Genomic DNA, 72,089 nt, shown 5'->3' on the forward strand with positions numbered 1-72,089 from the left:
ATCTTCTAGGAAAGACGAATGATGACTTTTCAAAATGGAATCAACCTTGGCCGTGAACTCGGGGTCCTCGCTCGTGCCCCCATTTTCGGTGTCGTGTCCGTTTCTCATCTTCATTCTATAAAATGGAAGAGGTTAAACATCGAAACGAAAAGACATGACATATATATATATATATATATATATATATATATATATATATATATATATATATATATATATATATATATATATATATATATATATATATATATAGGGGCAGGATCAATGGGGAAGTAACCAATCGGGGGGAAGCAAATTTTTTGTTTTTTCCGTTTTTTTTTGGAATTTTTTTTTCGGCATCAAGATCACACGAAAATATGAAGATTTAGAAGAGACACTTTGTGATGAATGTTATTATTTAGGCGGGAAAACGATCGACAAAAATAACATTCAAGGTAATATTGTTCGTGAAGAATATGAACGTTTTTTTTTCATGTTTTGTGAAGTAAAATTTAGCCCGATTTAGAGTTTAGGGTTTAGGGTTTAGGGTTTGGTGTTTTGGGTTTATTCCATAAACCCAAAACACCAAACCCTAAACCCTAAACCCTAAACCCTAAACTCTAAACCGTTCGTGTTAAAAACTCAATCTAAATCCTAAATCTAAACCCTAAACCCTAAATTTCTAAACCCTAATATCTAAACCCTATAAACCTAATATCTAAACCCTAATATCTAAACCCCAATAGCTAAAACCTCAACATACGCTCGAAAAACACGATAATTGTTATATATTACTTCTTCGAGCGGTTTTCCGCCAAAATAAAAACATTTATCACAAAGTGTATCTACTAAATGTTCATATTTTCATCTCATCTATAATGTTCGTGAACAAAGTTTTTTCAAAAAATGAAAAAAAAAAGTTTTTGCTTCCCCCCGCTTCCCCCTGATTGGTTACTTCCCTCTTGATCCTACCACTATATATATATATATATATATATATATATATATATATATATATATATATATATATATATATATATATATATATATATGCACATATACACCTTACCGCCCCATCTTGCTCAACAATCATCGTACATCGCTTGTTTGACACGATTTGCACCCGTAACAATGGTAGCTAGTCATTAACTTGCTAGTACAACATCTATCTCGCTTGATAGATTTCAAATACAACACAAAACCAATAGCGCAAGGTTAGTTCACATAAACCTATGCACTAACCAAACCCGATCCGACCCGAAGTCCTACAAGTCCCGCATAAAGCGTACACACAATAAAGTCTAAGGCTAGGCACCTATCTCAAGTCGCCTAAATCCCTTAGACCATGCTCTGATACCACTTGAAAAAACCCAACCCGTATTAAACACGAGTAAATTTTTTTTTTTTTTTTTTAAAAATAAAAACCATTAGCGCCCAATTAAACGGTTACATATATCCCATTTAACAATATCACAAGTTTAATGTTTACAAAAGGTACGAAGGCCATTAATCAAATGTAATATAAGTTCGACCCACTTAAAATGATAGTTTTAATCCAAACTACACCCGAGCATGGTTTGGGGCTAAACTACCCAAAACGCTAGGTCGGCTTCAAAAGCTTCAACTCAAATCCAATAAGGGGAACTAGTATCCAACAACCCCCTTTCCCTTCTCCGCACCTGCATCTAAAAAGATAAACAACGAGAGGGGTAAGCTAACGCTTAGTGAGTGCAATAAGTATACACATGCATATATAACCTATTTACTTGCAATCACAAACACAATACCGCATACAAGCTAGCAATTCGACAACCATGCAAACATCATGCATAAACTACTATCCGCAATTCACAATAAGCTAGCAATAACAATAGCATATGGTTCACAATTTAATATGCTAAATACAAATTCACACAACCATGGTTAACCAATCGAACAAGGGAACGATACTTGAAAGACCGTCGGAGTTCATAACATCCATTAGTGTACATTACTCCGCGTATTCACTAATCCCCCGGGTGATGTCTTGAACACCGCGACTAACTCACCCCCATGACAATGTGGTGTCTTGAACACCGCGACAATTTCACATGTCAATCAACCAATGAGTGGTGTCTTGAACACCGCGACAATTCCACTCCCATGACAATGTGGTGTCTTGAACACCACGACAATTCCACATGTCAATTAAACCAATGAGTGGTGTCTTGAACACCGCGACAATTCCACTCCCATGACAATGTGGTGTCTTGAACACCGCGACAATTCCACATGTCAATCAAACCAATGAGTGGTGTCTTGAACACCGCGACAATTTCACTCCCATGACAATGTGGTGTCTTGAACACCGCGACAATTCCACATGTTAATCAAACCAATGAGTGGTGTCTTGAACACCGCGACAATTCCACTCGTTACATAGAATGTGGTGTCTTAAACACCGCGACAATTCCACATTCCACGCTACACAAATAAATACATTATATACGTATACGCATAATTATTCCACTCACCTTAACACCAAGATGATGATTATGCACTTCCGAAACTTCAAAGCAACGTACCTAATACATTAAGTACACATTCAATACACAACTTGTGGAACCAACCACAATACTTACACTTGAGCATTTAATGACCCAATTGCATTAAATAACTCAACTACACCAAAACTGCCCATAAATGGCCAAGGCTCATCTTTAATCATTAAAGCTAGTGATTTAAAGTCTACTAACTCTAACTAACACAAACTTAGGGTATTTCATACCCATTTCACCCAATTAGGTCAACATTACCCATTTGACCCATTTTAACACTTAGCCTTACAAATTTGGTCAAACTTAACCCATTTACAATCTTTCAACATTTAACAAGTGTATTAGTGCCTAACAACACAATTAACACTTACAAATCTCAATTTACATGACCAAACCCTAGATTATAGCCATTTGGGTTTCCTTTCATCAATATAACTCAAATTCACCCATTTAACCCCCAAATGGGTCATACAAGACTCAAGTAAACAAAACCCTAACCATAAACCAATTAAAACTCAAAACATAGAGTTAAGACTTACCAATACAACCACAACGTAGCTAGTGACGTAGGGAACAACTTTAAAGGTTGGGTTCGGGTGAGATTTGGCCTTCTTCTTCACCAAAGTGAGCTCTCTCACTCTAAAACATTATCTCTCTCTCTAGATTTAATTTGGGTAGATGAGAAAGTGATAAATGAGGATGGGATAAGGTTGAACCAGTTTTAGACTCCTCAAAACTGGCCATAAGTGAAAAGACTAATATGCCCCCAAAAGATGCCATTTAAAATGGCTAAAAGGTCATTTCAGCGACATTTGTCGCGTTTTGCGACACAGTGTCGCGTTCCGTGACACCCAAACCCGACAAACATGTTTCAAACGCGATAACCTTGACAGAAGTGGGGTTCTGGAGCTGTCGCGTCCCAGACAGCTTTGTCGCGGTTCGCGACAAACCAGAACGCGATGGGACACACTAAAACGCGACAGATCGTCTGATCAAACCATTTTTCAACGTTTTCTACATTTAAACCATGCACACTTGTTCGCGGTTAATATTAAACGTTTACAATGTAAAATACGTGCCTTTTAACCATTTATTGGGAAACGGGATGTTACAGTTTGAATCCAACCTGAGGCATCGACCGCCCTAAGGACGGCTATAGAAGCGACGGCAGTGACGGCGGTGGTTTGTCTATAGCCGTCGGTGACGACGGTGGTTTGAGTCCATCCACATCAAACCGGATGTATGATGATGAACATTGTTTGATAATGAACACTTCAATGTTATCAGATGTATGTACAGAATGGTTGAGTATAGTGTGATTGATTTTAGATGCGATTTTATTAACCCTAATTTAATGTTTCTGGAAGCTGGCAGTTTCTAATCCGTAAAATTACGGGGACAAACTAATTATTAATATTAATATTAATAATTTAATAATTATGATTAATTAGGAATTTAACATGTCAGCAAATTTAAGAGAGAATTAAGGAGGGATTGACACATTGGATTTAAGCTTCATGATTTATAATATGTACGGAGTAATAGATTTATATGAGTTGTAACCCCTTACATCCATGAATTTACTTGAAATCCAAGGAACCAATGAGAGCGCGACATGTGGCGCGAAAATTAAATGTGACTAAAAAAAATCCAAAAACTTTTATTTTGAAATTTTTTTTTACAATCACATGTGATTCTGCATGTCAATCACATGTGATTGTAAACCCAATCAAATATGATTGTAAATCCAATCACATGTGGTTATGTATGTCAAATTCAATCACATGTGATTGTGCAGGTAAATCAAATGTGATTGTAAAAAAAAATTGAAAAAAAAGTTTTCGAAAGAAAAATTCGGAAAAAAAGAATTTTAAAAAAGAAATTTATTTTTTTCAATCACATGTGATTTTCGCGCCACATGTCACGTTCTCATTGGTCCCTTGATCTCAACTTAATTTATGGATTTTTTCAAATGAATATTCCTCTTATTTGTATTTTTATGTTTAAAAGAGGGATATATATATCCTCTCAAATAAAAAAGTGCTAACATGTCACTCTCAAATGCAAAATACAAAATCAATCTAAACTCAAAGTTATCATCATACCGTAATTGAATCATACTGTACTTATCAGTCACTTTAATATATACCCTCTTTTAAACTCAAAAGGTCAAATATAAGAAACAATCAACAAAAAATATATATAATAATGATAAATTCTGCATTTTAATTTTATTTATTTATTTATTTATTTATTTATTTATTTATTTTTTGAACGGCTGGTTAGTTGGTAACTGACTCACGCACCCGAAGGAGGAAACCCACTCTCGAATCTTCGCACAACCTTATTTCAGGAGGTGAACCCGACCGGTTTTGTCTAAGGACCCCACCCACCAGAAGTGGAATGTTGACTCAGTCATATTGGAGAAAACCTCCCCTCTCAGGATTCGAACCTGCACCACTAGGTTGATACAAACTCTGCACAACAGGGAGTGACCACCCAGGCTATGCCCGGATGGTTCATTTTAATTTTATTTAATATAAGATAATATAACAACTAGTTGTGGAGCCCTCGCTTCGCGCCGGGGGCTCCGTTTTGAATGCGAGTTAAAAAAAAGTCTTGATCTATTTTGTAAAAAAGAATTTTTTTCGACATCTAACATTGAAGGGTTGTTCCTTTTGTGAAAGTTTCTTCTTTTAGCGTTCGTTTTTTTTGTTTTTTTTTAAAAAAAAGTTAGTTGTTCTATTTTGTAAAAAAAATATTTTTCGACATCTTTTGGTAGCATTGAAGGGTTGTTCCTTTTATGAAAGTTGCCTCATTTATCGTTGAGGAAGAAAAGGGGAAAAAAAAAGTTAGTTGATTTTTTTGGTAAAAACGAATTTTTTCGACATCTTTTGGTAACATTGAAGAGTTGTTTCTTTTATGAGAGTTGCTTCTTTTATCATTGAAGACCAAAAAAAAAAAATGTGAAATGACAAAAATACTCCTAGTTACTATTGATAAATAGTGCTATACGGTTTTGTCTATTATTAGATATAATAATAATAATAATAATAATAATAATAATAATAATAATAATAATAATAATAATATTAATAATAATAATATTAATAATAATAATAATAATAATAATAATAATAATAATAATAATAATAATAATAATAATAATAATAATAATAATAATAATAATAATAATAATAATAAGACACTTTGGTGGTGGGGAAGTGTAACGACCCGACCAAAACCGTTATTGACGGCGCCGTTAACTTAGGTCCCGTTGCGTGGTCGTAGTCCCTATATGAGACTCGTTTGACCAAAATTATGTCGCATTCATTTGAAAGGTACAAGACTTGCAAGTTTAGTTTACAAAACCGTTCGACAACAAGTCTAAGTTTACAAAAGTCATAAAGTATAAATGAAATAACTTGCGACATAATATAAGTTGAAAAACACAGTTGCTATAAATAGCGTAAGTATGTAAACAAAAGTTTGAATCCAAAAGTGCTATCCCTAGCGTATGTATGCATGGTAGACTCCAAGCAAGTATGAGTGTACGCGGAAGCATGTATCAAATAGCCAAGTATGAACCTGAGAAACATATAGAAAACTGTCAACGAAAAACGTTGGTGAAATCATAGGTGTATTTGTAAACGTTGTTTTTGAACCACAAGATTTAGTATTCCCATAGTTGATTATCAAAATCGTTTGCATTCCAAAAGTATTGTTCGCGAGCACCCAATTATCAAGACTTAACGTTTCCTTCCATAGAACCCCATCACAATAGTGTTAGAACATACACTGTTTCTCAAAAATATATTTCATCTGCATAACGGTAGCGAACCGTCCGAATGAGGGTTTGTCAAACCCGTATGGCCACACAATATAAGTTCTCGCTTACACCCTGCAAGTGTAACTAATGATAATCGAATTGAGGATTTTTTTTGTTCTAACTCGCTGTGGAATGTTTGTTTTCCTTGTACTTGTGTTCAAAGTATAAAAGCAAGTAGTACAAAATGTAACAAAGTATATGTTTCTCAGCCCACAATTTAAAAGTATAAAAAGTTGTTGAAAAGGTGGGACTATGATCTCACCTCGAGTGCACGAGTATAAAAGTACTTCACAAAGTAACGTATGCATGAAAGTTGCTTAGCCTTGACCTAAACAAGTAAGTTGTATCAATTAACCGGTTACGACACAAGGTCGGGTGAAATGTGTTCAATTAGTCCTATGGCTCGTTACGACTCGATTAAGTATAGCATGTGAATCACGTTGTCAAGTTTCATACAAGAAACAAGTATAAAAGCATGTTAGAATGATTGTATAAAAGTTTGGTTAAGTTTGACTAAAAGTCAAACTTAGTCAAAGTCAACGAAAAAGTCAACACGTTCGGGTTCGGTCCCGAACTATTTTTCTGAGGTTTTTATTCATATATAAGCATATTAGAACAAGTTTCATGTGAATCGGAGGTCGGTAGCTAGTCAAACATTTCGCGTGAAATGTGACAAAGTGAGCAGAATCTGGCCAGGCGATTCTGCGCGCCGCGCGGGTATGTGGCGCGCCACGCCACTACCTGGGCAGAGAATTCTGGTCAGTTTTTCCAAGTGTGCACGAACCAAAACCTTTTCCAACCCAATTCTTGACCCGCAAACACTTATAATGCCTATCATATATCGTCGAAAAGGTATTTTGACGAGGAATACAACTAACCACATATCATCAATCAAAAACATCATTTACCATAACCGAAAACTCGTCAATTGATCAAGAAAGGTTTATTTTCAAAGTTTCAAGTTCGTAAAACGTATTTTATGATTCGGGAATCCAATTTACACATACGATATGCCGTTTCGAAGGTAATTAAGTATACATTACAACTAATCACTAACAATTAACATTCCATGGCATTCAAGCATCAAAAGTTCATGTCAAGAACTATCAAACCCTAGTCAAACATCACAAAATCAATATTCATGTTTTTGAAGTTTTCTTAATCAACCTACGCATCAAAACGAAGCTAGTGATACTAGTAACACAATTAAAACATGAACTTTAACAATTTAACAACATTAACTCATCCAAAATCAAAGATTTAGCACACCCATTTCAAATGTTCAAACTAGTTACTCAAAACAACGAATCGAGCAAACAAAATATATATTCATGTTATACACGAGCCATAGACACTAACTAACACCATTTCAAGTATAAAAACACGAATTTAGAGAAAATCTAGAGTTTTAGAAATGTTACCCAAACGAGATGAAGTTGGTATCAAATTGTAGAGGATGAAGAGAGGATTCCAAATATGTAATTTGTTTTGAAGTTTGCTTCCAATCCCGAATTTAGATGATGATTCTATGAAGTTGGGGTTTGTGGGTGTTCTTGCTAGAGAGAAAGAGAGAGAGATGGAGGGATTGAATGGTGGTGAAATGGGTTGACTAGTTGACCTAGTCAACTAGTTTGCCCATTTGGCAACTCCGGTCCCTCGAGTTTCAAAGCGGGTGCGGGATTTAACCGATCGAATATTTTTAAAACGCAAGTTAACGAGAGATGTTATAATTAAATGACGGAATTATTATGAACGTTAGTCAACGGAAACTACGAATTTAAATACGAAAGATTATGTTTTAAAAAAAAAAGACGGTGTTAAAATTAAATTTAACGGAAAAACGCGGGATGTTACATTATCCACGCCTCAAAAGAAATTTCGTCCCGAAATTTAGTTGGAAGTAGTAGTTGTTGAATCTTCCTCGAGATTTTGTGTAGCCAATTTTACGAATGAGGGAGAAGTACGTTCTAGGGTATTTCAACGAATTTTGACGGTCGGGATCATATGTTGTTTTAAGGTTTGGCTTCACGATTTATGGTTTCAACCGGTCCTCCTAGGAAGTGAGGGTTATCGTCGATAGTGAGTTCATCAAAGGAGATAACAAGTTCTCGTTTTGCAAAACACGTCTTTGAGTTGATACATCGAATGTAGGATAAACGGAGACCCAAAATGAGTCGGAAAAGTCTAAACGGCTAGCGACGGGTCCAAAACACCCCAAGAATTTAAAGGATCGAAATATAGCGGATTTAGCTTCCTACGTTTCCCGAAACGGATTGCACCTTTCCAAGGTGCGACTCTTAACGTGACGCGGTTTATTTGAAATGTTTACGTCTAACATCGGCGTAGCTCTTGGTGATTACGAGTCGCGTAGGGTTTTACCTGAATATGAATAAATTTTCTCGGTTGCTCATGAATAACCTCGGCCCCGGTGAATTGATCATCGTTTACTTGGTTCGACAAAAGAGAATGACGTTTCCGGTCACATGTGGTTTCAAAAGGAGTGACGTTAAAACTCGAATGAAAATCATTGTAGTACGAGGATTAAGCTAAAAGAAAATACTTTTCTCAAGTAAATTTGAAGTTAGTAATACAAACTTGTATTATGGTTTCCAAGGTTTAAATCGCATATTTGTTCGGTCCGTCGGTTGTGGATGGTACGCGGTACTCATGTCTAAACGCGGTCCCGAGGCTTTTTGTAAGGTTCTCCAAAATCTAGAAGTGAAACGAGGATCTCGATCCGAAATTTAAATGGAGATGGCACGCCGTGCCGAGCTAGAATTTCCTTAAAATATGTTAGAACAAGTTTCGTTCCTCAAAAGGTTTACGCCGCGGAAGATTTATCGGTTTCCAAAAACGTTCGTCGGGACTATTCACCCTCGAGGCGAATACTAGTATAACGTGAAGGGTCTCTCTCTCCATTGAGAGTTTAGAATAAAATATTTCCCGAACCGGAATTAAAAGGGTGATGCAAGAGAAGTTTCCGCCTCGATGTGAGCATAACGAGTAAATTGTAGTTAGTCAATAAGACTGGGCGAGGACGAGATAGTATACACGTGTAACATATGGTTGAAGTCGAAAGAATTCATCATTCATTCGGAAGCATAATTATAGTTCGACAATAGTCGAAGGTGCGTCCCCGGTATGGTTGTTATAAATATTCTCGGAGTTTTCGGATGTCCAAACCTGAAAAGATGAAGTCATGTACATGGCACATGGTGGTGTTTAGGTTGATCGATTCTAACCACCATCACGCGTCACTAGAACTTTGGTATGTCTTACCGTAATATAACCACGTTGATCGAGTGTCGTTATATTACGCTAACTCATACCTCCATTCCCACATCACTCTATAGATTCAAGTTCGTGTAATCGCGAAAATCTAAAATGAACAAAATGTAACGACGTCTCAAACGTGACTCGTATTAAATCGAAAGAGTTTCTACAACTCTAAAGAAGCGTTTCCCCGAGGGAAGTGTATAAATGATTGTTAACGTCAAATCGGTTCGATTCAAACAATAATGTATTTAGGTATGAAAAGAGTAACGAGTCATGATAACGAGTAGCACGCAACCGTAGTGATAAATGTTGATGACGATACTCACCTAGAGTAGTGATGGTAGTAACACCAAAAAGTAGATAGTAAGAAACATCAGTGGGAAACCGATAGTAAGTTGAAACGGTGGCAAATAACAATCCGGGAGACAGAGTTCCCGAACAAGTGTGACTAATGAAGTCGTCGTCATCCATACGTGTATGAATCATGAATTTACGTGTGTTACCAAAAAGTGGCAGAATACGAGTTCGTATGATGAAGGTTGGGTACCATTAAAAAGTTTGCCTAAGAATGATTCAAGTATAATGCACAAGTAGTCAAGTAAGTGCTATCTATAGCAAATGTATGTCAGAATGCAATGGCTAACTATCCGGTTGTAGTCTAGACTCACTAATGCGTCCTAACGACTCTGTTAGACACACTAATGCACGTCCTAGTTCCCTACAACCAACGCTCTGATACCACTTGTAACGACCCGACCAAAACCGTTATTGACGGCGCCGTTAACTTAGGTCCCGTTGCGTGGTCGTAGTCCCTATATGAGACTCGTTTGACCAAAATTATGTCGCATTCATTTGAAAGGTACAAGACTTGCAAGTTTAGTTTACAAAACCGTTCGACAACAAGTCTAAGTTTACAAAAGTCATAAAGTATAAATGAAATAACTTGCGACATAATATAAGTTGAAAAACACAGTTGCTATAAATAGCGTAAGTATGTAAACAAAAGTTTGAATCCAAAAGTGCTATCCCTAGCGTATGTATGCATGGTAGACTCCAAGCAAGTATGAGTGTACGCGGAAGCATGTATCAAATAGCCAAGTATGAACCTGAGAAACATATAGAAAACTGTCAACGAAAAACGTTGGTGAAATCATAGGTGTATTTGTAAACGTTGTTTTTGAACCACAAGATTTAGTATTCCCATAGTTGATTATCAAAATCGTTTGCATTCCAAAAGTATTGTTCGCGAGCACCCAATTATCAAGACTTAACGTTTCCTTCCATAGAACCCCATCACAATAGTGTTAGAACATACACTGTTTCTCAAAAATATATTTCATCCGCATAACGGTAGCGAACCGTCCGAATGAGGGTTTGTCAAACCCGTATGGCCACACAATATAAGTTCTCGCTTACACCCTGCAAGTGTAACTAATGATAATCGAATTGAGGATTTTTTTTGTTCTAACTCGCTGTGGAATGTTTGTTTTCCTTGTACTTGTGTTCAAAGTATAAAAGCAAGTAGTACAAAATGTAACAAAGTATATGTTTCTCAGCCCACAATTTAAAAGTATAAAAAGTTGTTGAAAAGGTGGGACTATGATCTCACCTCGAGTGCACGAGTATAAAAGTACTTCACAAAGTAACGTATGCATGAAAGTTGCTTAGCCTTGACCTAAACAAGTAAGTTGTATCAATTAACCGGTTACGACACAAGGTCGGGTGAAATGTGTTCAATTAGTCCTATGGCTCGTTACGACTCGATTAAGTATAGCATGTGAATCACGTTGTCAAGTTTCATACAAGAAACAAGTATAAAAGCATGTTAGAATGATTGTATAAAAGTTTGGTTAAGTTTGACTAAAAGTCAAACTTAGTCAAAGTCAACGAAAAAGTCAACACGTTCGGGTTCGGTCCCGAACTATTTTTCTGAGGTTTTTATTCATATATAAGCATATTAGAACAAGTTTCATGTGAATCGGAGGTCGGTAGCTAGTCAAACATTTCGCGTGAAATGTGACAAAGTGAGCAGAATCTGGCCAGGCGATTCTGCGCGCCGCGCGGGTATGTGGCGCGCCGCGCCACTACCTGGGCAGAGAATTCTGGTCAGTTTTTCCAAGTGTGCACGAACCAAAACCTTTTCCAACCCAATTCTTGACCCGCAAACACTTATAATGCCTATCATATATCGTCGAAAAGGTATTTTGACGAGGAATACAACTAACCACATATCATCAATCAAAAACATCATTTACCATAACCGAAAACTCGTCAATTGATCAAGAAAGGTTTATTTTCAAAGTTTCAAGTTCGTAAAACGTATTTTATGATTCGGGAATCCAATTTACACATACGATATGCCGTTTCGAAGGTAATTAAGTATACATTACAACTAATCACTAACAATTAACATTCCATGGCATTCAAGCATCAAAAGTTCATGTCAAGAACTATCAAACCCTAGTCAAACATCACAAAATCAATATTCATGTTTTTGAAGTTTTCTTAATCAACCTACGCATCAAAACGAAGCTAGTGATACTAGTAACACAATTAAAACATGAACTTTAACAATTTAACAACATTAACTCATCCAAAATCAAAGATTTAGCACACCCATTTCAAATGTTCAAACTAGTTACTCAAAACAACGAATCGAGCAAACAAAATATATATTCATGTTATACACGAGCCATAGACACTAACTAACACCATTTCAAGTATAAAAACACGAATTTAGAGAAAATCTAGAGTTTTAGAAATGTTACCCAAACGAGATGAAGTTGGTATCAAATTGTAGAGGATGAAGAGAGGATTCCAAATATGTAATTTGTTTTGAAGTTTGCTTCCAATCCCGAATTTAGATGATGATTCTATGAAGTTGGGGTTTGTGGGTGTTCTTGCTAGAGAGAAAGAGAGAGAGATGGAGGGATTGAATGGTGGTGAAATGGGTTGACTAGTTGACCTAGTCAACTAGTTTGCCCATTTGGCAACTCCGGTCCCTCGAGTTTCAAAGCGGGTGCGGGATTTAACCGATCGAATATTTTTAAAACGCAAGTTAACGAGAGATGTTATAATTAAATGACGGAATTATTATGAACGTTAGTCAACGAAAACTACGAATTTAAATACGAAAGATTATGTTTTAAAAAAAAGACGGTGTTAAAATTAAATTTAACGGAAAAACGCGGGATGTTACATTATCCACGCCTCAAAAGAAATTTCGTCCCGAAATTTAGTTGGAAGTAGTAGTTGTTGAATCTTCCTCGAGATTTTGTGTTGCCAATTTTACGAATGAGGGAGAAGTACGTTCTAGGGTATTTCAACGAATTTTGACGGTCGGGATCATATGTTGTTTTAAGGTTTGGCTTCACGATTTATGGTTTCAACCGGTCCTCCTAGGAAGTGAGGGTTATCGTCGATAGTGAGTTCATCAAAGGAGATAACAAGTTCTCGTTTCGCAAAACACGTCTTTGAGTTGATACATCGAATGTAGGATAAACGGAGACCCAAAATGAGTCGGAAAAGTCTAAACGGCTAGCGACGGGTCCAAAACACCCCAAGAATTTAAAGGATCGAAATATAGCGGATTTAGCTTCCTACGTTTCCCGAAACGGATTGCACCTTTCCAAGGTGCGACTCTTAACGTGACGCGGTTTATTTGAAATGTTTACGTCTAACATCGGCGTAGCTCTTGGTGATTACGAGTCGCGTAGGGTTTTACCTGAATATGAATAAATTTTCTCGGTTGCTCATGAATAACCTCGGCCCCGGTGAATTGATCATCGTTTACTTGGTTCGACAAAAGAGAATGACGTTTCCGGTCACATGTGGTTTCAAAAGGAGTGACGTTAAAACTCGAATGAAAATCATTGTAGTACGAGGATTAAGCTAAAAGAAAATACTTTTCTCAAGTAAATTTGAAGTTAGTAATACAAACTTGTATTATGGTTTCCAAGGTTTAAATCGCATGTTTGTTCGGTCCGTCGGTTGTGGATGGTACGCGGTACTCATGTCTAAACGCGGTCCCGAGGCTTTTTGTAAGGTTCTCCAAAATCTAGAAGTGAAACGAGGATCTCGATCCGAAATTTAAATGGAGATGGCACGCCGTGCCGAGCTAGAATTTCCTTAAAATATGTTAGAACAAGTTTCGTTCCTCAAAAGGTTTACGCCGCGGAAGATTTATCGGTTTCCAAAAACGTTCGTCGGGACTATTCACCTTCGAGGCGAATACTAGTATAACGTGAAGGGTCTCTCTCTCCATTGAGAGTTTAGAATAAAATATTTCCCGAACCGGAATTAAAAGGGTGATGCAAGAGAAGTTTCCGCCTCGATGTGAGCATAACGAGTAAATTGTAGTTAGTCAATAAGACTGGGCGAGGACGAGATAGTATACACGTGTAACATATGGTTGAAGTCGAAAGAATTCATCATTCATTCGGAAGCATAATTATAGTTCGACAATAGTCGAAGGTGCGTCCCCGGTATGGTTGTTATAAATATTCTCGGAGTTTTCGGATGTCCAAACCTGAAAAGATGAAGTCATGTACATGGCACATGGTGGTGTTTAGGTTGATCGAGTCTAACCACCATCACGCGTCACTAGAACTTTGGTATGTCTTACCGTAATATAACCACGTTGATCGAGTGTCGTTATATTACGCTAACTCATACCTCCATTCCCACATCACTCTATAGATTCAAGTTCGTGTAATCGCGAAAATCTAAAATGAACAAAATGTAACGACGTCTCAAACGTGACTCGTATTAAATCGAAAGAGTTTCTACAACTCTAAAGAAGCATTTCCCCGAGGGAAGTGTATAAATGATTGTTAACGTCAAATCGGTTCGATTCAAACAATAATGTATTTAGGTATGAAAAGAGTAACGAGTCATGATAACGAGTAGCACGCAACCGTAGTGATAAATGTTGATGACGATACTCACCTAGAGTAGTGATGGTAGTAACACCAAAAAGTAGATAGTAAGAAACATCAGTGGGAAACCGATAGTAAGTTGAAACGGTGGCAAATAACAATCCGGGAGACAGAGTTCCCGAACAAGTGTGACTAATGAAGTCGTCATCATCCATACGTGTATGAATCATGAATTTACGTGTGTTACCAAAAAGTGGCGGAATACGAGTTCGTATGATGAAGGTTGGGTACCATTAAAAAGTTTGCCTAAGAATGATTCAAGTATAATGCACAAGTAGTCAAGTAAGTGCTATCTATAGCAAATGTATGTCAGAATGCAATGGCTAACTATCCGGTTGTAGTCTAGACTCACTAATGCGTCCTAACGACTCTGTTAGACACACTAATGCACGTCCTAGTTCCCTACAACCAACGCTCTGATACCACTTGTAACGACCCGACCAAAACCGTTATTGACGGCGCCGTTAACTTAGGTCCCGTTGCGTGGTCGTAGTCCCTATATGAGACTCGTTTGACCAAAATTATGTCGCATTCATTTGAAAGGTACAAGACTTGCAAGTTTAGTTTACAAAACCGTTCGACAACAAGTCTAAGTTTACAAAAGTCATAAAGTATAAATGAAATAACTTGCGACATAATATAAGTTGAAAAACACAGTTGCTATAAATAGCGTAAGTATGTAAACAAAAGTTTGAATCCAAAAGTGCTATCCCTAGCGTATGTATGCATGGTAGACTCCAAGCAAGTATGAGTGTACGCGGAAGCATGTATCAAATAGCCAAGTATGAACCTGAGAAACATATAGAAAACTGTCAACGAAAAACGTTGGTGAAATCATAGGTGTATTTGTAAACGTTGTTTTTGAACCACAAGATTTAGTATTCCCATAGTTGATTATCAAAATCGTTTGCATTCCAAAAGTATTGTTCGCGAGCACCCAATTATCAAGACTTAACGTTTCCTTCCATAGAACCCCATCACAATAGTGTTAGAACATACACTGTTTCTCAAAAATATATTTCATCCGCATAACGGTAGCGAACCGTCCGAATGAGGGTTTGTCAAACCCGTATGGCCACACAATATAAGTTCTCGCTTACACCCTGCAAGTGTAACTAATGATAATCGAATTGAGGATTTTTTTTGTTCTAACTCGCTGTGGAATGTTTGTTTTCCTTGTACTTGTGTTCAAAGTATAAAAGCAAGTAGTACAAAATGTAACAAAGTATATGTTTCTCAGCCCACAATTTAAAAGTATAAAAAGTTGTTGAAAAGGTGGGACTATGATCTCACCTCGAGTGCACGAGTATAAAAGTACTTCACAAAGTAACGTATGCATGAAAGTTGCTTAGCCTTGACCTAAACAAGTAAGTTGTATCAATTAACCGGTTACGACACAAGGTCGGGTGAAATGTGTTCAATTAGTCCTATGGCTCGTTACGACTCGATTAAGTATAGCATGTGAATCACGTTGTCAAGTTTCATACAAGAAACAAGTATAAAAGCATGTTAGAATGATTGTATAAAAGTTTGGTTAAGTTTGACTAAAAGTCAAACTTAGTCAAAGTCAACGAAAAAGTCAACACGTTCGGGTTCGGTCCCGAACTATTTTTCTGAGGTTTTTATTCATATATAAGCATATTAGAACAAGTTTCATGTGAATCGGAGGTCGGTAGCTAGTCAAACATTTCGCGTGAAATGTGACAAAGTGAGCAGAATCTGGCCAGGCGATTCTGCGCGCCGCGCGGGTATGTGGCGCGCCGCGCCACTACCTGGGCAGAGAATTCTGGTCAGTTTTTCCAAGTGTGCACGAACCAAAACCTTTTCCAACCCAATTCTTGACCCGCAAACACTTATAATGCCTATCATATATCGTCGAAAAGGTATTTTGACGAGGAATACAACTAACCACATATCATCAATCAAAAACATCATTTACCATAACCGAAAACTCGTCAATTGATCAAGAAAGGTTTATTTTCAAAGTTTCAAGTTCGTAAAACGTATTTTATGATTCGGGAATCCAATTTACACATACGATATGCCGTTTCGAAGGTAATTAAGTATACATTACAACTAATCACTAACAATTAACATTCCATGGCATTCAAGCATCAAAAGTTCATGTCAAGAACTATCAAACCCTAGTCAAACATCACAAAATCAATATTCATGTTTTTGAAGTTTTCTTAATCAACCTACGCATCAAAACGAAGCTAGTGATACTAGTAACACAATTAAAACATGAACTTTAACAATTTAACAACATTAACTCATCCAAAATCAAAGATTTAGCACACCCATTTCAAATGTTCAAACTAGTTACTCAAAACAACGAATCGAGCAAACAAAATATATATTCATGTTATACACGAGCCATAGACACTAACTAACACCATTTCAAGTATAAAAACACGAATTTAGAGAAAATCTAGAGTTTTAGAAATGTTACCCAAACGAGATGAAGTTGGTATCAAATTGTAGAGGATGAAGAGAGGATTCCAAATATGTAATTTGTTTTGAAGTTTGCTTCCAATCCCGAATTTAGATGATGATTCTATGAAGTTGGGGTTTGTGGGTGTTCTTGCTAGAGAGAAAGAGAGAGAGATGGAGGGATTGAATGGTGGTGAAATGGGTTGACTAGTTGACCTAGTCAACTAGTTTGCCCATTTGGAAACTCCGGTCCCTCGAGTTTCAAAGCGGGTGCGGGATTTAACCGATCGAATATTTTTAAAACGCAAGTTAACGAGAGATGTTATAATTAAATGACGGAATTATTATGAACGTTAGTCAACGAAAACTACGAATTTAAATACGAAAGATTATGTTTTAAAAAAAAAGACGGTGTTAAAATTAAATTTAACGGAAAAACGCGGGATGTTACAGGAAGGTTTTGCATTTGATTATGGAGGATGGGCCTCGTTTTGGGTTACATCTCAACGTTGAAAAAACAGAAATTTTCTGGCCTACGGAGGACCCTCGCAGCAGGCAAGTAGGTGTCTTTCCTCCTAATATTGCTCGGCCTTTAAATGGTGTTAAGTTGCTAGGGGCCCCGCAACTTCCGATCTTGGTTTTAGTAGTGAACTGGTGATGCAAAGGGTGACCAAGTCCATTGCGCTTATGGATAAGGTTGCTAAGCTTGATGATCCTCAGTGTGAGTTGTTGTTGCTTAGGGCATGTACGGGAGTTTCTAAACTCTACTTTACCTTGCGTACTTGTCCTCCTAGTATATTTAAGGCGGCTCAACGCGCTTTCGATGAAGCCCTTCGATCTTCTTTGGAGCGTATTGTTACTGCTTCAGGGCCTGGGTTTGGTGATTGGCAGTGGCGGCTTGCCACCTTGCCATTTGCATTTGGAGGGCTTGGTGTTTATTCTGCGGGAGATGTTCGTCATTATGCTTTTCTGGCTTCTCGATTACAGTCTGCTGGGTTGCAGACCAAGCTCTTACGTCATACGGGTATTGTTGGTCTTGGTCGTGATTTTGAAGATGCAGTGGGTCTGTTTAATAATACGGTTGGGTTTGATATTTTAGGTAATCCGAGTGAGGTCGCTGCCCCAATACTCATGAAGAAATTGGCAGATGTTTATTTCACAAAGGTTACCGCTTCTGCAGAATCCACTTTTTCGTTATCTCCCCGACAATCGGCCTTATGGAAATCACAGCAGGGTGATCACACATCTGCTTGGCTAAGGGCAGTCCCTATTTTGGGGTTGGGTCAGACGATGAACGCAAAGACTTACCGATGTGTGTTGTGCTACCGGTTAGGTGTTCCTTTGTTCTCTATCTCGACGGCATGCTCTGCCTGTTCAAGGGTTTTTACTGGGAATATTTTCGGGGATCACGCCGTGTCTTGTGCTGGTATGGTGGGTATTAAGCATCGACATAATATTGTTCGGGATTCCCTTGTTGATGTTTGTTATCGATCTGGGATTTCAGCGAGAAAGGAGGTTGACATTGGGTTGTCTGGAGGGAACGACAGGGCCCTCAGACCTGCAGATGTGTTACTTTATTCCTGGGATTGTGGTCGCGATGTTTGTGTTGACTTGACAGGGTCTTCTCCTTTGACGCAGTCTGGGCTTTCTGACTTTGTCCCTGGACGTGCTGTGGTTGATGCGGCTCGTCGGAAGCGGGTCAAGTACGAATCTAGCTGTCAGGCGATTGGTTATGGTTTTATTCCTTTCTCATTTTCTTCCCTGGGGGAATTAGAGAAGGATGCTGTTTCTTTGCTAAAGCGGGTTCAGAAGAGTTCGATGGCGCAAGATATTAGTGCCGGTGCTGCTGCTCATATTTTTACTAGGATAGGTTTTGCTATTGCTAGAGGTGTGGGGGCCCAGATTGTCTCTAGGCTTCCCACTAATTTTTTTGTAAGTTTTAAAACTTTTAAGTTTTATTATTATTATTATTATTATTATAATAATAATAATAATAATAATAATAATAATAATAATAATAATAATAATAATAATAATAATAATAATAATAATAATAATAATAATAATAATAATATATAAAAAATAATTCCCGCGTGATTCGTTCCCAATCACCAACTTCATCTTTTGTATTCCTTGCTTCCATTACTGGGTCAGGTCAAATATGGACTCTGTCAACTCCACTACTTTAATTTGACCTACTCAATCAATTACCAAATTCACAATCATCATATCCTTAATTATCTTCTTCTTCTTCTTTTAGACAATTTCATACACAAATTCAACCATGTTTTACTTTCTATTCATTCTCTCCATCATCCCAATTGCCCTATGCCAACCCCCAAAATCGATCCTCATTAATTGCGGTGCATCCTTAAGTACCATAATTAACGATCGCGAATGGTTACCAGATACAAGCTTCATTACCACAGGTAGATCAAAGAACATAACACAAACTGATCTTTCTCCTATTCTCTCAACCGTCAGATCATTTCCACTTCTTCACGACAATAACCGTATGCCAAAATTCTGTTATGTGGTCCCCGTAGATCGAACGGGTAAGTACTTAGTTCGAACGACTTATTATTACGGTGGAGTGAATGATCAACGGGTGTCACCACCTGTGTTTGATCAAATTGTGGATGGGACTGTGTGGAGTATTGTGAATACGACTGATGATTATGTTATTGGATTCGCTTCGTATTACGAAGGCGTTTTTCGTGCTGTTGGGAAATCGATGAGTGTTTGTTTGGCTGCGAATAGTTATACCAAGTCTGAACCGTTTATATCTGCTTTGGAATTTAATTTGTTGGATGATTCGTTGTATAATTCGACCGATTTTGGGAATTCGAGTCTTAGATTGGTCGCGAGACATAGTTTTGGGTATAATGGATCGATTATAAGGTATGATTAGTACCGATTTTTATCCAATTTGTTAGTTAGAGATGTGTAGACATGAATTAGGTGGTTGTTTTTACATTAGTTTTCATAGTTATATTGATTGATATATTGATTGATTGATTATTACATTACATTACATAATTATAAATGATTGATAGGTGCAACCAATTAGCTATCTGCTTTTACTAGTGATGCCTCAAATCAACTAGGACTATGTTACCAATTTGATGTGGTACAAGTTTTATTACCTAGTTTTTCATCAGGATTCCAATTTTAATAAATAAAAAAAACTATAGTATAAATGGATGGCAAAATAACCTGTATCCGACGGGAAAACCAGAACCCCGATATATTTGGGCCGGGTTCGGGCCGGGTAAATAGGTCTAGGGCCGGTACGAGTATGAAGATGGTTTATTAATTTTTTCGCTGGTCCGGATTCGTGGGATGGTTTTAGACACAAACCCGATTACCCTGCCCGTATGCTCGAAAAAGATCCGAGTCCATATACGCGGCCTGTATACCATAATACTCGGCCCGTATACCCGATTACCCTGCTCGCAAACCCGAAAAAGACTCGAATACCCGTGAAAAAATCCGTTTACCCGATAGTTCGTAAGTAAACGGGAACCCGAATACCTACGGGAAACCCAGTTACCCGCTAGTTAGTAACTAATTGGGGACCCGGCTTGTCCAGGTTTGAGACGGATTTTTTTAATCGGGTTCGTGTCTGAGATTACCTAAACCAGTCCAAACCCGACCCGATGTCATCCCTAAGTATAGAGCTGGGCCAAATAATCATATAAACAGATTTGGAAGCTGATCACTCAATATAATCCGTTAATCAACTGTAACAATTGAAGTGTAAATCGTTAACATAATCTCCGTTATGGAATACAGTTATCCTGATGATCAGTTTGATCGTTATTGGGAGCCATTTGGTGCAAATAATCCTACAAAATCAAGTGGATCAAACATATTCATCAATAGTTTCTGGAACCTTCCACCATTAAAAGTATTTCAGACACATTTAACGGTCAACCAACCACAACAACTCGAATTAGAGTGGCCGCTTCAACCTCTACAAAACACAATGCACTACATTGCTCTCTACTTTGCAGAGGACAGCAGGACATCAAGGCAATTTAGTATTAGCATAAATAACGTGACATTTTATAGCGATCTAAAGGTTCCTCAATCTGGTGTTGCGTTATTCGCCAATCAGTGGCCGCTTGGTGGGCCCACTAAGATCGTACTCACTCCTGCTCCTGGATCTACCCTTGGTCCTCTGATTAATGGTGGTGAAGTTTTTGAAGTGATACCGGTTGGTGGAAGAACTCATATGAGAGACGGTATGCGATGTGATATCATTCTTAATTTTGATTTTGATTAATTTAAGACAAAATATCACAAATGGAAATGGTCTATGTGGTTCGTTTCAGAAATCATCGATGGTTCTTGTACTTTTTTACATCAAGGATGGTCCTTGTGATCTGCATTTGAATCAATGATGATCCTTGCGGTTTGCATTTTTTCGTCAAGGATGGTCTCTGTGGATATGCACCACAGAGACCATTGGTGATTCAAAATGCAAAACACAGGGACCATCCATGACGGAAAAAAAGTACAGGGACCACCAGTGATATCTAATACCAACCATAGGGACCATTGTGACATCTGATTGTTTCAGTACTGTTGACATGTTTATCTGAATTTGTTGGTTTGTAGTGATTGGATTGAATGGTTTAAAGAACAGTTTTCAGAACCCACCATTTGATTGGAATGGTGATCCTTGTTTACCAAAGGAAAACTCATGGACAGGAATCACATGTTCCGGTGGACCCAATATTCGTGTGATTGGATTGTGAGTTAAATGCTTAAATGATCACAAAAGTATACAATTTACGATTATTCGTGTATAGTTTAACTCTGTAATTTCGGGTTCTTGCAGAAATCTTACAAGCATGGACCTTAGGGGAATTCTTTCTCCTAACGTAGCGAATTTGACAGCATTAAGTGACTTGTATGACACTGATTAGTTTCGTCTTCTATATGTTCTGATTTCAGATTCAAGTGAAATGATATATAGGCCTAAAATTTGTTAAAAATCCACATAATCTTTGAAAATTACCAATCTTTAGCTAATTTCTTGGGCCCACATATATTTACTCTCTGTTTTAAATACACAAAATTATTAAAGTTGTTAAAGTTAGAAGCTTTTATTGATTGTTTGGTGATATTTGCAGATGGCTTGGCAACAATGGGCTGTCAGGATCTATCCCTGATATGAGTACACTGAGGATGTTAAAGACCTTGTAAGTTATTTATATAATGTTTCAACATTTATTTCATTTATATATATATATATTTATCAAATTTAAGATTTGGAGAGTCATGATTAAAAGACATTAGTCTTGTTTCTAAGTAACGTTATATCACAAGAGCAGTACATTAAATTACAAAACAATCAATATAAAGTGTGCATATATCAAGAATCTTTGAATGTAAGAATATATTTATTGATTTGAAAGCTGGCAAAGTACAAACAAGAACAGAAATACTACGTATAATTTAAATTGGATGAATTTGGTTTGAATGAGTAGAAATTGATCATATGCAGAAGGATAGAAGTTAAAACACTGGAGCCCATATTCATAATGCACCAATGGTACAATATGAGCTTTTTATTTACTTATATCTATTTCTTTTCTTCTTAAACAGACATTTGGAGGACAATAATTTCAATGGACCGATTCCTTCGTCTTTAGGAAATATTGACAGATTGCAAGAACTGTAAGTACTATTATACTCCGTAACACTTATGACATGATTGTTACATATAATGCTTCTTTATAGTGGGTCATATTGCAATCTGCTATCTGTTATCTGCTGTGCTATGTTTAAATAAAGAGTTCCTAATTACATGATTAACCTGTTAGTGTAATTTATGTTTGAGGTGTCAATTTGATTCGTTTGTTTGTAAATGAGACTGTTTAAAAGGGATGGGTTACAACAGGGTAAAATTTGCCAAATGGATTCAACATATGTTTAGAAGTAGGCAAAACGTGTTTGAATTCCAACCCAATATGTGTTGACATGTACCAAAAATATCACCCATTTTGACAAACCATCCGACCCGCCCATTTTAGTGATATGCAGATTATGTTAAGTTATAACCCTCGAGTACTAAATCAAATTCTGAAATAACAGAATGCAGAACATGCATTGTATCAATAATGGATCAACCAGATTTAAAATGTGGTACCATCATGGACAAAAGTACTAATTGGCCTAGACTTCTTTTGTGTACTAATTGTATAAACAGGACATAAGAAGATGGAATATTTAATGAGTAGACGTGTACCTTTTTCATGTTACGTATATCATAGGTGGCCACCACTGCACAATATAATGACCATTATCAATATTCGATAATGTTAGTAATATATTTTGTACTTTGTTTATATTAGATTCTTGCAAAACAATAATTTTACTGGTCAAGTTCCAAGCATCCTCAGAGGAAAACCCGGATTAAACTTGAGGTAATTAACCAATCTTAATTTCATCCATGTTACCTTACCTTTATGGTTTTCTGGTTTTCAAAAACCAAGATAAATGCACTAATTTTTTAAGTTAAAATAGATCTTGATTCTTTAAATTTTAAAGATTTATTTTTGTTGGCAGAATAGGGAGTGGTTGATGTTCCTTTGTGTTTTGGCTTATTGCTTAACTCTTTTTTAATCCAATGTATGCTTCTTGTTAATTTTCAGGGTTTCTCCTGGTAACCCATTTTTGGACCCACCAAATCCTTGACCAAACTATTTGAGAAATCAAATGTAGAAGATTTGACCCAAGGTGTCAATTCAAGCTTCTTGATGATTTTTTTTGTTCCAAAATTGTTATAATTTCTTGATTAATTTTTGGTGTATAGCTTATATATTTTAGCAAGTGATTTATTATAAATATACATGTGTATGTATGTAAACTAAACTTGTTGAGTAATTAAACAACATTTTGAGGTTTTCCTTTCAACAACATGGAACTCAAACAAAATTGGATCTAGTTTTATTTTTAGACAAGGAATTGAATGCATTCAACTACAATACAATCTCGCATTTACATTACTAAAACGAAACCATTTAGCTAAAAAAATCAAACAAAATTACATTACAATCAACATTAAATCAATTAAACAGGAATTAAACACTACATTACCTAAAATTTTACCTGTTTAACATATTTTTCCTAACGAAAAGAGGAGGCAAAGAGTTGCTCCGTACTCCTTGAGTACAAACAGGGAGATTAACCATCGGCCGGATCTTTAGTCCGGCCGATCTGGTTCTCTCCAGTCCCTTTTTAACTCTCTTCACCTGCCTCTCCTTTTTCGAATCTTCTTCTAACGAAGAAGCAGATGAAGAAGATGAAGTAGACGAAGATGGTGAAAGAGAAGACGCACGTTGTTTCTTTAACCGTAATAATTCTTTCCATAAAACCGTACATTTTGGCGGTCTAGGTGACGGATCTTCATCGATAAACCAACTCATTCTATTGCTCTCTTCTACTTTAATCTCTTCCATTTTCACAACCTCATTAACCTTCTCCGGTTTTATACTAATTTTCGCTAGCTTTTCAGAACATTGCTTCTGCCAAAACGGAAGCAATTTCCCTTCGAAAAAAAGCTCGTCAGCTGTCAACATTTTCGTTGCAGCTGATAAGTTGTTCGATAGAAACTCAAACTCACCAACTTTTGGCTTTTCTTTATCTTTATCATTATCTTTATCTCTATCGTGCGGATTAATGCAGATGAAATTAGCATCGTCTAAGAACTCGGCGGAGAACGAAATGCGGGGACTTTCGATTGATTTGGTGGTGACCGGAATAATTTCCGGCGAGACCATATTTTGGGGAGGGAAGGGGAGCGTGTTGTTGGGTTGTGTGTGTATGTAAATGCCGTTGTGTATGCAGAGTATATATATAAAAATATTAGAAATAATTGGTGTAGTGACAGATGGTTAAATGGTTAAGTGGTTAAGTAAATGAGTGTTATTTTGATTGGTTTGTGAATATATTCGAAATATTAAAAACTGTGGTGGTCTGGTGAAGATGAAACAGGTGAGCCATGATACTATGAGAGTAGCACATGCAAACTTCACAGAAAAAGGATCAATAATTTGGTAACATATGGTTGCTTTGTTTAATTAAGAGTAACATATTGTTAGGGATCTAATTAATTTTTAATGTCGTAAAGGTTTTGTCCTATCCGATATGGATTAAACGGATACACATTACCATTACCATAATTACCATAATATACCTATAATACTAAAATGCGTGGCTAATATCGTCATTTCAGTTATTTCGAATTGTCGCTTTGAGTCAACTACAAACGGCTCCTCAAATTTGGCTCAATTTACACAACGACCCCTCAACTTTACACTCTTTCAGAGGTAAAAACCGTAAATATATAATATTATTAAAATAAAAGAAACTAATTTCACCCGAATTTTTAAATGGCCCTATCTTCTCGCTCGGTGCGAGTTAAATTTTTCCGAAATCACCATTCAACTCGAAAAAATCTAACGAACACAACGGGACTAACTACGCGCGAAACGGACATCGTTAAAAATCACTAAATATTTCGGGCTATATTTCATACATATACATACACGTACAACAAACAACTTAACCTATTAGATATATTAGGTACCAAACAACATATATCCAAATTCGACCGCGTGTTGAATACAACCGCAACAACGCGCGATCGAATATTTTTCTAGTATTTTCTATTAGACAAAACTTATGAATAGTACTGAGGGCATTTTCGTCCTTTCACCTTTTTTTTCAAAATAGGCCCCACACTTTGTTCAAAAATTAAAATCGACCCCCCAAACAGGGAGGTAAAGTGTCAAACCAACATTTTCATAAAAAATCTTAAATAAACTCTACTTAAATATTCAACGACACCATCGTTAAGCTCGAAATAACTTAACGAACACAATGTCACTAACTATACGCAACACGGACGCTTTTTAAAAAACGCTAAATATTTGAGTCCACCTTTCATACACGTTGATTTTTTCCTCACGGGCTCTGTAACTATTTTCATCTATTAACAACATATACATATGGGTCTTATTATTTTTAAAAAAAATTATTTAGTAATTTTTTTGATATTACTCAATAAATATTCTATTCTTAAATCATACGGAGTCTTAATATAAGCTAACGAGTTAATTGCGTTAAATTTTAAAAAGTCAACAACTCCATAGCGAAACGCGGAAATACACATATATTGTTAATTTAAGATAACATCTAAATCTTTGACGGGTTATACTTTTTCGTTCGACTCGAGTTGCGCTTCAATGACATCATCGTTAGCCACGAAATAATTTTGCAAAATAAACGCAATAAAATACATTGAAAATCGAACCCCAGAGCGAAGCGAGGGTTAAAAAACTAGTTGTTAGTATTACATTAGAGTTATGAACAGGAATATAAATGGGTACGTTTCATTATCTATTAATTGAATGGTTGAGTGTTGAATCTAGATAATGCATTCAATATTCAGTACGTTTATATCTGATATCTGAATTATATATGGTGCTCAGCATTCAATACTGAACCATTCGGAGTTGAAATAATTTTTTAACTATGAAACATCTAAATTTTATATAATCACAACAACAACAACAACACACCCAATCTCATTTTGTGGGGTATGGGGGAGGTGGAACGTAGACAATCCTTCCTCTACCCTAGAATAAAGAGAAGTCATTTCTCCACCCCGAGTGAAACACTCCAAGAGTAGAGAAAGTCATCCCTCTCAATGTTCGACGAATAGAGAGATTGCTTTGAAGAGGACCTCCGGCCAATAGATAAAAAAAAAAAAAAAAAAAAAAAAAAAAAAAAGACGCCATGAAAATGGTAGGATCAAATTTTCATAGGTTTTAAATAATGTCTGGTATTCAATCTAGGCTCTAGAGAGAAGTCAAGTCGCCAATATATTGGCGCTTGCTGATAACTCACTTAACAGAGCCGGATGCATAAAAAAAATGATAAAAATAATAAATAAAAAGATAAATAAAATGGAAATAAAAACATACCTTAGAGTGTAGTGCGGAGCGCAAGGCAAAGGATAGCTAAAAAGTCAAAGAACATGAAAAACCCACAAACAAATAAGCAACCAAACAAACATGATATACAAACATGATATACATACATGACATACATACATGACATACATACAAAAAACATACATACATAAAAACAAACCAACCAGGGACATACCTACGAATAAACATACATACAAAAATACATACATAAAATCGTACCTAAACATACAAAACAAACCAGCAAGGGACATACCTACGAACATACATACATACAAACTAACAAACCAACACACACATACATACATAAAAACAAAACCTACCTAAACAAACATGCATACATACAAACAAAACACAGATACCTAAATCCAAAACAAACAAACCAACGGAACAAAGCAAGTCATAGAAAGAACAAACAACATACACATACAACAATAAAAAAAAAAAAAAAAAAAAGGGAAAAAAAACTCATTGACAAACCAACGAAAAACAACTCAAGTCAAACACAAACCTAAAAACCTATCGTTAAATTATACGTATCAAGAACACTTGTTAAGCAACTATGTTGTTTTTTATATTCTTGTATAAGGTAATCTTACATCATTCACATTGTTTAAGCAAAATGATTAACAAACTAATTATTGTCATTCTCAACAAAATTCATTTCGGACTTCTAAATAATTCAGATTATGTTCTGTTTAGCGCTTAATCAATGAATTTTGTCGAACGCGCTCTAACATTTATCAAGAGATATGATATCTCAAGTACAATGTGTATTTGTTCCTTTTGGTTCTTTAATTTTTCGATGAAAGTTCTTAGTTTTAAAGTTTTTATTTTTATTTTTTTTGCAAAAAGAAATAAAATAATTTAATCAAGAAATGTCTCATTTAGAATGTATTTGGGGAAAAAATCTAGAGCTCTAACTTGTAACTTATATCCGAAACCGTTAAATTAATATTAGACCGAATCTAAACTAGTTAAAACTAATTTGACTTCAGAAAAATTTTCAGATCAAGATCGATTAAAATCGAAATCGAATTCAATATTAGATTTTCAGTTCGGTTTTCGATTTTAAATTTTTTGAATTTAGTTAAACCGAAAATCATATTCAATTAAATAATAATACTTTTATACACATATTATTATAAAAGTTAAACTCGATTGGAGAAAAATGAATATCTTAGCGTTTTGAGAACTCGGAAATTTAGATATGATGTGATTGTGACTTCAAAAAATTGTTTTTGACTTTGAATTTACACATGTTGCTTTTTTCTATGATTTGTAAACTCGAATTTGGTTATAAACTAATAATATTTATTAATGGTTATGTATAAATAGTTTTGTATTTTATGTTGAATTGTGCTTTTAATAAAATTTTAATTTTGTTTGTAATTCAATTTTAATCGAAATCGACCGAAATCGAATTCATATTTGGTTAGTTTTAGTTCTTTTTTGTCAATTGAACTCGGTTTTTGATTTCATTTCAATTTTGAGTTCAGAAGTTTAAACAACGAACAAACCGGACTAATTAAATTAAACAAAACGAAAGCTGGACCGATGAACACTCTTAAACTACGTTTAAGTTTATTGGATCACGTAACCCACTCAATTCTTTTACACATTAGTTAATTAATTTTAATTATACGTTTAACCAGTGTTATAAAAACGGTCAAGACAGCCGTCACAACACAGATAAAAAAACGTGTAAAAAAATGGTCAATGATTAAACAACGGTAAAATAACGCTCAGCATCGGAAAAAACGATCGAGACGGATATCGACCAACGTTGACTTTTTCTATGTATTTCAAACGTAATCAATTCAAACAAAAATATTTCAAATTAAAAGCATCGTTGGTCAAACACAATGTATTTGCTTTTAATTTAAAATATTTATGTTTGAAATATTTATGTTTTAAATATTTATATAAAAAGTTAATGTTAGACAACATCTATGTGAGTTGTGACGCTTCAAGATCCCGACTATCTCGATCCCGTCTCACGTCTTTTTCAACTTTGCTTTTAACACGCACATGAATTAATATATACAAACAGTAGCGGAGACAGGGAGGGGACAGAGGTGTAGCGACCCCGACAAATCGTCAAGTGACGGCGTCGACTACGTAGGTCCCATTACCTGGTCATAAGTCTTTAAAACAGACGTTTGACCCAAAATATGTCGCATCCATTCAAGTGTAAAGATTGTTTCAAAGTTTACAAAGATAATTGACCACAAGTTAAGTTACAACGTTATAAGTACAAATGAAAACTATGCGACACAGTTTAAATAAGTTCAAAAGATGCTCCAAAGTGCATGTATACTCGACATCCAAGCAAGTATCAAAAGAGTGCGGAAGCATGTATCACTAAGCATTCATAACCTGAGAAAACATAGAAGAATCTGTCAACGAAAACGTTGGTGAAATCATAGGTTTAGTAAGTATTAAACGTTGTTTTTGAACCACAAGATTTTGTATTTCCATAACGTAGATTATCCAAATCATTTGCATTCCAAAAGTGTTGTTATACGCGAGCACTCAATTATCAAAACTTAACCAACGTTACCCCATCACACAGTGCTAGAACCCACACTAAAACACAAAAATATATTTCATCCGCATAACGGTAGCGAACCGTCCGAATGAGGGTTTGTTAAACCCGTATGGCCACACAATATAAGTTCTCGCTTACACCCTGCAAGTGTAACTAATGATAATCGAATTGAGGCATTTTTGTTCTAACTCGCACGTGGAATGTTTGTTTTCACACTTGTGTTCAAAACATAAAAGTAAGTAGTACAAGATGTAACAAAGTATATGTTTTCTCAGCCCACGATTTAAAAGTATAAAAGTTGTTGAAAAGGTGGGACTATGATCTCACCTTGAGCGCAAGAGTTAATAAAGTACTTCAACGAGTAAACGCGTGCAAAGACAAGGCTAGTCTTGACCTAAACATATAGGTTATATCAATAACGGTAAACACAAACGGTCAAAGATGTTCAATTAGTCCTATGGCTCGTTACGACTCGATTATGTAGCATGTGAATCAATTAGTCAAGTTTCATGCACGATACAAGTAACTAAGCATGTTAGAACGATCGTATAATTGTTTGGTTAAGTTTGACTAAAAGTCAAACTTGCTCAAAGTCAAGGTCAACGGGGTCGGGTCGGGTATCCGACAATTTTCCCATGATGAGAAATCATTTATGAGCAGAATGGCCAAGTTTCATGTTAATCGGAGTTACGGTTAAGCGGGAAACATTTTTGTGACATTTAAAAACAAAAGAGAGTGGCCTGGGGCTTTTGCGCGGCGCGCACTGGTTTGCGCGGCGCGCACCCAAGTGCAATTTCGGGTCAGAACTCAACCAAGAAGGCAAACATCTGGGATCTCTGATTCTGCGCGGCGCGCGGGTAAATGCGCGGCGCGCAATACCTGGGAATCATGCAGTTTGCAGAAAAATGGTCCAAGTCACGAACCAAAATACAATATAACACATTTCATGCACCGAAAACACTTAAAACGCATAACCTATATCATTAGAAAGGTAATTTGACAAGGAAAACAACTAAGCACTTATGGTCCAACAATAACATCATTTACAATAGCCGAAAACTCATCAAGCGAACAATAAAAGTCCATTTTCAAAGTTTCAAGTTCATCAATTGCATTTTGAGTTTCGGGAAACCAATTCGCACATATGATATGCCGTTTTGAAGGTAATGAAGCATACGTTACTACTAAACACTAACAATTAACATTCCATGACATTCAAGCATCCAAAAATTCATGTCAAGAACTATCAAACCCTAGTCAAGAATCACAAAACCATTAAACATGTTTTTGAAGTTTTACAAATCAACCTACACATCAAAATGAAGCTAGTGACACTAGTAACACAATTAAAACATGAACTTTAACAAATTAACTACATTAACTCTTCCAAAATCAAAGATTAAGCAAGCACTTTTCATATTCAAGCTAGTTACACCAAAAACAACAAATCGAGCATACAAATTACATACACGACATCACTATGAGCCATAGACACTAATTGACACACTTTTAAGTCAAGAACATGAATTTAAAGAAAATCTAGTGATTTTAGAAAGTTACCCAAATTTGATGAAATCGGTATGGAATCGAAGAGGAAGATGCAAGGATTCCAAATATGTAATTTGTTTGGATTGAAGCTTGATCGATTTGAAATGGATGATGATTTCCTTTTTGAAGGATTGAGAGAAAATGGAGAAGTATAAAAAGAAATTGGAAAAGAAATGAAAAAGAAAGATGGGGAGGAGGTTGACTAGTCAAAGTGCTAGTCACCTCTTTGTCTTTTTGGCAAAACTAGTCCCTCTAGTTTGTAGTCGGGTGCGGGAATTAACCGAACGAATATTTTGAATTACACGGGAGTACGGGAGACGTTATAATCCAATAACGAAAATATTTTAAGAATGTAGCTAATGGAGGATACGAATCGAGATACTGAGGATATTAAATAATAAAATAAAAAAAAAGACGGCGTTAAAAATAATTTAACGGAAAAATGCGGGATGTTACATTATCCACACCTCAAAAGAAATTTCGTCCCGAAATTTAGTTGGAAGTAATAATCGATGCCTCTCACTCGAGACCGGAGATGTCAATGCTATGAATAAGTGAAGGTACGTCCTTGAGTGTTCTCATGAATTTGGATAGTTAGGGTTTCACGTTGTATTAAGGTTTTTTTTTTTTTTTTTTTTTTTACGATCCCTGGTTTCAACTGGTTTTCCTATGAAGAGTAGTTTGTCATCGATAGTTGATGTATCTAGCAGGATTGCACGTTCCTGTTCCGCAGGACACGTTTCTAAGTTTGTTACACGAAATGTAGGGTAAACGGAAACTTAATTGAGTCGGAAGTTCTAAACGGTAGGAAGCGGTTCCAATACGCCCCAAGGTTTCAAAAGGTTCAATATTGCGGATATAGCCTTTCTCGATTTCCCAAAATGGATTACACCCTTCCAAGGTGCAGGTTCTCAATATTACGTGGTTACACACTGGGATTTGTGAGGTTTTCATCTAAGTTTGGTATAACTCTTTTGGCGACTACGGATCGTCTCGAGCCCTCCTCGGATTTGAATGATTTCAATTGTTGTTTCTTGATGGAGTTCAGATTTCGATGGTTGATGCTTTGGTTAAATGAACAGGGGTATGACATTAGCGGTCATATAGGGTTTCGGAAAGTGCGCGTGAACACACGAGTGGTAACTACTGTTGTAAGAGTGATCTACTAAAGGTGACAATACGAGTCTGTAACATGTCTTTCCAAGATTGAATCGTACGTTTGCTCGGTTCGTCGGTTGTGGGAGATACGCGGTACATGTGTCTAAGCGAGTTCCCAAGGTTTCTTGTAACACTAGAAGTGAAACGAGTATTTCGATACAGGATAAATGACGAAGATACACCGTACTGGAATAGAATCTCTTAAGATATGTTTGAACAAGTCAGTTAGGGTTCGAAATATGTTCGTTAGGACTATTCACCCTCGTGGCGAATGTTAAGGTAATATGAGGAGTTTCTCTATCCATGGAGAAATGTCACAAGGAGTTTCCTTAAACGGAAGTGCGAGCGATAAAGATAGGAGTGAAATGAGGTCTTAGAATAGGATGAGTTTACATCTCAAGGTCGCCGTATTGTGCATCTAGTTGTCAAAAGTTGAAGTTTGAAAGAAAATCGAGATAGTACACGTAGTTGTATAGTTCGGGGTTGAATAGTAGTTGGCCGATTATCAGAAACACAAGGACGTTATGTCAAATAAGAGTGATGTATCCTTGGATTGCGGGTTATCTTAAGTTCCAGTAATATCAGACGGTAACGGTGGAATAACAGAGGTACGTAGTGTGGTACGTGATGACGAGAAAATTGATCGGATCCACAATTTAGTATTCGAATTCTTCGTGCAAAATAACGAATTTCAGTTCCGTTGATTTCGAGTCGAGAGAGTATGCCTTTCGGGCGTTTAAGTAGAATTATTTCCATATTGAGTTCCGTTATGTGCTATACGAATTTAGCTAGAAAGGTTTGCATGCAAAATTACGTTCAAGGTTCGAACACGGAGAGGTTTAAAGTTTTCCTTAGTGAGTTAACGAGTTTAAAAGTCGTGTAACACGAGAAAAGTCAGAAATGAATCTTTGGTAATAACAGACGAGATCTAAGATTTTTACGAATACAAGTCCGAGTTGGTAGAGTTTCCTGATTACATGTGGCTTGATTTCGAGATTGATTGTAATGCCTTGACCATTAACATCATGGTCTAGAAAATTGGACTTCGTTCAACAGAAATTCTCACTAGAAGAATTTGGTATAGAGTTGCTCTTTTCTCAAAAGTTCGAGCGTAAGATGGTGATGTTGTTCGTTTTCCTTCTTTACTTAAATAAGTTAAGATGTCATCCATAAATACGATAACAGATTTGTCTAGATAAGTTGCATACGTGGTTTAGGAGGTTCATGAATACGGACGGAGTCCTAAATAAATCAAACGGTACTAAGAGAGATTTACAACTAACGTTGCGAGTTCGGAAAAAAAAAATGGCTTAGGAGACATCGTCTCCCTTAACCCCCAATTGATGATAACCGGAACGGAGGTCGTTTTGGAATGCACACGGGATTCATGCAAGTAATCAGGTGGTCATGGATACGAGGAAGAGGGTATCGGTTTTCAACCGAAAATTATTTAGTTCACAATAATCTATACCTAGTTGTAGGGAAACAATTTCTCCTTAACGAATAGGTTCTGAGCTCCCTAGTTCTATAGGTGTCAAGTCAATATTCTTAACGTATATCCTCCGATAAAATTTATAGACACACAGTATCTTTCCGTTGGTCGCTTAAATTGCCTAAGTAGTATCTAAGGGAAAAACGTCTAGCGGTTGTAAAAGAGTACAAGTCAAGGTCTCGGTTGTAAAACGTCTAGCGGTAATCGAATCGAATAAGTATGAAATATACGGTTTGTTGTGAAGAAACGTACCCGTGACTAGTCCATCGTCGTCTCGGGCATCCTAGGCATTGATGTTGAAAGTTCAACGGCGTGCGTTGGGGTTGATTTTCTTATTTGGGCATTCATTCCTAAAATGACCCAGTTGACCACATTCGAAACAAGCACCCGTCCTGTGTGCGTTGGGCATCATTCGAGCGACGGGGGTGGTACTTCCACAACGTTTGGCGACGTGACCACTTCCTTGGCGCCGGTGGCGAAACCTGCCACATCCTTCAAAGTGATGCTTGTGGCATTCGTTACAAAAAGGTAGTTTTCCGGCATAGCCTTACTTGCGGCCGAGGGTGAAAGGCTTCTTGGTGATGTTATTATTGTTGTGGTTGCTTGGTTGCGAGGCTTCCCATTTTCTTTTGTTGTTACTCGGGTGGCTCTCGACCATTGGTGTCGGTGCTTTCATTTCATTCGTCGTTCCTAAAGTTTGGCGGGCCGTTGTTAAAGCCTCTTGTAGGTTAGTGGGTCGAGATGTCATTACCCTGTGTTGAATGCTCTTAGGGAGGCCATCCATGTAAAGTTCGACTCTTAGGGATTCGGGAGTCATGAGATTTGGACACATTGTGACTAGTTCGGTAAACCGTTGATTATAAGCTTTGAGGTCATTCCCGGCCGTTTTTAAATTCCTTAGACCCTGCTCGAGCCTTCGAGTCTCGTCGCGCAGAAAATATTCGGTGATCATTCTTTCTCTTAATTCGGTCCAAGAGAGTGAGTGGGCTTCATCGATACCCACCGATTGTACATACATGTTCCACCATGAGAGTGCAACACCGGTGAAAGTGAGGGTGGAAAACTTGACCTTATCTTGGTCTCGACAACTGCTAGTGTTAAAAACGGTCTCCATTTGTTCAAACCATCGGGTGAGAGTAATCGGTCCTCCGGTTCCATCGAAAGTGGGAGGGTTGTACTTCATGAAGTTCTTGTAGGAGCAACCTTCGCTTGGATTACCGGCTCCATGATTGGTGTTGTTGGAAAAGTGATCGGCCACGGCCGTACCCACGGCGGTGGTTATCATTCGTTGAAGAGCTTGTCCTAGAGTTTCGAGAGGGGTATTGTGTTGACCTTGGTGAGCCATTGTTCCTTCATGACACAATAATATCGTTGGTTAGTATTTTCAACAATACTAACCGGAGTATGGAATAAGGATAGAGAGAAAATTTTCCTTGACTCGCCTTAAATTCTTTATGTCATAATGTCGGAACGTCCATGTGAATCACCGTAATATAATCCCGGAAATTATATTACCCTGATTCTCATGTGCATTTAACATTACTTCATAAAGTCAAGGTGGCGCATCAACAAAATTTATCAACGTAAGATCAAGATCGAATACGAGTTAGATATGATAGAAGAGTTCGAGTATAAATGCACGAATAGTCAAGTAATTCCTACTTCAGTCTATATGCCGGTTGTAGTCTAGATTCACCTATGTACCCTATGACTCGGGGTGGACACAAATGAACTCTAAATCCCTACAACCAAAGCTCTGATACCACTTGCAGCGACCCCGACAAATCGTCAAGTGACGGCGTCGACTACGTAGGTCCCATTACCTGGTCATAAGTCTTTAAAACAGACGTTTGACCCAAAATATGTCGCATCCATTCAAGTGTAAAGATTGTTTCAAAGTTTACAAAGATAATTGACCACAAGTTAAGTTACAACGTTATAAGTACAAATGAAAACTATGCGACACAGTTTAAATAAGTTCAAAAGATGCTCCAAAGTGCATGTATACTCGACATCCAAGCAAGTATCAAAAGAGTGCGGAAGCATGTATCACTAAGCATTCATAACCTGAGAAAACATAGAAGAATCTGTCAACGAAAACGTTGGTGAAATCATAGGTTTAGTAAGTATTAAACGTTGTTTTTGAACCACAAGATTTTGTATTTCCATAACGTAGATTATCCAAATCATTTGCATTACAAAAGTGTTGTTATACGCGAGCACTCAATTATCAAAACTTAACCAACGTTACCCCATCACACAGTGCTAGAACCCACACTAAAACACAAAAATATATTTCATCCGCATAACGGTAGCGAACCGTCCGAATGAGGGTTTGTTAAACCCGTATGGCCACACAATATAAGTTCTCGCTTACACCCTGCAAGTGTAACTAATGATAATCGAATTGAGGCATTTTTGTTCTAACTCGCACGTGGAATGTTTGTTTTCACACTTGTGTTCAAAACATAAAAGTAAGTAGTACAAGATGTAACAAAGTATATGTTTTCTCAGCCCACGATTTAAAAGATAAAAGTTGTTGAAAATGTGGGACTATGATCTCACCTTGAGCGCAAGAGTTAATAAAGTACTTCAACGAGTAAACGCGTGCAAAGACAAGGCTAGTCTTGACCTAAACATATAGGTTATATCAATAACGGTAAACACAAACGGTCAAAGATGTTCAATTAGTCCTATGGCTCGTTACGACTCGATTATGTAGCATGTGAATCAATTAGTCAAGTTTCATGCACGATACAAGTAACTAAGCATGTTAGAACGATCGTATAATTGTTTGGTTAAGTTTGACTAAAAGTCAAACTTGCTCAAAGTCAAGGTCAACGGGGTCGGGTCGGGTATCCGACAATTTTCCCATGATGAGAAATCATTTATGAGCAGAATGGCCAAGTTTCATGTTAATCGGAGTTACGGTTAAGCGGGAAACATTTTTGTGACATTTAAAAACAAAAGAGAGTGGCCTGGGGCTTTTGCGCGGCGCGCACTGGTTTGCGCGGCGCGCACCCAAGTGCAAATTTCGGGTCAGAACTCAACCAAGAAGGCAAACATCTGGGATCTCTGATTCTGCGCGGCGCGCGGGTAAATGCGCGGCGCGCAATACCTGGGAATCATGCAGTTTGCAGAAAAATGGTCCAAGTCACGAACCAAAATACAATATAACACATTTCATGCACCGAAAACACTTAAAACGCATAACCTATATCATTAGAAAGGTAATTTGACAAGGAAAACAACTAAGCACTTACGGTCCAACAATAACATCATTTACAATAGCCGAAAACTCATCAAGCGAACAATAAAAGTCCATTTTCAAAGTTTCAAGTTCATCAATTGCATTTTGAGTTTCGGGAAACCAATTCGCACATATGATATGCCGTTTTGAAGGTAATGAATCATACGTTACTACTAAACACTAACAATTAACATTCCATGACATTCAAGCATCCAAAAATTTATGTCAAGAACTATCAAACCCTAGTCAAGAATCACAAAACCATTAAACATGTTTTTGAAGTTTTACAAATCAACCTACACATCAAAATGAAGCTAGTGACACTAGTAACACAATTAAAACATGAACTTTAACAAATTAACTACATTAACTCTTCCAAAATCAAAGATTAAGCAAGCACTTTTCATATGCAAGCTAGTTACACCAAAAATAACAAATCGAGCATACAAATTACATACACGACATCACAATGAGCCATAGACACTAATTGACACACTTTTAAGTCAAGAACATGAATTTAAAGAAAATCTAGTGATTTTAGAAAGTTACCCAAATTTGATGAAATCGGTATGGAATCGAAGAGGAAGATGCAAGGATTCCAAATATGTAATTTGTTTGGATTGAAGCTTGATCGATTTGAAATGGATGATGATTTCCTTTTTGAAGGATTGAGAGAAAATGGAGAAGTATGAAAAGAAATTAGAAAAGAAATGAAAAAGAAAGATGGGGAGGAGGTTGACTAGTCAAAGTGCTAGTCACCTCTTTGTCTTTTTGGCAAAACTAGTCCCTCTAGTTTGTAGTCGGGTGCGGGAATTAACCGAACGAATATTTTGAATTACACGGGAGTACGGGAGACGTTATAATCCAATAACGAAAATATTTTAAGAATGTAGCTACTGGAGGATACGAATCGAGATACTGAGGATATTAAATAATAAAATAAAAAAAAAGACGGCGTTAAAAATAATTTAACGGAAAAATGCGGGATGTTACAAGAGGGATGCTCAGCCTCCCCCAATACGCCCAATTCCAATGAAATATTAGTAACCATTTTTAATTATTTTTGCTAAGCCTCCCTCAATAATTCATCTAAACCAATTGTTTGGGTTGCCAAATTTCCAAACCTTAATAATAACTGAAACATAACGTACAAGTTTACCTATCAATTATATTTACATGGACCGTATTAGTTTTCATACTGCAAATATAAGTGTAGCATTAAAATTTCATAAAACAGTAATATATCTATGCTTTAAACAATAAAATAGATTATATATATATATATATTTTTTTTGATAAGCCAACAATTATTATTAAAAAGAAATAAGGAGGTCCGAAGACCATATACAGAATCTCAACAAACCTACACTAACAATCACGAGCAAAAGCACTCGACTAAAATAAAGAAACAAACTCGAAAACAATACAGACATGCGCTATACAGAAAAAAAAAATGCTATGTAAAGAAAAAATGGTAAGATTCGATTGGTTATTGATAATGCCAAAAACGAACATATATTTCATAGCATTATTCCTTAAGAAAGACAAGATTTTAGTTGGTATTGTTCGATTTACAAGCGATATTCGTTTAAATTTTAAAAAGAGAAGATAAAAAGCAGATTCGACAAATTGAAGACAAAAAGGTCCAAAGAGCTAAAAAGTACAAGATACAACTAAAAAGGTTCAAAATATTGATGAGGAACGTCTCAAAATGACAAGAGTACAAGTTACAAGACGCAAAGTACACGATATAAAATAATACGCGAAGACGTCCGAAAATCCGGAACCGGGACCTGAGCCAAGAAGAAACGCCCGACGCAACGGACCAAAAATATCTAGTCTACTATGCACAAAGATATAATATAATATATATATAATTATATATAATTATATATTATATATATTATTATTATTATATTACGTCGGCAAGAAGAAAACAAAGCCATTTGGCTGGATCCAGGGTGGCCATGCGACTCGCATGGCCAGAAGCACAAAATCATGCGAGTCGCATGGAGTGAGATTGCTGGTCAGGTCCTATATAAAGCCAGTTTTGTGCCGAGTTTTAAACATCTTTTTTCTCTTCCTCTTCATACGTAAATATATTTATATTTATAATTTATATTTTAATTTTAATTATAATTCTAATAATAAGGGTATGTTAGCGAATGTTGTAAGGGTGTAAGTCGAAATTCTGTCCGTGTAACGCTACGCTATTTTTAATCATTGTAAGTTATGTTCAACCTTTTTACATTAATGTCTCGTAGCTAAGTTATTATTATGCTTATTTAAAACGAAGTAATCATGATGTTGGGCTAATTACTAAAATTGGGTAATTGGGCTTTGTACCATAATTGGGGTTTGGACAAAAGAACGACACTTGTGGAAACTAGACTATGGGCTATTAATGGGCTTTATATTTGTTTAACTAAATGAAAGTTTGTTAATGTTAATATAAAGATTTACAATTGGGCGTCCCTATAAATTACCATATACACTCGATCGGACACGATGGGCGGGGTATTTATATGTACGAATAATCGTTCATTTAACCAGACACGGGAATGGATTAATAGCCACTAGAATAATTAAAACAGGGGTGAAATTACATTCAAGGGTAATTGGTGTAATTGTTAACAAAGTAGTAAAACCTTGGTTTACACGCAGTCGATAACCTGGTGTATTCATTAAACAAAGTATTAAAACCTTGTTACAAATTCGAATCCCCAATTAGTTGGAATATTTAACTTCGGGTATAATAATAATTTGTCAAGGACACTTGCAATTTATATTTATGACTGATGGACTGTTATGGACAAAAACCAGACGGACATATTGAATAATCCAGGACAAAGGACAATTAACCCAAGGGCATAAAACTAAAATCAACACGTCAAACATCATGATTACGGAAGTTTAAATAAGCATAATTCTTTTATTTCATATTTAATTTCCTTTATTTTATATTTAATTGCACTTCTAATTATCGCACTTTTATTTATTGTTATTTTATTTAATCGCACTTTTAATTATCGTACTTTTTAATTATCGCAAGTTTATTTTATCGCATTTTTATTATTCGCAATTTCATTATCATTATTTACTTTACGCTTTAATTTAAAGTCTTGTATTTATTTTATATTTTACATTAGGTTTTAACTGCGACTAAAGTTTTAAAATCGACAAACCGGTCATTAAACGGTAAAAACCCCTCTTTATAATAATAATATCACTTATATATATATTTGTATTTTTATAAAAGTAAACTAATATAGCGTTGAGCTTTGTTTAAAGATTTCCCTGTGGAACGAACCGGACTTACTAAAAACTACACTACTGTACGATTAGGTACACTGCCTATAAGTGTTGTAGCAAGGTTTAAGTATATCCATTCTATAAATAAATAAATATCTTGTGTAAAATTGTATCGTATTTAATAGTTTTTCCTAGTAAAATATAAGCTATTTTATATACACCTCGTTCGACATCAGTTATATATATTTCAGGAAAAAGCCTTCATCTAACGAGATTCTCCAAGGAAGGGACAACTTGAAAAGACAAACAGGAGTAGAAGCCAAATTGCAGTACCGTAACACTACAGCGACAAAGCAAATGACTCTACACCTCTTAGCCCTGGCCAAGACGAAAAACGAAAGACTCCGGCATAAAAAACCTGAATATTAACCAATGCCAACTTTAGTAGGGTTAGCGTCAAACCATCTCGGATTGGTTAACCATTTTTGCCAAACTAGATTGCCTTTCTTCCAACGGCTATTTATCCACTCGAAGCTCTTAGATTGAATCTCGGATATTATTTTTGGGTTGCTTAAATGCTTTTTTCCAAAAACACGATCGTTTCGATGTAGCCATATGTAATAACTAGTGATCCAAACAACCGATCGCCAAAGAGAGATGCCAAGATTTGAGTTAAGCTGGGGGTTCGAAGCATTTGCGATATCAGATAAGCATGAGATGTTAAGGAGGTCTAGATTCCACCATTTTTGTATTTTATTCCAAATGTCGATGGAATTGGAGCACTTTAGAATGCAATGAAGAAGAGTTTCAATGTCATCGTCGCATACCGGACACCGGACAGAGTGAAGATCGATACCTTTTTTATCAAGTTCTGATCGGACGGGGAGTTTATTTTGATTCATCCTCCAGATAAAGATTCCAATTTTTTGCGGCACTAAGGGGTTAAGAACAGTAGGATTTCTCGAACCGATAGAAACAACAGACAACGAATTCAATAATTGCATGAGATTATCCGTGGAGAACTTGCCATTCGGACTGTGTTTCCAGACCCAACTTGGGGGTTGGTTACTAGAAAAAGTGTAGTGTTCGATAGAATCGGTGATGGAAAGCAATTCATCAGCAGCCCTCCATTTAGGTAAAGAACTCCAAACCCAGGAGAAAATAATGCCAGAATCTGATTTGGTAACGCGATCCCGAATAGAGACGTCTTTGTCCACTTCTAGTCTAAAAAGCCTAGGATACAAATCACAGAGCGCTCTGTCACTTATCCACTTATCCTTCCAAAAATGCGTGTCAGCTCCGTTCCCTACATCTTTGACAAAAGCATTAGCAATATTACACCCTAACTTATTTAGGGTGTGTTCGATATTGATAATATTGAACCATGTTCGACCCGCAAATTTTTTCAAATTACAAATGACCGAGGGAGAGAAACAACCCAACCCACCGTTATCACCATAGATGCTTTTTATAATTCGGACCCAAAAAGAGTTATCGTTGTTCAGAAAACGCCACCACCATTTTGTTAATAAGGTAAGATTTTTTAATTTTAAAGAGTTGACATTTAAACCACCAAATTCGTATGGTAAAAGAATTTGGTCCCATTTGACCCAAGCCATTTTTTTCTCATCATAGGATCCCCCCCAGAAAAAATCGCGCCTCATTTTTTCTAATTCATTTAGAACACGTACCGGGGCTTTGAAGAGTGAAAAATAGTATTGTGGAAGGCTAGTTAGGACAGCTTTGATGAGGGTTAACCGACCGCCATAAGAGATAGATTTAGCTTTCCAATCGGAAAGCCGTTTTTTAAATTTATCAAAAATGGGAGACCAATTTTTATAACACTTTAAATTAGCACCGATTGGAAGACCAAGATAATTAAACGGGAACGAGCCTTCCTTACACCCAAACCAATTGGCAATACAAGATAGTTCTACACTTGACGTACCGATTCCATATACACAACTTTTATTAAGATTGATTTTAAGACCCGATAAATCTTCAAAGCATTTAAGTATTTTCAAAATATTTCTAACTTCACTTTTATTCCATTTGCCGAAAATGATAGTGTCATCCGCATATTGAAGGTGTGATACGACGACCTTATCATTTCCGACCTCGACACCACTAATTAATTTTTTATTTGTAGCAATCTTAAGGAGATGGTTTAAACCTTCACCCGCAAGAATGAATAGGAAGGGAGAAAGAGGATCTCCTTGTCTTACTCCTCTCTTGGGGAAGAATTGGTCGGTTGGTGCTCCGTTTACTAAGACCGAGATTGAGGTGGAGGTAAGGCATGATTTTATCCAATTTACCCATTTAGACCCGAAACCCATCAAATTCATAATGGCGCAAAGGAAGTCCCAATCTAGACAATCAAAAGCTTTTTCAAAATCAACTTTAAATATAAAACTCTTTTGATTTCTAGATTTGAGATCATCAATTGACTCAAGAGCAATTAGAACGCCATCTAAAATATATCTATTGGAAATAAAGGCGGTTTGCTCATCACCTATTAGCCTCGGAATGAATTTTCTAATTCTGTTTGCAAGCAGTTTTGAAAGGATTTTGTAATAACTACCGATGAGGCTAATAGGACGATAATGAGAAAAGTTGAGAGGATCTTTAACCTTTGGGATAAGAGTGATGAAGGACGCATTACACCCGTTAGAAATTTGCTCCGATTCCCAAAACCAATGAATGGCCTTTAAAAGGTCTCCCTTAATAATATCCCAGAATAGAGTGTAGAAAAGAATATTGAATCCGTCTGGCCCGGGGGCTTTATTTTTTCCACACCCCTTGATAGCTTCTAGCACTTCTGATTCTTTAGAATCGTCATCCAGTCGACCAAGTACTTCAGTTCAAATTTCCGATAATCCATTTTTTGAACCCGACCTCACAATTGAGAATCCAGAAAATATTCAGGAACGGTTCGTAGATCCTGAACCACTAAACTTTCCTCCGGAACCACCAATCATTCAAACAGAGATTGTTGAGGAACGAACTATTAAATCAGAATCATCTAGTGATACCGATTCAACAAATTCAATTATGGAGAACCTGGAACCTTTAAGTATGGAAGACCGAATGAGAGCTAAACGCACTGGCCAAGGTCACGCAATTACTCATCCAGACATTAATGCGCCAGATTATGAAATCAAAGGACAAATTTTACACATGGTGACTAATCAATGCCAATTTAGTGGTGCGCCGAAGGAAGATCCAAATGAACATCTACGTACCTTTAATAGGATCTGCACACTATTTAAAATCCGAGAAGTGGAGGATGAACAGATATATCTCATGTTATTTCCCTGGACTTTAAAGGGAGAAGCCAAAGATTGGTTGGAATCGTTACCTGAAGGGGCGATCGATACATGGGATGTTTTAGTTGACAAATTTCTTAAACAATTCTTTCCCGCATCTAAAGCCGTAAGACTTCAAGCAGAAATTGTTACGTTCACACAGAAGCCAAATGAAACTCTATATGAAGCGTGGACAAGATATGGAAAGTTATTAAGAGGATGTCCGCAACATGGTTTAGACACCTGTCAAATAGTACAAATATTTTACCGAGGATGCGACATCACTACAAGAAAAGACATAGATATAGCAGCTGGTGGTTCTATTATGAAGAAAACAGAAACTGATGCTTACAAAATTATTGATAATACTGCTTCCCACTCGCATGAGTGGCACCAAGAAAAAGATATCATTAGATCATCTAAAGCAGCTAGAGCCGATTCTAGCCATGACTTAGATTCCATTTCGGCAAAGATAGATGCTTTCGAGAGACGAATGGAAAAGATGACTAAGGATATTCACTCAATACGAATTAGTTGTGAGCAGTGTGGAGGACCACATTTGACAAAAGATTGTCTCAGTATTGAATTAACAATGGAACAAAGAGAGAATATTTCATACATAAACCAAAGGCCTGGAAATAATTATCAGAATAATTATCAACCGCCAAGACCGATTTACAATCAAAACCAGAATTATAACCGAAATATTCCATACAACAACCAACAAGGTCCTAGCAATCAACAAGTATCCAATAATACTTACAATCAGCAAAGACCGAATTTTCAAAACAAACCACCGCAACAAACCGATGATAAAAAGCCAAATTTAGAAGATATGATGACAAAGCTAGTTGAAACTCAAACACAGTTTTTCACATCTCAGAAACAAACCAATGAACAAAATGCTCAAGCATTTAGAAATCAACAAGCTTCTATTCAAAATCTGGAACAAGAAGTAAGTAACCTAGCAAGGTTAATAGGTGAAAGAAAACCGGGAAGTCTACCAAGCGATACAAATGCTAACCCCCGGAATGAAACAGCTAAAGCTATTACCACAAGAAGTGGAACAACACTTAAACCACCTGAAATACCTGTAACTTCTGATGAAACTATTCCTACTACACAAGAACCACAACCTGATCAAGATAATGAAAAAGAACCGGTAGTTGAAAAGGTTAATGAAGATAACACAGTTAAGGATAAACCTTATGTTAAACCATACCAACCACCACTTCCTTACCCGAGTAAAATGAAGAAAGAGAAACTTGAAGCCGAGCAATCCAAATTCTTGGATATGTTTAAACAGATAAATGTAAATCTTCCCTTCATTGATGTGATTTCAGGAATGCCAAGATATGCTAAATTCTTGAAAGATCTAATCACGAATAGAAAGAAAATGGAAGAACTCTCGGCTGTTACTATGAATGCTAATTGTTCAGCAGTGCTGTTGAATAAGATACCAGAAAAACTATCTGATCCAGGAAGTTTCACAATTCCATGTTTTCTGGGTAGTCTTAGTTCAATAGAAGCATTGGCAGACTTAGGTGCTAGTATAAATCTAATGCCGTATTCACTATACGCTAAACTAGACCTTGGAGAATTGAAACCAACCAGAATAAGCATACAACTAGCCGATAGATCAATAAAATATCCTAGAGGGATAATGGAGAACATGCTAGTTAAAGTTGGTACTTTAGTATTTCCAGTAGATTTTGTTGTTTTGGACATGGAAGAAGATTCTCAAGTTCCTCTCATATTAGGAAGACCATTCTTAAACACGGCTAAAGCAATGATAGACGTGTTCGGTAAGAAACTGACCCTAAGTATAGAGGATGAGAGTGTTACCTTTTCAGTTGATAGAGCAATGCAACAACCACAATCTGCAGATGATACATGTTATTATATTCAAACTATAGATGCACATGCAGAATTATTAGAAGAATTTCCAGAATTACAAGGAACAGGAGAATGTTCTTTAGGAGAAAGTAATGAACCAATTGATGAAGCTGAAATGTTAGCTACACTTATAGCTAATGGATATGAACCAACAACAGAAGAAATTCAAATGCTAAAAGAAGAAGACAGATATCGATATAAATCATCGATAGAAGAACCTCCGAAATTAGAGTTAAAGCCACTTCCAAACCATTTGGAATACGCTTATTTACATGGTGAATCTGAATTACCTGTAATAATATCGTCTTCTCTTACTGAGAATGAGAAATCACAACTCATTTCTGTGTTGAAAGCTCATAAACCAGCCATTGCATGGAAGATTCATGATATTAAAGGAATAAGTCCTTCGTATTGCACACATAAAATCCTTATGGAAGAAGGTCATAAAACGTATGTGCAACGCCAACGAAGACTAAATCCTAATATGCAAGATGTAGTTAAGAAAGAGATTATTAAACTGCTAGATGCAGGTTTGATATATCCAATCTCTGATAGTCCATGGGTAAGCCCAGTTCAATCCGTACCTAAGAAGGGTGGCATGACTGTCATTACAAATGAGAAAAATGAGCTTATTCCTACTAGGACTGTAACAGGATGGCGTGTATGTATTGATTATAGAAAATTAAATGACGCCACCAGAAAAGATCACTTTCCCTTACCTTTCATAGATCAAATGTTGGAAAGATTAGCCGGAAATAGTTACTATTGTTTTCTAGATGGATTTTCCGGATATTTTCAAATTCCAATAGCACCCGAAGATCAAGAGAAAACCACATTCACGTGCCCTTATGGTACTTTTGCTTACAAACGCATGCCATTTGGACTTTGTAACGCCCCTGCAACCTTTCAAAGGTGCATGATGGCAATTTTTCACGACATGATAGAAGAATGCATGGAAGTATTCATGGATGACTTTTCAGTCTTCGGTGATACATTTAAATCATGTCTAGTTAATCTGGAACGAATGCTAATTAGATGCGAAAAATCAAATCTAGTACTTAATTGGGAGAAATGCCATTTCATGGTTAAAAAAGGCATCGTTCTTGGACATAAAATTTCAAAAGAAGGAATTGAAGTGGATAGAGCTAAAGTAGATGTAATTGCTAAACTTCCACATCCCACCAATGTTAGAGGAGTTAGGAGTTTTCTAGGGCATGCCGGTTTTTACCGACGTTTCATAAAAGATTTTTCTAAAATTGCCACTCCTATGAATAAACTCCTAGAAAAGGATGCGCCATTCATCTTTTCAGATGAATGTATCAAATCTTTTAATATTCTTAAAGAAAAACTCACTAATGCACCGATCATGATAACACCAAATTGGAATCTACCATTTGAACTAATGTGCGATGCAAGTGATTTTGCAATGGGAGCCGTTTTAGGACAAAGGATTGAAAAACGATTTCAACCTATATATTATGCTAGTAAGACATTACAAGGAGCACAAACGAACTATACAACTACTGAAAAAGAACTCCTTGCTATTGTCTTTGCTTTTGACAAATTTCGATCATATCTCGTTCTAGCAAAAACGGTGGTCTATACCGACCATTCTGCTCTTAGATACCTATTTTCAAAACAAGATGCTAAACCAAGATTAATCCGTTGGATCTTACTCTTACAAGAGTTTGATATTGAAATCCGAGATAAAAAGGGAGCAGAAAATCTCGCCGCTGATCATCTTTCTCGTCTTGAAAATCCCGAATTAGAAGTTCTAAATGAATCAGCCATACAAGACAACTTTCCTGATGAATATCTATTGAAGATAGATTATAAAGAAATCCCATGGTTTGCAGACTATGCAAATTATTTAGTATGTGGATTCCTTGAAAAAGGATTATCATACCAAAGACGAAAGAAATTCTTCAGTGATATAAAACACTATTTCTGGGAAGATCCACATCTGTTTAAAAGTTGTCCTGATGGAATAATACGCCGATGTGTATTTGGAGATGAAGCTAGTAAAATATTAAACCATTGTCACACAGGACCAACAGGAGGGCATTATGGGCCTCAACTAACAGCAAGAAAAGTTTATGAAGCTGGATTCTATTGGCCTACAATTTACAAAGACGCACACCTTCTTTGCAAATCCTGTGATGCATGTCAAAGGGCCGGAAGAATAAGTCAACGTGATGAAATGCCACAAAATGTCATCCAAGTATGTGAAGTATTTGACATTTGGGGTATTGACTTTATGGGTCCATTTCCAAAATCTCATAATAATCTATATATACTCGTAGCCATTGATTATGTATCTAAATGGGCGGAAGCACAAGCTCTCCCAACTAACGATGCACGAGTTGTAGTCAACTTTTTAAAACGTCTTTTTGCAAGGTTTGGAACACCGAAAGCTTTAATAAGTGATCGGGGTACTCATTTCTGTAATAATCAACTTGAGAAAGTTCTTAAAAGATATGGAGTAACTCATAAAATCTCCACCGCATATCATCCACAAACAAGTGGACAAGTTGAAAATACCAACCGAGCTTTAAAACGTATTCTAGAGAAAACCGTAGGATCAAATCCGAAGGAATGGTCCATTAAATTGGAGGATGCACTCTGGGCTTTTAGAACAGCATACAAAACTCCAATTGGAACCACACCTTTTAGACTTGTTTATGGAAAAGCATGTCATCTTCCAGTAGAAATTGAACACAAAGCATTTTGGGCTTTGAAGACATGTAATCTTGATTTACATGAAGCCGGACGTCTACGATTAAGTCAACTAAACGAATTAGAAGAATTAAGACATGAAGCATACGAAAATTCGTTAATCTATAAAGAAAGAACGAAGAAATGGCATGATAAAAGAATCAGAAGTTCAAAAGAATTTAAAGAAGGAGACAGAGTTCTTCTTTTCAATTCACGATTCAAGCTATTTCCTGGAAAATTGAAATCAAGATGGTCTGGACCATTCATAGTCAAAAGAGTTTTCCCATACGGAACGATAGAATTGATAAATTCAAATGGGATTGAATTTAAAGTTAATGGTCACAGAGTTAAACATTACATACAGGGTCCGATGGAAGTCGACAACGAAGTTAATCACAATTTCGACACCACAGCTAACTAAGTGTGGGGAGAATCAAGTCTTTAAAGGATAATATGTATTTCTGTTAGAGTTAGATTGTCTGTTTTCGTGTAGTTCTCGAAAATGGAACACGTATGGTCTTTCCCTAGCAGACCCTAAAGAACTAGTCTTCTCCCCCCCATTCTGAATTTTTATTTTTTTTAGGTTTTTACAAAATGAAGACTGCCTGTGAACTAAACCATGGTCTAATGCTACACGCTTTGATCACTAAACGTAATAATGACATACTACCGAGTGAATTAGTATCAGTAATCAGAGAAAGAATGGACGGAGTTAGAAAAGGATCCAGATGCAAAGATAATAAGTTACAATTTGGTAAAGGAAAATCAAAATCCGCAGCAAAAAGAAGAGCACGACACCTAGAACGATGTCACAAATGCGGAAAATGGTCACATGGAGGTAAATGTTCAAATAATCAAACCTATTCAAATACCGAATTTGTTACTTTATGCAGAGACGGACCGTTCATATGTTTAGAAGAAAAGACAATGAATGCTCGAGGTTACGCCTATGCAGCCATGGAAAACCAATTAAACCGACTATCTTATGAATATAATAGATCATATAACTAAGAAATCTATTTCACAGGTATGTCTGTACAGTTTTTATTTTTATTTTTATTTTTAACCTTTTGATAATAAACGCTAATTTGTTCGCTAAAAAGTATTAAATTGGTATTAAATAAAATTAGGTTTGGCGACCGAAATTATTGATATCATTCAAAAATTTATTACATCACTGCGAAATTTAACGTTTATTCTTAAGGTATAAATATCTTTAATCAATCAACCCAAAATATTTCAAAAATTCGTCATGAGTTAAATTAGGTCTTGGAACCGAAATTACTTTACCGAAAAGAGGGGCGCATATTTTTGATAATATTTGATTGATAAAAGTGGGATAAAAAGACAAAAAGATTTTTAAATTTATTTTTACCATGTTTTTAAAATTAATATTTAAATCTTAAGTTAATATTGTAAACTTTATAAAAACAATATATTTAAAATTGTAAATATTTGAAAAATTAATATAAGTTTGGTGTGAATTTATAATATGAATTTTTAAATTAAGTTTGGTGTGAATTTTTAATTTTTAAAATATGAATTTTTAATTTTATGCATTTCAAATTTTAAGTTTGGTGTGATTTTTATTAATTTTGAATTTTATAATTGTGTGAATTTAAAAACAAAAATTTACTTTATCTCATTAAGTTAAGAATATGATTTTTAAAATTCGTCGTAAGTTGAAGACTAGGTCTTTGAACCGAAATTGCTTTACCCGAGGGAGGGACGAGAACTTTTATTATCATTATTTTTAATCTTATTGATTTAAAGTATGCCAAAAACATTAAAAAAACCCAAAAATCTAAGCTTTTAAAACAATCGCTACAAAAAGACAAATTTTAAAATTTTGTCGAGGGACGGACTAGGGCATCATCCCGAAACGACCTCGTCTTAAAAAGAAACAAAATTTTTAAAATTTTATTAATTCTATGTTTTAAAAGTATAAGGTTTTATAAAAAAAAAAAAAAAAAAAAAAAAAAAAAAAAATTTTAAATCCTGGATTTTCACCCCATGCGACTCGCATGGGGGTATGCACAAATCCATGCGAGTCGCATGGCTGTTAAAAACTGGACAGGAACAAAATTCCAGCCGAGCTGCTCTTTCTTTCACAAACACACACACATATACACGAAAACTCTCCAAAACACTCTCAAAAATTCATCATTTTTCACCAAATTTCTTGCAAAACTTCACAATAATCATGCCTAGATTCAGTAGTCTCAACCCCTTCAGGAGAAAGGTAAAAATTTCACCCCTAATCTCTTTAAATTCGAATTTTTGTGTTCTTGAGCTAGAAATTTTATATTTTGATTTTGTTAAATTTAGGTGTAATTAGAGCTAAATTGTTGTTATATTATGCATGTATATCCTAGATAGAAGCTATTTAACATGAATTGAAGCTAAAAACTTCAAATTTTTAAGAATCTAGGGTTTGTGTTCTTGAGCAATTTGGGGCTTTTTGATATAAACAGGTTATGGCCGATTTTTGTCATGAATTGTTGCTAAATTGAGTAGTGTAACATGTCTAGGTAGTTAATTGATCCAAACTTTGAGCCTAAACATGTTTTTGAGAATTAAAGTGGACTTTTTAAGTCTAAAAATTCATGAACTTGGATAATTTGATATAAAGGCCATTTGAAACTTGTTTCATTGCTAGTAGTGATTATTTTGGCATGTTATTTAAGATAAATGCTTATGAACTTGATGTACATTTTTCGTATATGCTTATTTGACAAAGTGTAGACTTGACAAAAATATGAAAATGAGCACTAGTTTGATTTGAATGCCATGTAACAAGTGTTTAATTGCTATAATGATTATTGTTGACATGTTTAAGAGTTTAAATGTGATAAAACATTGTACACATTTTCGTATGTAAAAATGTAGAATTGTTATTATTAAGAAAATGTGTATAAAATGTGTTATGAATTGAACATGTCATCATAATTGTTTCAAGTTATTATTTTGCTAACACTAATGCATATTTGGATGCACAATTTTTGTGTTTAATGTGTTTTACAGAAAGCCGATACTGGAGGTTCAGGAGCATCATCGTCCAGACAACCAGAGCCCGAACCGGAAATGTTTCATGAACAAGAACAACATATGCAAAAAGAAGAAGAAGAACATGAGGAGCAACATATTCCTTATCACGATCAAGATCAATTATTCGTGAATCAGTTTCGTCAATTCGCTCCACATCAAAGGATTCTGAGTTTAGACATTAATGAAGATCAGTTACACCCAAATCTGAGATTTGATCGATGTTGGATAGAGTATCCAGATTATCAAAAGAACATGCACATTCTCTACTTTAAGGTTGTTGAAATGCCAAGGGCAATTGACTGGGTACCTTTGGAAACAGTTAACCTTGCCGAACCGATTCGGGAATTATTGGTGCAAAGGTATGGTAATTCTCAGTTTAACGATTGGATGCGACTATTTTCCATTCGTAGAACCATATATAGGGAATGGTGTATAGAATTACTTAGTACTATTAAGTTAAACAGTGATGTTAGGAGGATAGATGATAGAAGCTTTATTAGATTTCTGTTAGGTGGACGCATGTACAGAATGTCCATGATAGATTTAGCTAGGGCCTTACAGATTTACACCCCTGCTGAACTTTTGAGCCCCGACTGTAATAGCTTGATTGCCCAAGGAGAAAGGGTAGATAGGGAATTTGATATTAACGCTGTCTGGAGGCGTATGTCCCACTTTAATGAATTTCACGCCAGTGGAAATCATACATACTTAGATATAGACAGAGCTGAACTCCGGGTGATTCATAGATTCTTAGCAAACACAATTACACAAAGGGGAAGAAATAAGGAGAAATTGACCGTAAACGATTTGTTCTACCTCAAGTGTATTAGAGACCCGAGGAGTTTCGTTAACATTCCCTATTGTGTTGGTTATTATCTCGCTAATGTAGTTTCGGGGATGAAATCGGGGAGTATTATAGGTGGTGGTATTTTCATTACTCTCATTGGAGAGTATTTAGGTGTAGATAAGCACCAAGGGGGTCCAATGAACGAAATAGAGGACGGAGGTGAAACTATAAGTTCAAACCTTTATCACGGTGCAAGGGTATTATTGATGAGACGTGGTCGGGTATATCGATACGAGGGACCTCAGCGACAGGTAGAAAGAGGTTCGGATGACGAGATGGAGGATGCGAACAACATTATAGGAGTTGTTCGGGAGACTGCTCTTGATTTAGGCGTTCGTATGGAGGATGAATACATGACGAACTATGATAGGCATATGCAGTACGAGGCATGGCAACGTCGGAATGACTACGAGCATTCCCGGCAACGAGAGCATGGCCGATGGGATTATCATCAGCGCCAAATTATAAGCCAGTTGCAGCCTGGCGAGATGTATTATCCGACCCGACCCGCATACTATCCCGCACATCAGCCAGAAATGAGACCACCCTATGATTCATATGATTATGACGCAGCATACCAGTTCACCTATAATCAGCCATGGAACCCGGACGCGAACATGAATTGGGATCCCTATCCTAATTTTCCTCCTAACCCACCTCCTGATCAGTAGAGATAAGTTGGTAATTTATATTTTTATTATTTTAAACACTTAACATTTCTATTACGTTTATGTAATGTTTGATATTTCTATTATTATTGTGTACTAATATTTTTCTTATAGTTTGAAAGTGGGATGCCAAAGTTCCATTTCAAATTGCATGTATGATTATATTTGTATTGTATGTATTCTATTTTATGCACAAAACAGGGTAAAACAACGCATTTTCAAAGACTGGCATTAAGTTCAGCAAAAGCAAGTACTTTTGACGACAATGATGCAAAATGTATGTGAAATAACAACAAGACGGAATGAACAAATGACGTGCACCATTTATCATTCAGCAAACAAACGCCAATATATTTGGAAACTTTGGTAAAAATTTAATCATTTTCACACAAATCACCCTCAATAATTGTAATTGTTACTGATTTCTTGCAAATGAGGGCATTGCAAGATCTTAAGTGTGGGAAGGGGTTAAATTCTTTCGGATTTTAAAAATTTTTACTTTATACACTTGGTTACCATTAAAAATACTAGTAAAGCAGTAGTTGTATTAGAATCTAGTGCTCTCTGATAAAAAAGAACAGCCCTAGTCTTATATACTGACTACCCAATTCTAGTAAAAATTTTCAAAATTTTCAATTAAATGAATTCAAATCATGTTTATACATATTTATGAACGATAAAACTAGGTTTTAACACCGAAATTATTGTTACCTCGGAAAGGACATAAATTGAGAAACAAACGAAAATGTTAAAATTCATTTAAAATGGAATAGAGGACGATAAAAAGGAAAATAAAAGCCAAGTGTGGGAAAATTTACCAAGTTATTTTAAACATATGTCACATATATCTGTAACAAATAACTAAAAATACTTTTGCTTTGGACTAAACTAAACTGTTTTACCCAATGAAAGAAAAGAAGAGATGGATCTACACGATGAATCAATTCCATCACTAAAAGGAAGTAAAGTCTTCCGAAAAAGACACGCGCTTCTTGATTTAGGTCATGAAGTTGTCGTCCAGACCAGCTGTAGGTTGACGAAAAATCTAGAAAAGTCATTTCTAAAATCAGCAGGAAATCCATGGACCTCAGCATCAAACAGGGTCGCCAAGTGGTCAGATTTATCCTAACCATGAGAAGGATTTATCTCGTACAATGGGGGGGGGCACCATGCAAATTAGCTGGATAAGACTAATGAATCAGATCCCCAGAAAGGATAATCTCCTTAAAGATTAAAAATCAGCTTTTAAGACTGATATTACTCAATCCTAGAGATTGACCTTAAAGATTGAGAATTCAAACTCATGGAATTCAATGATATCTAAACTCGAGCTTAAACGAGAAAATATTTTGATCAAATTACAAACCGATTTGTTTTCTAAAAACCCTATTTTCAATGCGTTCATTACCATTGAACGTAAAATCCTAGGAATTCACCTGGAATTCATTAGGTCACCTGAACTAAATCGGGTGTCAACCGTAAGAACGGTGGTTGCATAGCATGGTCAAAGACAGGACCTTGTGCCAAACCGACAAATTATAAGGGTGAGCTTTACTATTGCTCCTACCAAGGATAGTAATTGCGTCCGACACGTTATAGACCATAATCAAAAGCATGTCACGGGACATTGCCTTAACAGTTGCTTGTTCAACGCTTTCCTTTACAACCGGACGGTAGTTTGCCGAAAGGTAATATACGGGACAAGTAAACTGGACGTGTTGCTTTCCAAATACAAGGTTAGCAAGTGGGTGACACAAAACCGCAAGTTTTGAGCTAAAATTTTCAAATCTGAAACCCACCAAACCTACAAAAATATTTTGCAAAACACCGGTAAAGGGTTATTCCGGAAAACTAATCTAGGGTAAAAACTAGATTTCAAAAGATCAAATGTTTTCATAAAGATCCAATTTCCTTAATGGATCTAAATTTTTATAGTCATGTGGGACTGTAAACCATATCGTTACTACCATTGTTTATACCGCCGTATAGAAATCACTGATGTACAAAGTGTGAAGAATAAAGAAGTGATTCTAGTATTTCAAGACAATATTGCTTGAGGACAAGCAACGCTCAAGTGTGGGAATATTTGATAATGCCAAAAACGAACATATATTTCATAGCATTATTCCTTAAGAAAGACAAGATTTTAGTTGGTATTGTTCGATTTACAAGCGATATTTGTTTAAATTTTAAAAAGAGAAGATAAAAAGCAGATTCGACAAATTGAAGACAAAAAGGTCCAAAGAGCTAAAAAGTACAAGATACAACTAAAAAGGTTCAAAATATTGATGAGGAACGTCTCAAAATGACAAGAGTACAAGTTACAAGACGCAAAGTACACGATATAAAATAATACGCGAAGACGTCCGAAAATCCGGAACCGGGACCTGAGCCAAGAAGAAACGCCCGACGCAACGGACCAAAAATATCTAGTCTACTATGCACAAAGATATAATATAATATATATATAATTATATATAATTATATATTATATATATTATTATTATTATATTACGTCGGCAAGAAGAAAACAAAGCCATTTGGCTGGATCCAGGGTGGCCATGCGACTCGCATGGCCAGAAGCACAAAATCATGCGAGTCGCATGGAGTGAGATTGCTGGTCAGGTCCTATATAAAGCCAGTTTTGTGCCGAGTTTTAAACATCTTTTTTCTCTTCCTCTTCATACGTAAATATATTTATATTTATAATTTATATTTTAATTTTAATTATAATTCTAATAATAAGGGTATGTTAGCGAATGTTGTAAGGGTGTAAGTCGAAATTCTGTCCGTGTAACGCTACGCTATTTTTAATCATTGTAAGTTATGTTCAACCTTTTTACATTAATGTCTCGTAGCTAAGTTATTATTATGCTTATTTAAAACGAAGTAATCATGATGTTGGGCTAATTACTAAAATTGGGTAATTGGGCTTTGTACCATAATTGGGGTTTGGACAAAAGAACGACACTTGTGGAAACTAGACTATGGGCTATTAATGGGCTTTATATTTGTTTAACTAAATGAAAGTTTGTTAATGTTAATATAAAGATTTACAATTGGGCGTCCCTATAAATTACCATATACACTCGATCGGACACGATGGGCGGGGTATTTATATGTACGAATAATCGTTCATTTAACCAGACACGGGAATGGATTAATAGCCACTAGAATAATTAAAACAGGGGTGAAATTACATTCAAGGGTAATTGGTGTAATTGTTAACAAAGTAGTAAAACCTTGGTTTACACGCAGTCGATAACCTGGTGTATTCATTAAACAAAGTATTAAAACCTTGTTACAAATTCGAATCCCCAATTAGTTGGAATATTTAACTTCGGGTATAATAATAATTTGTCAAGGACACTTGCAATTTATATTTATGACTGATGGACTGTTATGGACAAAAACCAGACGGACATATTGAATAATCCAGGACAAAGGACAATTAACCCAAGGGCATAAAACTAAAATCAACACGTCAAACATCATGATTACGGAAGTTTAAATAAGCATAATTCTTTTATTTCATATTTAATTTCCTTTATTTTATATTTAATTGCACTTCTAATTATCGCACTTTTATTTATTGTTATTTTATTTAATCGCACTTTTAATTATCGTACTTTTTAATTATCGCAAGTTTATTTTATCGCATTTTTATTATTCGCAATTTCATTATCATTATTTACTTTACGCTTTAATTTAAAGTCTTGTATTTATTTTATATTTTACATTAGGTTTTAACTGCGACTAAAGTTTTAAAATCGACAAACCGGTCATTAAACGGTAAAAACCCCTCTTTATAATAATAATATCACTTATATATATATTTGTATTTTTATAAAAGTAAACTAATATAGCGTTGAGCTTTGTTTAAAGATTTCCCTGTGGAACGAACCGGACTTACTAAAAACTACACTACTGTACGATTAGGTACACTGCCTATAAGTGTTGTAGCAAGGTTTAAGTATATCCATTCTATAAATAAATAAATATCTTGTGTAAAATTGTATCGTATTTAATAGTTTTTCCTAGTAAAATATAAGCTATTTTATATACACCTCGTTCGACATCAGTTATATATATTTCAGGAAAAAGCCTTCATCTAACGAGATTCTCCAAGGAAGGGACAACTTGAAAAGACAAACAGGAGTAGAAGCCAAATTGCAGTACCGTAACACTACAGCGACAAAGCAAATGACTCTACACCTCTTAGCCCTGGCCAAGACGAAAAACGAAAGACTCCGGCATAAAAAACCTGAATATTAACCAATGCCAACTTTAGTAGGGTTAGCGTCAAACCATCTCGGATTGGTTAACCATTTTTGCCAAACTAGATTGCCTTTCTTCCAACGGCTATTTATCCACTCGAAGCTCTTAGATTGAATCTCGGATATTATTTTTGGGTTGCTTAAATGCTTTTTTCCAAAAACACGATCGTTTCGATGTAGCCATATGTAATAACTAGTGATCCAAACAACCGATCGCCAAAGAGAGATGCCAAGATTTGAGTTAAGCTGGGGGTTCGAAGCATTTGCGATATCAGATAAGCATGAGATGTTAAGGAGGTCTAGATTCCACCATTTTTGTATTTTATTCCAAATGTCGATGGAATTGGAGCACTTTAGAATGCAATGAAGAAGAGTTTCAATGTCATCGTCGCATACCGGACACCGGACAGAGTGAAGATCGATACCTTTTTTATCAAGTTCTGATCGGACGGGGAGTTTATTTTGATTCATCCTCCAGATAAAGATTCCAATTTTTTGCGGCACTAAGGGGTTAAGAACAGTAGGATTTCTCGAACCGATAGAAACAACAGACAACGAATTCAATAATTGCATGAGATTATCCGTGGAGAACTTGCCATTCGGACTGTGTTTCCAGACCCAACTTGGGGGTTGGTTACTAGAAAAAGTGTAGTGTTCGATAGAATCGGTGATGGAAAGCAATTCATCAGCAGCCCTCCATTTAGGTAAAGAACTCCAAACCCAGGAGAAAATAATGCCAGAATCTGATTTGGTAACGCGATCCCGAATAGAGACGTCTTTGTCCACTTCTAGTCTAAAAAGCCTAGGATACAAATCACAGAGCGCTCTGTCACTTATCCACTTATCCTTCCAAAAACGCGTGTCAGCTCCGTTCCCTACATCTTTGACAAAAGCATTAGCAATATTACACCCTAACTTATTTAGGGTGTGTTCGATATTGATAATATTGAACCATGTTCGACCCGCAAATTTTTTCAAATTACAAATGACCGAGGGAGAGAAACAACCCAACCCACCGTTATCACCATAGATGCTTTTTATAATTCGGACCCAAAAAGAGTTATCGTTGTTCAGAAAACGCCACCACCATTTTGTTAATAAGGTAAGATTTTTTAATTTTAAAGAGTTGACATTTAAACCACCAAATTCGTATGGTAAAAGAATTTGGTCCCATTTGACCCAAGCCATTTTTTTCTCATCATAGGATCCCCCCCAGAAAAAATCGCGCCTCATTTTTTCTAATTCATTTAGAACACGTACCGGGGCTTTGAAGAGTGAAAAATAGTATTGTGGAAGGCTAGTTAGGACAGCTTTGATGAGGGTTAACCGACCGCCATAAGAGATAGATTTAGCTTTCCAATCGGAAAGCCGTTTTTTAAATTTATCAAAAATGGGAGACCAATTTTTATAACACTTTAAATTAGCACCGATTGGAAGACCAAGATAATTAAACGGGAACGAGCCTTCCTTACACCCAAACCAATTGGCAATACAAGATAGTTCTACACTTGACGTACCGATTCCATATACACAACTTTTATTAAGATTGATTTTAAGACCCGATAAATCTTCAAAGCATTTAAGTATTTTCAAAATATTTCTAACTTCACTTTTATTCCATTTGCCGAAAATGATAGTGTCATCCGCATATTGAAGGTGTGATACGACGACCTTATCATTTCCGACCTCGACACCACTAATTAATTTTTTATTTGTAGCAATCTTAAGGAGATGGTTTAAACCTTCACCCGCAAGAATGAATAGGAAGGGAGAAAGAGGATCTCCTTGTCTTACTCCTCTCTTGGGGAAGAATTGGTCGGTTGGTGCTCCGTTTACTAAGACCGAGATTGAGGTGGAGGTAAGGCATGATTTTATCCAATTTACCCATTTAGACCCGAAACCCATCAAATTCATAATGGCGCAAAGGAAGTCCCAATCTAGACAATCAAAAGCTTTTTCAAAATCAACTTTAAATATAAAACTCTTTTGATTTCTAGATTTGAGATCATCAATTGACTCAAGAGCAATTAGAACGCCATCTAAAATATATCTATTGGAAATAAAGGCGGTTTGCTCATCACCTATTAGCCTCGGAATGAATTTTCTAATTCTGTTTGCAAGCAGTTTTGAAAGGATTTTGTAATAACTACCGATGAGGCTAATAGGACGATAATGAGAAAAGTTGAGAGGATCTTTAACCTTTGGGATAAGAGTGATGAAGGACGCATTACACCCGTTAGAAATTTGCTCCGATTCCCAAAACCAATGAATGGCCTTTAAAAGGTCTCCCTTAATAATATCCCAGAATAGAGTGTAGAAAAGAATATTGAATCCGTCTGGCCCGGGGGCTTTATTTTTTCCACACCCCTTGATAGCTTCTAGCACTTCTGATTCTGAAAATCTAGACTCAAGAGATTCGGCCATGCTTTCTTCAAGTTTAGAACCGTCCCAATTATGAAGCATCCATCCCTCGGAATTGGATTTCTCGAAAAGACCCTGAAAAAAATTAAAAGCTTCATTTTTAATATCAGTCGGGTTAGAAGTCCATACCCCAGCTTTGTTGATTCCATGGATGTTATTTTTGTGGTGCCGCCGCCGGATGTAGGAATGGAAGAATTTGTTGTTTTCGTCTCCTTCTAATGCCCATTTAAATCTTGCTTTTTGTTTGAGCATCTCAATTTGCGTATTCTCTTTTTGCGCGAGAAGATCTCGATCTTTCATCCAATTACCTAGATCTTCCTCACTAAGATCGGACGTTTCTGCTTTCTTTTCCCAATCATTTATGGCATTCGATAATTCCTCTATTTCGACATTTAGTTTACCGTAAGATGTAGAAAACCATTTTCGAAGATCTTTATTGACAATCTTTAGTTTTTCTCGAAAAACAATGTCGGGTCTATTAGAGTTGATGCTTGAATTCCATGCGGCTTTTATCACATCATAAGATTCTTTTTGTTTCAGCCACTCATCAAAAACTTTAACCGGTTTTGGTCCAAAATCTATGTCACCATCTTTTAGTAGCAGAGGGCAGTGATCAGTGTGTTTCTTGTCAAGAACCAATACGTTCGCATTCGGCCATTGTTGGATGAATTGCTCCGAAACCAAAAATCTGTCGAGTTTGCTGAATTTTGTACCATTATCACTAATGCGAGTATAAGTTCTACCTCCAAGAGGTAAATCGAGGAGAGAATTATCTTTGATGAAGTCATTAAACATTCTGGCTCTCCTTTCACAAAACTCGGTATTTTTTCTTTCAGTTGCAAACCTGACCTCATTGAAATCCCCAAAAATAACCCACATAGCATTATCATATTTCATTGCCTCCGAAAGATCATTCCACATGACTTTTTGATCCTTTTCAGCTTGAGGACCATAAGTGTTAATCAATATGAGCTCGGTACCTATATCCTGCCAATGTCCTTTTATCGCAATATAGGACTCTCGTTCGACAACTTGGTTAGCCTTAAAAATATTCGGATCCCAAACCGTTAGAATCCCACCCGAATTCCCTTTTGATTTTTTAAAGGCATAGAGATAATCACAGCTTCCCCAAATTTTTTCAATCCATTGTTCAGAAATTTTATCTACTTTAGTTTCTTGCAAAGCAATTATGTTAGGTTTATTTTGAAAACAAATTTTTTTAAACCAATTGAATTTCTTTTTATCATCATACCCCAAGCCTCTAATGTTGAGAGATAGTATCTTCATTATATAAAATTAAAAAAGAACACGAAAGTTATGAAAGTACCTAAAGAGTGTACCTTAGTTCCTGTTAGAAGCTTTTTTCCTCGTCAAGCCCAAGATATCACCGACCTCCACGCAATTTAAAGACTTTTCAGAGAGTGATTGATGACCCTTATCGCTTTTCTGACTCAATCTGGAATTTGAAACAGCCTGATAATGTTAAAAACGAACATATATTTCATAGCATTATTCCTCAAGAAAGACAAGCTTTTAGTTGCAATTGTTCTATTTACAAGAGATATTCGTTTAAATAATAAAAGGTGAAGACAAAAGACAGATTCGACGAATTGAAGACGCAAACGACCAAAAAGCTCAAAAGTACAAAAGACAATCAAAAAGGTTCCAATTATTGATAAGAAACGTCTCGAAATTACAAGAGTACAAGATTCAAAACGCAAAGTACAAAATATAAAATTGTACGCAAGGACGTTCGAAAATCCGGAACCGGGACCAGAGTCAACTCTTAACGCTCGACGCAACGGACTAAAAATTACAAGTTAACTATGTATATAAATATAATATAATATATAATTAATTATATTAATTATATATATATTATATTTATAAATAAAAAACCGTCGGCAGAGAAAGACTCCAAGGACTGAGCTGTAATTTCATTCTCCGCGACTCGCGGAGTTTGAAGAGCATTTTGCCGCGAGTCGCGGAGCCCCAAATTTGAAAACTGCCTATAAAGCCAACCGAATTCTGATCAAAAACCATCATCTTTTTCTTCCTCATTCATACGTAAAATTTATATTTATATTTATAATTTATATTTTAATTTTAATTATAATTCTAATAATAAGGGTATGTTAGCGAATATTGTAAGGGTGTAAGTCGAAATTCTGTCCGTGTAACGCTACGCTATTTTTAATCATTGTAAGTTATGTTCAACCTTTTTACATTAATGTCTCGTAGCTAAGTTATTATTATGCTTATTTAATCCGAAGTAATCATGATGTTGGGCTAATTACTAAAATTGGGTAATTGGGCTTTGTACCATAATTGGGGTTTGGACAAAAGAACGACACTTGTGGAAATTAGACTATGGGCTATTAATGGGCTTTATATTTGTTTAACTAAATGAAAGTTTGTTAATGTTAATATAAAGCTTTACAATTGGGTGTCCCTATAAATTACCATATACACTCGATCGGACACGATGGGCGGGGTATTTATATGTACGAATAATCGTTCATTTAACCGGACACGGGAATGGATTAATAGCCACTAGAATAATTAAAACAGGGGTGAAATTACATTCAAGGGTAATTGGTGTAATTGTTAACAAAGTAGTAAAACCTTGGTTTACACGCAGTCGATAACCTGGTGTATTCATTAAACAAAGTATTAAAACCTTGTTACAATTCGAATCCCCAATTAGTTGGAATATTTAACTTCGGGTATAAGAATAATTTGATGAGGACACTCGCACTTTATATTTATGACTGATGGACTGTTATGGACAAAAACCAGACGGACATATTAAATAATCCAGGACAAAGGACAATTAACCCATGGGCATAAAACTAAAATCAACACGTCAAACATCATGATTACGGAAGTTTAAATAAGCATAATTCTTTTATTTCATATTTAATTTCCTTTATTTTATATTTAATTGCACTTCTAATTATCGCACTTTTATTTATTGTTATTTAATCGCACTTTTAATTATCGTACTTTTTAATTATCGCAATTTTATTTTATCGCACTTTTATTATTCGCAATTTCATTATCGTTATTTACTTTACGCTTTAATTTAAGTCTTGTATTTATTTTATATTTTACATTAGGTTTTAACTGCGACTAAAATCTTAAAATCGACAAACCGGTCATTAAATGGTGAAAACCCCCCCTTTATAATAATAATATTACTTATATATATGTTTGTATTTTTATAAAAGTAAACTAATATAGCGTTGAGCTTTGTTTAAAGATTTCCCTGTGGAACGAACCGGACTTACTAAAAACTACACTACTGTACGATTAGGTACACTGCCTATAAGTGTTGTAGCAAGGTTTAAGTATATCCATTCTATAAATAAATAAATATCTTGTGTAAAATTGTATCGTATTTAATAGTATTTCCTGCTAAAATTAATAACTATTTTATATACACCTCGCATAACATCAAGCATTTTTGGCGCCGCTGCCGGGGACTATCTTAAAAGCCGGAAGCGCAACGCTAATATAAAAAAAAAAGATTTTTTGTTTACTTTTATTAAAATTCGTTTTGTAAAAATACGTTTTAAATATTCGAAAAATATAAAAAGAAAAATAAAAATATAAGTATTTTTAAGATTTTGTTAAATATTTAAGTTTTATAAGTTTCTTTATTTTTAGTTTAGTTTATAAAAATATAAGTTTTATTAAATATCTTTTATTTATAAAAAAAAAAAAAAAACAGAAAACAGAAAATAAAATAAAAAAAAATAAATAAAGAAAAACGCGTTGAAATTATAAGCTGTCATCTGAATTTTTGAACCCCGCGACTCGCGGGGTTTTCTTTATAAATTACCGCGACTCGCGGAGCTTCTCTGACACGCGAACAGGAAGCCCTAATTCAGCATTAATTACGGGTTATTATTAATTATAATTATTATTTAAACCTAATTATTATTATTATTATTATTATTAGTTTTATTTTTATTTTTACTTTTTATTTATTTTATGTATTTAGTATTAATTAGTTTTATTAAATTGTAAAATTAATAGTTTTATTAAATAAATAATATAAAAATAATATTTTTATAAAAATTGTACTTTTTACAACTTTTTATATATTTTTATATTTTGTCCCTTTTTAATCGTTGTAGCGTAATATTTGTATTTTTCGCTCATATTTAATTTTAAACTTAGTTTTTGCCATAGTCATTTTTACTCCTATATTTTTAGGCTTTGCCGTAGAATTCCTTAAGTGCTTTTTCTTTAGACTAAGATTTAGGTACTTTAGAATTTTGCGACGCCTTTTTAAGTTTTAGTTTCTTTTTAAGTTATTTCCATTTGGGATTTAGTTTTTCTTGTAAGCTTTAATATTTTTAGACCTTTTACTATGTATCAATTATCATTCCAATTAGTAATATCAATTTGCGATTATAATTTTAAGTTAGTTGTAGTAATAAGATTAGGTTAGTTAAGTATTTTTAAGTTTTTATAAGTTTCTTTTATTTTTCCGTCACCTTTTATTTTTCAACCATTTTTTTTTCTTTTTCTACCTTTTGCGACGAACTCTTTTTCTCTCTTATTTCTCGCTATTCTAGTTTTTAGGACTTAGAATTTTTTCTACTTCTTATCTAAATTTCTTAAAATTACGAAAATTTATTTTAAGTGGTTAAATTAATAGACATCAAAATTTTCTGGTTCGTAGTAATAGTTGGATTTGTACGTGGATCGGGTTATTGGAGCCAAACAGTCCTCAATTATATTGAGACCAAACGAATCCTGCCCCTCTGCTGCATCTTTTGGCTATTCGAAACGTGGGCAAAATCAGAAAAGTCTATTGATTGGATAACTTATTATAATTTTTCTTTCCTTTTAAAAACTAATAGGATATTCAGTGAATGCACCGAGCAAGACGTTCATCACCTTTTGTACGTTCACCACCTGTAACTAGATCAAGACATTTAGAAAATATAACCGCCGTTGATTTTTCTTTAGAATCGTCATCCAGTCGACCAAGTACTTCAGTTCAAATTTCCGATAATCCATTTTTTGAACCCGACCTCACAATTGAGAATCCGGAGAATATTCAGGAACGGTTCGTAGATCCTGAACCACTAAACTTTCCTCCGGAGCCACCAATCATTCAAACAGAGATTGTTGAGGAACGAACCATTAAATCAGAATCATTTAGTGATACCGATTCAACAAATTCAATTATGGAGAATCTGGAACCTTTAAGTATGGAAGACCGAATGAGAGCTAAACGCACTGGCCAAGGTCACGCAATTACTCATCCAGACATTAATGCGCCAGATTATGAAATCAAAGGACAAATTCTACACATGGTGACTAATCAATGCCAATTTAGTGGTGCGCCGAAGGAAGATCCAAATGAACATCTACGTACCTTTAATAGGATCTGCACACTATTTAAAATACGAGAAGTGGAGGATGAACAGATATATCTCATGTTATTTCCCTGGACTTTAAAGGGAGAAGCCAAAGATTGGTTGGAATCGTTACCTGAAGGGGCGATCGATACATGGGACGTTTTAATTGACAAATTTCTTAAACAATTCTTTCCTGCATCTAAAGCCGTAAGACTTCAAGCAGAAATTGTTACGTTCACACAGAAACCAAATGAAACTCTATATGAGGCGTGGACAAGATATGGAAAGTTATTAAGAGGATGTCCGCAACATGGTTTAGACACCTGTCAAATAGTACAAATATTCTACCAAGGATGCGACATCACTACAAGAAAAGACATAGATATAGCAGCTGGTGGTTCTATTATGAAGAAAACCGAAACTGATGCTTACAAAATTATTGATAACACTGCTTCCCACTCACATGAGTGGCACCAAGAAAAAGATATCATTAGATCATCTAAAGCAGCTAGAGCCGATTCTAGTCATGACTTAGATTCCATTTCCGCAAAGATAGATGCTGTGGAGAGACGAATGGAAAAGATGACTAAGGATATTCACTCAATACGAATTAGTTGTGAGCAGTGTGGAGGACCACATTTGACAAAAGATTGTCTCAGTATTGAATTAACAATGGAACAAAGAGAGAATATTTCACACATAAACCAAAGGCCTGGAAATAATTATCAGAATAATTATCAACCGCCAAGACCGATTTACAATCAAAACCAGAATTATAACCGAAATATTTCATACAACAACCAACAAGGTCCTAGCAATCAACAAGTATCCAATAATACTTACAACCAGCAAAGACCTAATTTTCAAAACAAACCACCACAACAAACCGATGATAAAAAGCCGAATTTAGAAGATATGATGACGAAGCTAGTTGAAACTCAAACGCAGTTTTTCACATCTCAGAAACAAACTAATGAACAAAATGCTCAAGCATTTAGAAATCAACAAGCTTCTATTCAAAATCTGGAACAAGAAGTAAGTAACCTAGCAAGGTTAATAGGTGAAAGAAAACCGGGAAGTCTACCTAGTGATACAAATGCTAACCCCCGGAATGAAACAGCTAAAGCTATTACCACAAGAAGTGGTACAACACTTAAACCACCTGAAATACCTGTAACTTCTGATGAAACTATTCCTACTCCACAAGAACCACAACCTGATCAAGATAAGGAAAAAGAACCGGTAGTTGAAAAGGTTAATGAAAATAACACAGTTAAGGATAAACCTTATGTTAAACCATACCAACCACCACTTCCTTACCCGAGTAAAATGAAGAAAGAAAAACTTGAAGCCGAGCAATCCAAATTTTTGGATATGTTTAAACAGATAAATGTAAATCTTCCTTTCATTGATGTGATTTCAGGAATGCCAAGATATGCTAAATTCTTGAAAGATCTAATCTCAAATAGAAAGAAAATGGAAGAACACTCGGCTGTTACTATGAATGCTAATTGTTCAGCAGTGCTGTTGAATAAGATACCAGAAAAACTATCTGATCCAGGAAGTTTCACAATTCCATGTTTTCTGGGTAGTCTTAGTTCAATAGAAGCATTGGCAGACTTAGGTGCTAGTATAAATCTAATGCCGTATTCACTATACGCTAAACTAGACCTTGAAGAATTAAAACCAACCAGAATAAGCATACAACTAGCCGATAGATCAATAAAATATCCTAGAGGGATAATGGAGAACATGCTAGTTAAAGTTGGTACTTTAGTATTTCCAGTAGATTTTGTTGTTTTAGACATGGAAGAAGATTCTCAAGTTCCTCTCATATTAGGAAGACCATTCTTAAACACGGCTAAAGCAATGATAGACGTGTTCGGTAAGAAACTGACCCTAAGTATAGAGGATGAGAGTGTTACCTTTTCAGTTGATAGAGCAATGCAACAGCCACAATCTGCAGATGATACATGTTATTATATTCAAACTATAGATGCACATGCAGAATTATTAGAAGAATTTCCAGAATTACAAGGAACAGGAGAATGTTCTTTAGGAGAAGGTAATGAACCAATTGATGAAGCTGAAATGTTAGCTACACTTATAGCTAATGGATATGAACCAACAATAGAAGAAATTCAAATGCTAAAAGAAGAAGACAGATATCGATATAAATCATCGATAGAAGAACCTCCGAAATTAGAGTTAAAGCCACTTCCAAACCATTTGGAATACGCTTATTTACATGGTGAATCTGAATTACCTGTAATAATATCGTCTTCTCTTACTGAAAATGAGAAATCACAACTCATTTCTGTGTTGAAAGCTCATAAACCAGCCATTGCATGGAAGATTCATGATATTAAAGGAATAAGTCCTTCGTATTGCACACATAAAATCCTTATGGAAGAAGGTCATAAAACGTATGTGCAACGCCAACGAAGACTAAATCCTAATATGCAAGATGTAGTTAAGAAAGAGATTATTAAACTGCTAGATGCAGGTTTGATATATCCAATCTCTGATAGTCCATGGGTAAGCCCAGTTCAATGCGTACCTAAGAAGGGTGGCATGACTGTCATTACAAATGAGAAAAATGAGCTTATTCCTACTAGGACTGTAACAGGATGGCGTGTATGTATTGATTATAGAAAATTAAATGACGCCACCAGAAAAGATCACTTTCCCTTACCTTTCATAGATCAAATGTTAGAAAGATTAGCCGGAAATAGTTACTATTGTTTTCTAGATGGATTTTCCGGATATTTTCAAATTCCAATAGCACCCGAAGACCAAGAGAAAACCACATTCACGTGCCCTTATGGTACTTTTGCTTACAAACGCATGCCATTTGGACTTTGCAACGCCCCTGCAACCTTTCAAAGGTGTATGATGGCGATTTTTCACGACATGATAGAAGAATGCATGGAAGTATTCATGGATGACTTTTCAGTCTTCGGTGATACATTTAAATCATGTCTAGTTAATCTGGAACGAATGCTAATTAGATGCGAAAAATCAAATCTAGTACTTAATTGGGAGAAATGCCATTTCATGGTTAAAGAAGGCATCGTTCTTGGACATAAAATTTCAAAAGAAGGAATTGAAGTGGATAGAGCTAAAGTAGATGTAATTGCTAAACTTCCACATCCCACCAATGTTAGAGGAGTTAGGAGTTTTCTAGGGCATACCGGTTTTTACCGACGTTTTATAAAAGATTTTTCTAAAATTGCCACTCCTATGAATAAACTCCTAGAAAAGGATGCTCCATTCATCTTTTCAGATGAGTGTATCAAATCTTTTAATATTCTTAAAGAAAGACTCACTAATGCACCGATCATGATAACACCAAATTGGAATCTACCATTTGAACTAATGTGCGATGCAAGTGATTTTGCAATGGGAGCCGTTTTAGGACAAAGGATTGAAAAACGATTTCAACCTATATATTATGCTAGTAAGACGTTGCAAGGAGCACAAACAAACTATACAACTACTGAAAAAGAACTCCTTGCTATTGTCTTTGCTTTTGACAAATTTCGATCATATCTCGTTCTAGCAAAAACGGTGGTCTATACCGACCATTCTGCTCTTAGATACCTATTTTCAAAACAAGATGCTAAACCAAGATTAATCCGTTGGATCTTACTCTTACAAGAGTTTGATATTGAAATCCGAGATAAAAGAGGAGCAGAAAATCTCGCCGCTGATCATCTTTCTCGTCTTGAAAATCCCGAATTAGAAGTTCTGAATGAATCAGCCATACAAGACAACTTTCCTGATGAATATCTATTGAAGATAGATTATAAAGAAATCCCATGGTTTGCAGACTATGCAAACTACTTAGTTTGTGGATTCCTTGAAAAAGGATTATCGTACCAAAGACGAAAGAAATTCTTCAGTGATATAAAACACTATTTCTGGGAAGATCCACATCTGTTTAAAAGTTGTCCCGATGGAATAATACGCCGATGTGTATTTGGAGATGAAGCTAGTAAAATTTTAAACCATTGTCACACAGGACCAACAGGAGGGCATTATGGGCCTCAACTAACAGCAAGAAAAGTTTATGAAGCTGGATTCTATTGGCCTACAATTTACAAAGACGCATACCTTCTTTGCAAATCCTGTGATGCATGTCAAAGGGCCGGAAAAATAAGTCAACGTGATGAAATGCCACAAAATGTCATCCAAGTATGTGAAGTATTTGACATTTGGGGTATTGACTTTATGGGTCCATTTCCAAAATCTAATAATAATCTATATATACTCGTAGCCATTGATTATGTATCTAAATGGGCGGAAGCACAAGCTCTCCCAACTAACGATGCACGAGTTGTAGTCAACTTTTTAAAACGTCTTTTTGCAAGGTTTGGAACACCGGAAGCTTTAATAAGTGATCGGGGTACTCATTTCTGTAATAATCAACTTGAGAAAGTTCTTAAAAGATATGGAGTAACTCATAAAATCTCCACCGCATATCATCCACAAACAAGTGGACAAGTTGAAAATACCAACCGAGCTTTAAAACGTATTCTAGAGAAAACTGTAGGATCAAATCCGAAGGAATGGTCCATTAAATTGGAGGATGCACTCTGGGCTTTTAGAACAGCCTACAAAACTCCAATTGGAACCACACCTTTTAGACTTGTTTATGGAAAAGCATGTCATCTTCCAGTAGAAATTGAACACAAAGCATTTTGGGCTTTGAAGACATGTAATCTTGATTTACATGAAGCCGGACGTCTACGATTAAGTCAACTAAATGAATTAGAAGAATTAAGACATGAAGCATACGAAAATTCGTTAAAGAAAGAACGAAGAAATGGCATGATAAAAGAATCAGAAGTTCAAAAGAATTTAAAGATGGAGACAGAGTTCTTCTTTTCAACTCACGATTCAAGCTATTTCCTGGAAAATTGAAATCAAGATGGTCTGGACCATTCATAGTCAAAAGAGTTTTCCCATACGGAACGATAGAATTAATAAATTTAAATGGGATTGAATTTAAAGTTAATGGTCACAGAGTTAAACATTACATACATGGTCCGATGGAAGTCGACAACGAAGTTAATCACAATTTCGACACCACAGCTAACTAAGTGTGGGGAGAATCAAGTCTTTAAAGGATAATATGTATTTCTGTTAGAGTTAGATTGTCTGTTTTCGTGTAGTTCTCGAAAATGGAACCCGAATGGTCTTTCCCTAGCAGACCCTAAAGAACTAGTCTTCTCCCCCCATTCTGAATTTTTATTTTTTTTAGGTTTTTACAAAATGAAGACTGCCTGTGAACTAAACCATGGTCTAATGCTACACGCTTTGATCACTAAACGTAATAATGACATACTACCGAGTGAAATAGTATCAGTAATCAGAGAAAGAATGGACGGAGTTAGAAAAGAATCCAGATGCGAAGATAATAAGTTACAATTTGGTAAAGGAAAATCAAAATCCGCAGCGAAAAGAAGAGCACGACACCTAGAACGATGTCACAAATGCGGAAAATGGTCACATGGAGGTAAATGTTCAAATAATCAAACCTATTCAAATACCGAATTTGTTACTTTATGCAGAGACGGACCGTTCATATGTTTAGAAGAAAAGACACTGAATGCTCGAGGTTACGCCTATGTAGCCATGGAAAACCAATTAAACCGACTATCTTATGAATGGGATAGATCATATAACTAAGAAATCTATTTCACAGGTATGTCTGTACAGTTTTTATTTTTATTTTTAACCTTTTGATAATAAACGCTAATTTGTTCGCTAAAAAGTATTAAATTGGTATTAAATAAAATTAGGTTTGGCGACCGAAATTATTGATATCATTCAAAAATTTATTACATCACTGCGAAATTTAACGTTTATTCTTAAGGTATAAATATCTTTAATCAATCAACCCAAAATATTTCAAAAATTCGTCATGAGTTAAATTAGGTCTTGGAACCGAAATTACTTTACCGAAAAGAGGGGCGCATATTTTTGATAATATTTGATTGATTAAAGTGGGATAAAAAGACAAAAAGATTTTTAATTTTATTTTTACCATGTTTTTAATCTTAATATTTAAATCTTAAATTAATATTGTAAACTCTGTAAAAACAATATATTTAAAATTGTAAATATTTGAAAAATTAATATAAGTTTGATATAAATTTATAAATTTTTAAATTAAAGTTGGTGTGAATTTTTAATTTTTAAAATATAAATTTTTAATTTTATGCATTTCAAATTTTAAGTTTGGTGTGAATTTTTAATATTAATTTTGAATTTTATATTTAAGTTGTGTGAATTTAAAAACAAAAATTTACTTTATCTCATTAAGTTAAGAATATGATTTTTAAAATTCGTCGTAAGTTGAAGACTAGGTCTTTGAACCGAAATTGCTTTACCCGAGGGAGGGACGAGAACTTTTATTATCATTATTTTTAATCTTATTGAATTAGAGTATGCCAAAAACATTGAAAAAACCCAAAAATCTTAGCTTTTAAAACAATCGCTACAAAAAGACAAATTTTAAAATTTTGTCGAAGGACGGACTAGGACATCGATCCGAAACGACCTCGTCCTAAATAACAAGGGAAACAAAATTTTAAAATTAAATACTTAATTGTTTTAATAAGTTAATGATTATAAAAAAAAAAAAAATATATATATATATATATATACCAAACTCCGCGACTCGCGGAGTTTGGAGGGTTAATCTCCGCGACTCGCGGAGGGATCAAAACCCAGAAAAAAAAATAAACACCCGAACTGATCAGTCCACAACCACAAAAACACACTGCGAAAAATAACAGCGAAAATACTCCGAAAAACCACCCAAAAACACCCAAAAATCCCAATTTTTAACCGTTAATCACCAAATTTTTTGCTAAAATCATGTTGAGAAGGATGCTATCTAAGAATTACTCAAGAAAAACGGTAAATTTCTACACCTAAACACCATTTAATCCGAAATTTGGTGTTCTTGAGCTATTTTTTCTCCAATTTGATTTTGATGCTTTTTAGTGTAATTAGACTTAAATTGTTTATGTATTATGCTTGTATAACCTAGATTGATGCTGTTTAACATGATTAGAAGCCTTAAACTTCAAATTTTGAATAATCTAGGGTTTGTGTTCTTGAGCAAATTTGGGGCTTTTTGATATAAACAGGTTATGGCCGGTTTTTGTCATGAATTGTTGCTAAAATTAGTAGTGTAACATGTCTAGGTAGTTAAATGATCCAAACTTTGAGCCTAAACATGATTTTGAGAATTAAAGTGGACTTTTTCAAG

General features: G+C 35.5%; 3 protein-coding genes across 3 annotated transcripts; 2 read left to right on the forward strand and 1 right to left on the reverse strand.

Moving 5' to 3' along the window:
• Positions 1-17,646: 17,646 nt before the first annotated feature.
• On the forward strand, positions 17,647-19,180 carry LOC139842659 (uncharacterized). Its single transcript, XM_071832777.1, has 3 exons — positions 17,647-18,015; positions 18,091-18,417; positions 19,146-19,180. The coding sequence occupies exons 1-3, from the start codon at positions 17,649-17,651 to the stop codon at positions 19,178-19,180; spliced, it is 729 nt and encodes a 242-aa protein (XP_071688878.1). The 5' UTR covers positions 17,647-17,648.
• Positions 19,181-19,212: 32 nt separating this feature from the next.
• Positions 19,213-23,908, forward strand: LOC139845137 (probable LRR receptor-like serine/threonine-protein kinase At1g67720). Its single transcript, XM_071835363.1, has 8 exons — positions 19,213-19,892; positions 20,787-21,238; positions 21,615-21,750; positions 21,838-21,909; positions 22,133-22,201; positions 22,608-22,679; positions 23,357-23,428; positions 23,657-23,908. Exons 1-8 carry the CDS (start codon positions 19,276-19,278, stop codon positions 23,697-23,699), a joined length of 1,533 nt encoding a protein of 510 aa, XP_071691464.1. The 5' UTR covers positions 19,213-19,275; the 3' UTR covers positions 23,700-23,908.
• Positions 23,909-24,109: 201 nt separating this feature from the next.
• On the reverse strand, positions 24,110-24,784 carry LOC139842660 (uncharacterized). Its single transcript, XM_071832778.1, has one exon. The coding sequence runs from the start codon at positions 24,782-24,784 to the stop codon at positions 24,110-24,112; it is 675 nt and encodes a 224-aa protein (XP_071688879.1).
• Between the last annotated feature and the right edge of the window lie 47,305 nt (positions 24,785-72,089).

This window comes from Rutidosis leptorrhynchoides, chromosome 4, assembly GCF_046630445.1.
Source record: "Rutidosis leptorrhynchoides isolate AG116_Rl617_1_P2 chromosome 4, CSIRO_AGI_Rlap_v1, whole genome shotgun sequence".
NCBI classification, from domain to species: Eukaryota; Viridiplantae; Streptophyta; class Magnoliopsida; order Asterales; family Asteraceae; genus Rutidosis; species Rutidosis leptorrhynchoides.

Bases quoted from the DNA above. Each gene is read 5' to 3' on its own strand.
- LOC139842659 (XM_071832777.1), top strand. From the start codon at position 17,649: ATGCAAAGGGTGACCAAGTCCATTGCGCTTATGGATAAGGTTGCTAAG. The intron at 18,016-18,090 runs GTATTGTTGGTC...TTGATATTTTAG, and splicing joins CAAGCTCTTACGTCATACGG to GTAATCCGAGTGAGGTCGCT. The intron at 18,418-19,145 runs GTATGGTGGGTA...TTACTGGGTCAG, and splicing joins TCACGCCGTGTCTTGTGCTG to GTCAAATATGGACTCTGTCA.
- LOC139845137 (XM_071835363.1), top strand. From the start codon at position 19,276: ATGTTTTACTTTCTATTCATTCTCTCCATCATCCCAATTGCCCTATGC. The intron at 21,910-22,132 runs GTATGACACTGA...TGATATTTGCAG, and splicing joins TTGACAGCATTAAGTGACTT to ATGGCTTGGCAACAATGGGC. The intron at 22,202-22,607 runs GTAAGTTATTTA...CTTCTTAAACAG, and splicing joins CTGAGGATGTTAAAGACCTT to ACATTTGGAGGACAATAATT.
- LOC139842660 (XM_071832778.1), bottom strand. From the start codon at position 24,784: ATGGTCTCGCCGGAAATTATTCCGGTCACCACCAAATCAATCGAAAGT.